The sequence below is a fragment of the Natrix helvetica genome, assembly GCF_964273705.1.
Source record: "Natrix helvetica genome assembly, chromosome: 13".
Taxonomy (NCBI): domain Eukaryota; kingdom Metazoa; phylum Chordata; class Lepidosauria; order Squamata; family Natricidae; genus Natrix; species Natrix helvetica.
Genome location: NC_138557.1, coordinates 6,063,366 through 6,133,999, shown reverse-complemented (window position 1 = coordinate 6,133,999; position 70,634 = coordinate 6,063,366). Strand labels below are relative to the sequence as shown.

Sequence of the window (70,634 nt, the reverse complement as noted above, 5' to 3'; positions counted from 1 at the left end):
TGCTTTTCTGCTGGGGAATTTGCTGTTATCTGCTAGTTACATGAATCGGCAATCACAAAGCACAGTATAACATTGATGCTTCCCAAAGCAAGCTGCTGTGAAACCCAGGTAGTTTCGCTTCCCGTGTGTTAAGTGCCTCCCCGGATGCTCTACATTCATCGCAACTTTTGACCAAAAGCAAACTTCATGTACAACTTTTTGTAACTTTTAACACAAACAGATACAACTCAACACAAGGGTGTCTTTTAAAAGGTTTCTAACAAGAGGTATTTTGGGGGAAGAGTTGCAGCAGCAGGAAACAGAAGCCATAGACTAATAGTAATAATAATAATAATGATAGCTTGAGAAAATAATAATCCCTTCTTATAGTTTTATCGGCACGCCTCCCACCACTAGGAGGCACGGCCCAGGTTCACAGGAGAGGTTAGAAGGAGTCCAACCCTCTCTTTTAAGCTCCCAAACCGCCATTGATTTTACGGGAAGGAGGACCGCTAAATCCTTCCTTGTCTAAAAGAAAAAAAAATAAAAATAAACACAAATTGGACAGCCTCAGAGCCTTCCAAAAATGGCCTTTTCCTCCAGTTAAAAACAACACAATTTTCTCTCCCCCCTCTCTCCCCTTGTCCACATTCAACAGGGGAAAGTAATTAGTTCCAAATCTTTACCCCACTTTCATCATATGCATTTTGGTAATAAAAATAGTTTCAAAACCCCATTTGTATCAAATCTCTCTCTCTGTGTGTGAAGCAGCCACACAGTGTTAAATTATATATATTAAAAATATTGCTTTGTATTTTAAACAGAGGTTAGGAAACAGCAAATGATCCAGTTTTTTTCCATACTTTTTCACGATGAAATAAGATTTACATCCAATTACATTTTGCAAATTCCTGGAACACAACAATGCACATTTTCCCCCTCTTGTACAGCATGTAAACCTTTGCGGGCCACAAAAATTATTGCTGTTACCTACTTGGCAATTTTAAAAAAGATTTAAATTTGCTAAAACAATCATGGCGACAAGAGCAACTCAGAATTCATAGAACAACAAAATAAAAGTGTGTATTTCACACACTGGCTGGTTTTACACCAGTTACCTTCCTCTCAATAAGCCAGGTTCTCATAGAGGTGATGCCAGCGTTGTGCCTTGCGCAGCGCGCCAACGTGGCATCTACCGTCACATTTATTTCAAGGTTTTTCACACTCTGCTTTTCCCCCCTGCACTAAACATGGCTATTCAAAGCTGACAAGAGCGGATACATAAATTAATAACAGCCCTTCCTTCCGCTGAACAGCAACAAGACTCAAATAAATCATAAACAAAGAAAGCAGTTCTTAAACAGGAAGAAAAGAAAAGAAAAACAATGTTAGCAAAACATTAAAGTGCACCAAATTTGATGGGACAAGGAGTTTATTTCCCTATCCCCTGCAACTCTGTCCGAATAGAGATTGGCTTTAGGATAATTGATAGGTAAAACGGACCTTTTACTAGTTCTACAGCTGATGTCTAAGATTTTCAGAATAATTCTTGGTTCACGGCGTTACATAATGGCATGCCCTCACATAGGTAAAGGTAAAAAGGTTCCCCTCGCACATATGTGCTAGTCGTTCCCGACTCTAGGGAGCGGTGCTCATCTCCGTTTCAAAGCCCAAGAGCCAGCGCTGTCCGAAGACGTCTCCGTGGTCATGTGGCCGGCATGACTCAATGCCGAAGGCGCATGGAACGCTGTTGCCTTCCCACCAAAGATGGTCCCTATTTTTCTACTTGCATTTTTTACGTGCTTTCGAACTGCTAGGTTGGCAGAATCTGGGACAAGTCACGGGAGCTCACTCCGTTACATGGCGCTAGGGATTCAAACCGCCAAACTGCCAACTTTTCTGATTGACAAGCTCAGTGTCTTAGCCACTGAGCCACCGCGTCCCTTTGCCCTCACATACTACTACTATTATTATTATTATTATTATTATTATTATTATTATTATTATTAATCCTAATGCTAATATTTATATGTAGAAAATTAGCATGCCAGAGAGAGATCCCTTCAGAATCTTTCCTGAGAAGACAGAATGCCTATTTTTAATATGGACAGTTCTGAGTGCAAGAAACTGACATATAAAATAGCATTCGGACAGTTCGAATTTTAGAATTCGTTACGTTAAAAACCGGGGACGCAAAAAGGGGGGGGGGAATCCTCACACACCAATTGATTGCATTTCATTCCCCCCCCCTAAGAACTGGCGATCAGCTTTGCAAATCTGAAGGATTCAGCAATCTTATTTCTGTTATCACCGTCAATTCCCCATTTACAAAGCGAATCTCTTGAGAACAAGTGCAGAAAAATAAATTCTATCCTTTGAGATATTTTCCCTGGTTCACTCTCTCTCTCTCTCTGACTCTGTCTCTCTCTCTCTCTCTCTCACTCACACACACACACACCTCTCTCAACCAAGCAAATGGCTTTTTTTAGTCTCTAGGAAAGCGGAAAAAGCAGGTGCTAGCTAGCCAGCCGAATGTAAAAATGGCAAATCTACATGCTTTAAAATGCTCACCCACGAAAGGAATGCTTCACCCAAACGTCATTGAAATCATAGCAATGTGAAAAGGCAGAAAGAATTAGGGGGTCGTGGCAAAAGAGTGGGGGGAGGGAGTGGCCCGGAGGGGAAGAGATTCCAACATCTATGTGAAAACGATCAAAGAATAATAATAACAACAACAGCAATAATAACCCAACGTTCCAGATACACACGAGAAAAGGCAATTGATGTGCAAAACAACTTTGCAGTCCACGAGGCTTCGGTGTTCCACTAGGGTTGGGAGTGAAGAGGGGGAGGGATTTTAAGGTCGCCCCGTGGAGAGGATTTCTTGGCCTGTGAGAAGGACCTCGGGTTTGAATTCATGGTGAGGACAATACATTTTGGTGATCCATTTTGGGGGAAACTCTTGGGAAGCCTGGCGGGATCATTCCCATGTGTTCTCTTTCTCCTGTAGCTACCTCTCTGGCACCAGTTGTTTTGTTTTTTCCCCCCTCTGGAGACACAATTTGTGAGACTTTGCCCCTCTGTGACCTTGGTCAGCCGGGAAGGTAGGGCAGATGGCTTCCTTGGTCCTATCAAAGCCCACCACTGATGGTCAACTGCTCTGTATTGCTTCTTGGGAGAAGAGGAGCCGGGCGAAAGCTTTTGTGGTTTCAAGAACTTTGAAGGGTCTGCGCGAAGACACCACTGACGTTAGGTCCCTGTTGCCACCTGCTCTGGACCCCCCCACAAGCACACACCAAGCACCTTGGGTGTGAAGAGAAAATATCTTGTCTTGTCACTCAAGGTTCCGTAGTGTAGATCCACAACTTATTCTAAATTGGCGTTTCTCAGTGACGGACACTTTTAACATGGGTGGACCCCAATTCCCAGAATGCCTCAGCCAGCATCAAGTCCACCCATCTTAAAAGGGCTCTCCAAAGATTTGCAACTTTTAAGATGGATAGACTCCAATTCCCAGAATGCTTTAGCCAGCATCAAATCCACCCAACGTAAATGGTTGAGAACTCCTGCTCCAAATCGGAGGTCTCCAAAGTTTTGCAACTTTAAGATGGATAGACTCCAATTCCCAGAATGCCTCATCCAGCATTCTGGGAGCGGAAGTCCACCAGTCTTAAAAGTTGTTGAATTTGGAGACCACCCCCTGATCTAAATTTCTCTCCCCCACCCCCCGGTCACATGAATGCTGTTTAAAGAGTAGCAAAAAAGTCAAAAGTCCCCCTTGTGTGGACAAATCACGCACAAAGCACGATTACCTGAATTAAAGACCTTTAGCCCCTTCCAAAGCCTTCCCACTTTCTCAAACTTTCTTGTGATTTTGGCCACTTGAACCCTTTTCTCTCCCCACCCCCCTCCCCGCCCCGCTCACCCTTTTTCTATTTTTAAAAAAAGAAGACATGTGCCTAGGTCTACTGTTTCAATCCGGTCAGCTTCTTATTGCACCGCGGAGGCTCCTGGTAGTTAGCTTATCGATTTGACAGTGCTCATGTTTTTCTTTTTCTTTTTTTGTTCTGTTTATTCGTTTTATTAAAAAAAAAAGGAGAAAAGAACTCCAAGCTATCAGTTTCTAGGACTTTCCACGAGCCCCCGATGGATTTCCTCCCTCTGACAAAAAACACACACTTTTTGAGGGAGGTAGAGCGGGTGGGGCAATCAATTTTTGTTAATGGATTCTGTCTGTCTCTCTCTCTCTTCCTCTATGGCCTCTAAGCTTTTCACCAAAGGTGTCTTCCAGTGTAACTTGGTGGAGCAGTTGGAATCTGGAAATAAGGATAATACATCCGCGATTAAGCATTTTTGAGCGCTGAGAAATTCCTGCATTTAACACTCAGTGACGTGACATGGCTCTGCTTTGCCGTTCGCCTTGCGCAGGGAGTCCTCGACTTACGACCCACCATGGAGCCCAACATTTCCGTCGGGGTAAAGCGAGACCATGGGGGAGTGAGGTTTGCCCCATTTGACGACCTTTCTTTGCCGCAGTCGTTGAGCGAATCGCTGCGGTTGTTGAGTTAGTAAGGTGGTTGTTAAGTGAATCCGGATTCTCTATTGACTCGGCTTGTCAGAAGGTCGCAAAAGGAGAAATCACGTGACCACCCCCCACCCCCCGGGACGCTGCAACCGTCATAAATATGAGTCAGTTGCTGAGCCTCCAAATTTTGATTGCCGAGATACTGCGATGGTCACGAGAAAAACAGTCACGATAGCAATAGCACTTAGACTTATATGCCGCTTCAGTGCTTTTACAGCCCTCTCTAAGCGGTTTACAGAGTCAGCCTTTTGCCCCCAATAATCTGGGTCCTCATTTTACCCACCTCGGAAGGATGGACGGCTGAGTCGACCTTGAGCCGGTCAGGATCGAACTGTTGGCAGTGAGCAGAGTTAGACTGCAATGCTGCATTCTATCCACTGTGCCTGGTAAAATTCGATTTGCCAAACTACTGGCAGCCGGTGATCAGCAGAAGTAGCCTGCAGTACTGCACTCTAACCACTGCACCCCTGTGGCTCATAAATAACTTTTTCCAGTGCTGTTGTAACCTCAGACAGTCACTAAATGAACGGTTGTAAGTCGAGGACTACCTGTGCTCTTTCTTCCTCCTCCTCCATTAGTCATGGAGCAGATTCCTTGGATTTCTACTTTCACTAACTTGGTTCTAACTGCCTTGAATTGATCCGAGGCTTTCAACTCCTGAGACCCTAAGGAGACCCTTTCTGTGAGCGAGCAACACCTAACAGCCCACGTTATTCTATTTTCACCTTCCCACCTGCCCCCCAAAAAACCCAAAACACCCCATTGGGGTTTGGCTATAAAATTGCAAAAGGGCTTGTGAGCTTCCAGAAAGCCAGCTGCTGCCGATAAAATCAGACAGGAGATGAGGATTGTTTGGGATTTATTACCCTTCAAAACACTCCGAGTGGAGTCAACTGTCAGATCCCTCTACTCCTGGCTGAACTGAATATAGCAATAGCCCTTAGACTTATATACCGCTTCACAGTGCTTTTACAGCCCTCTCTAAGCGGTTTACAGAATCAGCCTATATTGCCCCCCAACAATCTGGGTCCTCATTTGACCCGCCTCGGAAGGATGGAAGGCTGAGTCGACCTTGAGCCTGATGGGATTCGAACTACCAAATTGCAAGCAGCCGGCAGTCAGCAGGAAGTAGCCTGCAGTACTGCACTCTAACCACTACGCCACTAAGGTTCTTCAAATATCCTTTCTGATACAGCTCCGGAGGAGACCAACTGTATGTTTTTCAACATCCACCTCTCCCCCATCCTCACTACCCCCTCCCCAACAAGAGGAGGGGAAAAAACCAGAAAATTGCCTGATGGAATCCATAGCTGACTTAAAGGAATGCGAACCTAAGTTCTAATGGCGCAGAAGCCAAATGAGTGGCATTTTGAAGCAGGCCACAGGGGGGCAGCAATAGCAGCAGAGCCATGGGCGTGGCGATTAAGCAGCTGGGAGGCGGGAGGGAGCATCATTGGTGGGCCAAGAGAAGTGGAGAGGAAGTGTAGCGCGAAAAGGATCAAGCGATTGGGCAGCTTCTTGGCCAACGTTGACCCTAGGCAACGCAAAGGGGATAATATGGATCCCTCCGTTGAAGGAATCTTTCGAAGCAACCAGCACCAGGGACTTGGGCTGCTGTGGGTAGGAAGTCTTTGAGAAGGGCCCAGATTTAAAAGAGGACACCACCAATGAATGGTAGTTCAGCAAAAAAAATTAAAAATTACGAGGCGGTGATTGGTTGGGAAAAGGAGCAATGGCCGATGCTAATGGACAAAGAAGTGGGCGAGCTTTCCTAGAGACGTCATCTCTGGTTTCTCAGACCAGATTTAATGACCATGTCAATATTTTTTTCACCGACTCGCCTGGGGACAGAATAAAATCATTCTTCCTTCTTTCCCCTCAAAAGAGAAGAGATGGCGTAGTTGGTGTCAGCGCCCAGAGAACAATTTGAGCGAAGCAAAACTTGACACAGAATTTGGAATTCGGCCCTGCATGCATCCCTTGGGTGTTGAAGCTTCCCGCATCCCATTTCCCCCCCCCCCCGCCTCCCCTCGTCATTCTCCCCTGCTCCCCAATAATCAGCAAGCATCCAACCGAAGGAAGTTGTGGGTTGAAAGCGGCGGTTGAGCCTTTTCCCCTAAGGGGTAGCTTCTTCTACGCATCCCCTTTTGATACTTACAGTCCCACCGTTCAAGACAACCGCCATCTCGGTGGGCTGGTAGACGTTGCTTCGGAAGGGAGCGCTTGCACGGCTTCCCAAGCTGCCATTGCGAAATCCCGCCGTCCGTAACGCTGCGCGAAACCAAGGAAGTGGGGGGGGGGGAAGAAGACAGAAAGAGGGAGAAGTGACTTTGGTGGGGGAAACAAAAATAGAAGCAGATGGAAGTTCTCCATTGATGGCTTTAAGGTGAGGTGGAGATCTACAGGTAAGATTTTTAATTCCAGGCAGGACCTGGGACAGCTCCAACTCACTGGAACTGTCCTAGGTCCTGCCTGCAGTTAAAACCTATCTGTAGTTTTCCACCTGTAGGAGAAGGAATGGCAGAGCCTGGGGGGGTGGAGTTAAACGAGGGATTAGCCTAGAATCCTTATGTGGCCACAAGTGAACTAAGTCCAATTCTCCTTTAATCCTGTTGATTCTTATCTAATTCCAAGCAGGTGCCTGGGTTGTTAAGAATATTCCTTGTACGTAGGCATGAGTAGCTATAAATCAGATTAATTGAATCTTCACAAGTGGACTTCATCTTTCATACCTGGCACCACCTCACCTCAAAGTGAAGCCATACACATATGCCACAAGCTGAAATATTTCTTAGACAGCAGAGAAATTTTAACCAAAATGGGGAGATATATATATCATATATATATATGTGTGTTGTATTTGTGCTTATATATATATGTCTGTGTATGTTGCTAGCCATACCCTTGCTGGGATTCGAACTTGGGCTGTTTTTACATATTAGGTAGTTGTATTAACCTCTAAGCCACAAGTTCTCCTCCCTTATCAGCTGAGCCAGGGGAATGATTAAGTGTTTTGTCAAAGCACCTGGTATGGCCAAATATGGGAGGGCGCACACTGCTTCCCTTGTAAAGAAAAGGAATCTTATCAAAATACAGGCCTGTAATTTTTTTCATAAAGGTGCATGGTTTTTTTAAAAAAAAATGCCAAAGAAACACCAAAGGATAGATTTGTTCTACCTTGTTTCTCCTGGGAAAAATGTCAGGCTACTGTAAGTCAATGTTGTATTGCTTTATTGGACTAAGATCAAGCCAACGTGCTAATGGGAGATCTCTCTTCCGAAGCAGTCAAATGGCTGTTAAATCTTCTCAGGGGCAGTGAACAGAGATTAGCCTGAAAGAAAATCCACTGGATCCCTTCCCATCCAGATGTTGCTGAACTCTAATTCCTATAATTCCACTAACGGGGCCAGATTCTGGGAACTGTAGTTCAGCAGCATAGGGAGGGGCCTTGTTCTCCTCAACATTTGCTATTAAGGATTCCAGCAGAATTTCAGGCACTCGGTGCCAAACAGGAATGACGCATGGCATCTAACTGAAGGTGAAAACTGGAGACGAAATTGCAATTCATCACAAAGAGGCCTGGGACCAAAACGGCAGCTTCGATCTCGCAGCTATGCAGATCAGGAGATATTTAGAATAGGGTAGAATAGCAGAGTTGGAAGGGACCTTGGAGGTCTTCTAGTCCAACCCCCTGCTTAGGCAGGAAACCCTACACCACTTCAGACAAATGGTTATCCAACATCTTCTTAAAGACTTCCAGTGTTGCAACTTCTGGAGGCAAGTTGTTCCACTGATTAATTGTTCTGTCAGGAAATTTCTCCTTAGTTCTAAGTTGCTTCTCTCCTAGATTAGTTTCCACCCATTGCTTCTTGTTCTGCCCTCAGGTGCCCTGGAGAATAGTTTGACTCCCTCTTCTTTGGGGCAACCCCTGAGATATTGGAACACTGCTATCATGTCTCCCCTACTCCTTCTTTCTCTTAAACTAAACATGCCCAGTTCCTGCAACCGTTCTTCATATGTTTTAGCCTCCAGTCCCCTCATCATCTTTGTTGCTCTTCTCTGCACTCTTTCTAGAGTCTCCACATCTTTATTACATCGTGGCGACCAAAACCGGATGCCGTATTCCAAGTGTGGCCTTATCAAGGCCTTGTAAAGTGGTATTAACCCTTCACGTGATCTTGATTCTCTCCCTCTGTTGTTGCAGCCTAGAACTGTGTTGGCTTTTTGGGCAACTGCTGCACAACAGTCATTGCCACTTTAAAGTATTCCATTCTGAGATGTTTATTCGGTCGATCTTTCCACATTATCACCGCGACTTGCGACAAGGATCTTCCGCCCCACCCCAAACAAATAAAGCCTCACCTGCATTATGTTCATCCATCGAAAAAGCTTTATTCTCCATGTAGCTCCGGGGAAGCTGGAGGTCATCCTCGAAAGCCGTTTCGCGCATGCGCGGCTGCGTGGTGTCGAAGTAGTTGGGCGTGTTCTCTTGCTGAGACGGCAGGATGGCACAGTGGACCTCTGGGATGGCATAGAAGATCAGGAAGACCCAGCCGTTGGCTACCAGAGCCACTGCAAGGGTGGGATCCTTCCACTGATCTCTTCTCCCCAGTTCCTTGTTCCCGTACAGGTACATAGTCAGCCAAGCCACCCAGATGAGGATGGAGAAGAAGCTGGTGACGACCAGGCAGGCCCCATTCTTCTTCCACTTCTTAAATTTCCCACACAACGTGAAGAAGGAGAAAGACAGGGTGACCACCATCAAGAACATCACGTAAATGGAAGCCATGGCAAAATCCATGGGCTCGTAGCGGCAGGCCGGCTTTCCCTCCCTCACAATCGTCAGTATCAGCCACTCGGCGGCAATGATGACCTGGACCGACGCAACGCAGACGGCGATCCCGGCCAGCTGCCATCCGGATGGGCTTTTGCCGTGGCGGACCAGCCTCCGGAGCCGCCAGGCTTGAGCGAGCAAACAGGAGAAGCAGACGGCGAAGAGGACTCCCCAGGAGAATCTGCGGATGGAGCAGATGGTCTCGTCTTCTCCGATGATGTAGGCAAAGGCCAAGCCAAACAGAGCCAAGGTCCCGAAGAAGAAGAGGAAATGGAGGCCCAGCGGGCTCCTCTTCTCCTTGCCTTTGATGAAGGGCAGCCTCACCAGCAAGATCAACTTGAGGAGCAGCGTGGTCAACACTCCCGCACCTGCCACAGCCTCAATCACAATTCCCCAGATGGCATCCAGGTCACACAGGGCAGCATATTGAGGGAGGAGATCCAGTCCACATCCTCGTGGAGTGCTGGAGTTCTCCGAGGAACCATAGGCCACCACAAAGAGCAGGAGAAGGCCAACCGTAAGGAAGGTGGACATTTTCTCTACCTGGAAACAAAAGGAAAAGAAAGTAAAGACGATAATTTGCCTGCTGCTTCCTATTTCTAGGACGGGTGTCGGCAGCCTGCAGCTCCAGAGCCGCGTGTGGCTCTTTGGGGCCTTCTGCTGCAGCTCCTTGTCCCATCCCTGGCTGGCCCTGCCACTCGCCCTCCCCTCCCAGTCACTCCTCGCCTGGCCTGAGAAGGGTCCCTGGTTGGGGATTAAAAAACAGCTTCTAAAGCACAGCTGATCGTCAGAAGCAACGAGAAAAGAAGATCCCTTCACTCGTTAGCGCCTCATTTGGCTGAAAAAAAGCTTTGAAAAAGTTACATTCGGAGTATAAGTCGCACCCAAATTTTCAACCTCTTTTAGGGAGGGGAAAAGTGTGTCTTATAATCTGAAAAATACGGTAATTTACTTACTTGTTTGTTTGTTTCTGAGAAGTGAAATATCTCTTAACAACATCATCCAATTGCCATGAGTCAACCCTTTAGGTTGCCAAGTCAACTGCAGGGACTTGTTGCTGGGGCGACCAAGACTTTGGGTTGACTTCCTGGACCATAAAAACAACAGCCACCAGAAAAGAGTTTCCATCATCTACGCTTCAGCTACTCAAGGTTTTGGAGGAATGCTGCAGTACGACTGCAAAAGATTTGTTTTTTTTAAAAAAGGAATGCTACTCTTGATTTCAGAACCAAAACCTTCGCTGCAGTTCTGACATTTCTTCCCCCACCCTTTCCTTCCCCCGGGAGAATATCGCACCGAGTGGGAATTCTGCCCAGTTTCTTCCCAGCTACTTTGAAAAAAAAATAAAATCCGCTTGGGGGGGTGGGAGATCGCAGAGGCACAACCAGAGCTGATGATCAGCCTGCCGAAGAGAGATGCGGACTCCTGGACTTGTAAATGGATGAGGACATTGTGCTTGGCGTGCAAAAAATAATAATAACAGCAAACGCCTCGACTTGTTTCCTCTCCTCCTGCATCGCAATGCTGCAAGGACTCCTGTCGGCCCTGCACTTTTGCCGCTGGATGATCCAATGCAGGGGCACAGCGGTAGGGATGAAAAAAAAAATCCCATCGGGGGTATTTTTAGAAGACCTTAAGCCCAACTGGAATCCAAGCAGGATACAGAGCTCGGCCATCAATCCCCCTTTCCCCAAATATAGCAGGCCCTGCTGGTCACATGTTCAAAAGCTCCCTTTGGCGCACTTGAATCACACAACGATCTCAGCACGCACACACACACACACACCCCTCTGCGAATCAAACTGGAACATTCCAAAGATTGTGCAAGAATCAGGAGGCCACCTGCATTCTGTTGGGTTGCCAAACAGCAGCAGTTGAGTTTTTTCTGCCTGGAAATCTGGAATAAAACCAGATTTGAAGGAGTAGAAAGAGACCCAGAGTTTGAAGCGCTCTAAATTGCTTGCTTAAGGTTGGTCTCCATCAGAGAAGGAAGCTACTGCACTTATGGATGGTGGACACTGGTTAAGGAAACCATGGCTTCTAGAGTTGGTCTTCATCCCAGAGAAAGAAAGGACCCTACTTATGGATGGTGGACACTGGTTGCGGAAAACCATGGCTTCTAGAGAGTTGGTCTCCATCAAAGACAGAAGGCATCCTACTTATGGTTGTTTGACAACGGTTGGAAACCCATGGATTTCAGGGTTGGTCTCTATCTGAGAGGGAAGGCAGCACTTATTCGCTTAGAATATGTAACCAACCTATCTCGCATGTCAACTCTGGGCAACGAACAACGATCCACAAAAACAACGTGGATAATAAAACCTCTCGTCAACGAACCCAAAGCAGAATTCAAATAATCATAACACAAAGGTCAACTCATCTATTGCTCTGCCACTGAGGAGGAGAGCCACGGCTTTGTCGCCTTCTGAAAGGTCAAGGCCCTTTGAATCCAAAGAAGCAGCCTATCCCAGGTGCAACAAGAGAGAAGGCGCATCTCCTGGATCCCACCAGATCGCACTTGACTAGAGGAAGCTTGGGGGTTTGCACTTGGTGGGGAAACTTTGTGCTGCAATGGTTACCGTCCAGGGACAGGGGATAAACAGGAGTTCAGCAGCTGAAGGACTAGATGTTCTCCAGTCTGGATCCCCATCACAGGCCCCACAAGGCCACCAGTGGGGTTCACTGGTCCCTGATTCTTTCGCATGGAGAAACCAGAGTTGAATCCAGGACTTTCAAGACAACAAAGCAAGAGCCATAATTCTGGGCTGCAGTGCCTTTCTGTCCTCAGGATCCCAGGAGGATATAAACAGGAACCCCCCATCAGCAGGCCTCGGGTAACCGAAGAGCTGTCCTACGATGGACACCTGGGGCTTATTCTCGTAGCCACCTGACTGTGCAAATTGCTTTGGCACCTTCACAATTGTACCAACACTCGGAATCCGTATCCTTCATCCTCCTAGTTATTATTATTATTTTAAAGAAACATGAAATTAGCATTCATAGGAAGAGGCAAAGAGCATCCAGCGTTACCGGATTTCTCTTGAGCCAGCCGCTGGCCAAGATAGCCAGCGGCTTTGGCCCAAACTTGTGAACTTCAGCCCACCCTAAAACAGTGATGGTGAATCTATGGCACGCACGCCAGAGATGCCACGCAGCGCCCTTTCGGATGGCACACGAGGCGTCGCCCCACTTCAGCTCCGTCGCGCATGTGCGCACACCCTCCCAGCAGCTAGCTGGTCTTGAGGTCTCTGCCTCGCATGCATAGGGTGTGTGTGTGTGCATGCATTGGGGAGCAAGGGGCATACACTGGGTGGGGCATTGGGGGGGGGTGTTTCGGGCACATGCCCGCTTTGGGCACTTGGTCGGGAAAAGTTGAGCCATCCCTGCCCTAGGAGGTTAAAGAAACATTTCCCCTTTTAATTTTTTTTTTTTTAGGAGCCTGATACCGAGAAGCAGCAGCAACCCCTGTGAACTCAGCCATCTCCAGCTGTGGCTGCCCTGCCTGCCAAAAACCTTGTTTTCTCTCTCCTCTCCCCTCTCCTCCCTCACCCCGCCCCACAAGCGCAACACAGCCAGCACATAACTCACTCCACCACCTGACCCCAAAGGCGTGGGTTTGACTTCATGTCTTCTCCCCCAACAGTTCCAACCCAGAAGTTCCTCCTACCTACAACTTCATGCATTATAATCTGCGTTTCTTGATCAACAATGCCTATTTTTGGTGTGTATCGCTTTGGTGTGTTTACTCCTCGACTCCAAATGAGGTTTCGTTCCCAGATGGGTCAGGTCGGAGGAGCGTTAAGAACAAATCCATAATCATCTCCTCCAAGATGTGTCAACAACACCTCCCACCCCCCCTTGGATAGACTCCATTTAGTAGCCTCTTTGGGATCATTCCTTTATCTGCCTTTCAGTTCCTCCCTCCCTCTATCTTAGGCAGGATAAACAGACTTTCTCCAACTAACGAAAGCCACGCTTCCTTGGATAAACGGCCTAATGAATATATAGAACGTGCATTCTGTTTCTTACGAGCCCACGTTATTTCAAAATGTAACCTGTAACTTATATATGCACTTATATATATTTGCATTCCTCACACCTCACTGCTACGTATTTCCATCCATACATGTACTGTAGTATGATGGGCTCCCTTCTATATAATTTTATTACCGGGTCTGTAAGGTAAAAGGTAAAGGTTCTCCTTGCACATATGTGCTAGCTGTTCCTGACTCTAGGGGGCAGTGCTCATCTCCGTTTCAAAGCCAAAGAACCAGCTGTCCGAAGACATCTCCGTGGTCATGTGGTCGGCATGACTCAACGCCAAAGGCGCACGGAACGCTGTTGCCTTCCCACCAAAGGTTCCTGTTTTTCTACTTGCATTTTTACGTGCTTTTGAACTGCTAGGTTGGCAGAAGCTGGGACAAGGAACGGGAGCTCACTCCGTTACGCGGCGCTAGGGATTCGAACCGCCGAAGTGCTGACCTTTCTGGTCAACAAGCTCAGCGTCTTAGCCCCTGAGCCACCGCGTCCCCCGTAACTTATATATGCATATAGATTTGCATTCCTCAAACCTTACCACTACGTATTTCCATCGTACGTGTATTCTGGGCTTCTTCTATATAATTTTATTACCGTAATCCATGGGGTCTGTGCCATATCCTAAATAAATAAAAATCCCAAGCCAGATCTCTAACCTCCCTTCCCCCCCCCCCGCCCCCCACTGCTTTCCATCAAGACACAACCTTCTCTTTTCTCCACTGGACAACAGCAACTATCTTGATATCTACCCCCATTTTCTAGGACTGCCCTAAATCTGATTAAATCCCTCCTTCTCCCCCACCTCCAGTCTGTGGATTTAACCATCACTCTGTTACCAAGCAAATTCTCTCGGAAAAGCTGAGGATGGGATGCATGTATTTCCTCCTCCTCCCCCAACCTCCCCCCTCCCGCCCCAGTTTGACTTCTGTCTGAGCTATCTAGAGGGGGAAATGTTGTTTTCTATCATAGGCTGAGCTTCCATGCCCTCCCTGATTTTTTCCAAAAGGGTCCAAGAAAGTGTCTGACTTGAAAAGGAGCCTGTGGAATCCTCTTCCACCGCCAACATTTCTACACAACCCTGTTCGTTTACATCAGGGGGTGTCCAGCGTTGGCAACTTTTGTGGACTTCAACTCCCAGAATTCCCCAGTTATCTCTTGTACCTTTAGACCAGAGGTAGTGTGGTAGCAGATTCAGAGAGTGAGGAGGTTGGGGAGGGAGATGGGCCAGTCCTGGAGTCTGGGGAAGGCTCTGATGAGAGCTCTGTGTCGGAGGCAGAGAGGGGGCCAGGGCCGTATGCCAGTTATCAGCTGCCTTCAGAGTCAGACATCAGTGAGGCAGAGGAACAGCTGGAGCCTGTTCCCAGTGTGAGCATGCGCAGAGTTGCCAGATGAAGGGAAGAGCTAAAGAACAGGGGTCGACTTGGGAGTAAGGCCACAGATGGAGGATGAATGGCCCCTCCTAGAGGAAATAAAAGAGGAGCGAAAGGGGAGTGGAGTTTGCAGGAGGCAATTAGTTCACTTCATTGGTTTGTGACTCTCCGAGACTCCTTGCCAGGTTTTGCAGATATCAGCCTGGCAGCTCTCCAAGCCAGAGAAGGTCTGTGACTGTAAATCCTCCCTTGAAAGACTTTGCTGGATGTGAATGAGCAGAATTCACAGTCAATTAATAAAAGGGTTTTTTGTCAGGACCAGGAGTTTCCTTCCTGCTCTTGGGAAGCCCCGGTGAGAACAGGTATCCACCCTCGGCAAATATTAAGACTTGTGGACTTTAATCCCAGAATTCCCCAACTAGCTCTTGTACCTTTCAACCAAAGGTGTCCAACTTTGGCCACTTTAAGATTTGTGGACCTCAACTCAGCCAGCTGGGGAATTCTGGGAGTTGAAGTCCACAAGTCTTAAAAGTTGCCAAGGTTGGTCACCCTTGATTTACCCCTTTCAGCAACGATATCTTGGTGCGGAAGGAATAAATGACACACAGACACCTCAGATGTCCAACTCCGCAAAAGAACTCTGTGGCATTCAAAAGCTTGTCCGTTGGATGCGTAATCTTGGATCAAGATTGATCCAAGGCAAGTTTCCGGTGATTGAAGCACAAGGTAAAAACCAAAAGGGCAGCTGTGAAAAGACTGCAAAACCTTTCAGGATGCTGTTTGCAAACATTGGATCTTCCTCCTTAACCCTTTCATATCTCCTATTTTACGGTCCTAACTAGCCTCTTCTTCTGCCAGCCTAGCAGTTCAAAAGCACGTAAAAAAAAGGCAAGTATAAAAATAGGGACAGAGTTGGAAGGGTCATCCAGCCCAACCCCCCTGCTCAAGCAGGAAACCCTTACATAAGCATAGAAGGGCAGAGCTGGAAGGGACCTCGGAGGTCATCCAGCCCAACCCCCCTTCTCAAGCAGGGGACCTTTACAGAATTATAGCAGGACAGACAGCTGGAAGGGACCTCGGAGGTCATCCAGCCCAACCCCCCTTCTCAAGCAGGGGACCTTTACAGAATTATAGCAGGACAGACAGCTGGAAGGGACCTCGGAGGTCATCCAGCCCAACCCCCCTTCTCAAGCAGGGGACCTTTACAGAATTATAGCAGGACAGACAGCTGGAAGGGACCTCGGAGGTCATCCAGCCCAACCCCCCTTCTCAAGCAGGGGACCTTTACAGAATTATAGCAGGACAGACAGCTGGAAGGGACCTCGGAGGTCATCCAGTCCAACCCCCTGTTCAAACAGGAGACCTTTACAGAGTCATAGAAGGAAAGAGTTGGAAGGTATCTCAGAGGTCATCCAATCCAACCTGTCCTGTTTGATTACGACCACCGCCCCCTCCCCCAAATATCCTACGGATCCTTGGATCCCCCTCGCCCTACCAGCCGTCGCTTCTGCTCTGCACATACACCCCCCACCCCGAACTGGAAACCTCGCCGCCTTCATTGTCGCAACGCAAAGCGCAAAAAAATGCCTTTGATTCGCAATCCCTTATCCAGCTCGGCCGTCAGAACTCAAGGCGGACTGGGGGGGGGGGGGGGGGAGTCCTTTCTCCGTCTGACCGGGGCGGATGGGAGGTGTAGTCCTAAACTCTTTGGAGGGGCGCAGGAGACGAAAAAGCGCTCAGCAGCTCCGATCCTCTCCCCCCGCCCTTCCTCGGGAACACTTGCGGCCATCCATCGCTTCAAGTTATTTTTAAGGGCTCTCTTGGGTCTTTATAGCTCGATCCCTCCCGCTCCAGATGCCCTCCAGCTTGCCAGCTACTGCCAGGCGCTCTTTTTACCCCCCCCCCCCCACGAGAGCCAGTCTCAAGGAACCCGCGGAACGAGGCGAAAGCGGCCCCGCTCCCCGCACTGCAAAGCGCGCGCCCTGGAGCTCCGCGCTCCTCTTTCGGGGCAAGCAAGGCAGGGACCGATCGCCTTTAAGCCCAACCGACAGCCAGGTTGGAAGGGGGGGGGGGGGGCTGGCGCTGCTTTTTCCTCCGTCGCTTTTCCAGCGCCTGGGCTGCGTCTGCACGACTTTCTGCAGTCCCCCGAGCCTGGCCACGACACTCCGGTCAGCCCCCACTTTAAAAAGCCAGCTTCCCTCCTCCCCCCTGGCGACAAAACCTGGCTCCAAGACCCATCATCCCCCCACTTTAAAGCCAGCTTCCCTCCTCCTCCCTGGCGACAATGCCAGGCTCCCATACCTATCATCCCCCACTTTAAAAGCCAGCTTCCCTCCTTGGCGACAAAACCTGGCTCCAAGACCCATCATCCCCTACTTTAAAGCCAGACCCCCTTCCCCCTTGCCAGGGAGCGCTCCGGGCTCCAAGAACCCATCGCCCCCCACTTTAAAGCCCGCTGCCCTGGCCCCACCCTCGCCTCCACCATCCCCATCCTCCGCTGGAAACCCACCCGGCCCCTCGGGGAGGAGAGAAACAGATCCCCCCACCCGCCAACACCGAGAGGGCTTTCCCCACTGCAGCCGCCTTCCCGGCTGGAATTCGGGACTTCAGAGCCCCCTGAGCCGGCTTGGGCTCCTGAGTTGCGATCCCGGCGGAACCAGAGCCTCCCCATCCTCCGTCCGCGCTCACCGTCTCTCCTCGGCCGGCGGGCGGGTTCCGCAGCCCCCCGCGGGTCACAGCCGGCCCCTGGGTGATGCTAGCGGCGGCGGCGGCACTCGACGACCCGCCCACGGCGCCGCAGCCCCGGCCGGGCTCATAGAGCGGAACCAGCGGCGCCCCCCGGGCCGCGTTGCTGCAGCCTCCGAACCCGTCGCCAAAGTGTCCCGCTTGCCCCTCGGCTCTGCTCCCTCCCCTCCCGGCTGGGGAGGGCTGTCCCGGAGGCCCCGCCCACGCCCCGCCCACCTCCGCCTGTTTCCCCCCTACGCCCCGCCCCCCCGACGGCTCCGCGGTCCGCAGCGCCCCCGGCTGGCCGAAGATTAAAAAAAAGGCTGCCCTCGCAGGACTCTCCTCGTGTTGGAGGGACTCCCCCTCCCATCTCAAGGGCTGCAATCACAGGGGAACAACCCCCCCCCCCCCCAATTTCCAGGAACCCGATCAATGCCCTTTTCCACGTTCAGCCTCTGGGATATTAACTCAGATTCACACACACACACACACACACACACACACACACACACACACACAATCAAGTTCCCTAGGTTTTTGCAAGTCCCGGAATAACAGAGTTGGAAGGGACCCTGGGAGGTCTTCTAGTCCAGCGGTCACCAACTGGGGGTCCGTGAGAAAATGTGGGTACTCTGCAGAGAAATTATTTGCATTTTTTATATTGCACTAAATCAGGGGTCCTCAAACTACGGGCCCCTGGGATGGATACATGCAATGAACGCTTGTGTTGCTGCAGAGAGTTTCCTCCTTCGGGATCTTTTTGAGTGGGTCAGAGGGGGGCAGAAATTCTGATTTGGGGTCTGCTTCGACCTCCTGGTGGGAGGCTTTGGCCAAAGGCTGGAGGGAAGTGCCGTGGGTGGCAAAGAGTTGGAGGGCCTCGTTCCACTGGGACTGCATCATGGCTTGGAACTAGATGTCCATCTCAGCCCGCTGAGCCTCCAGGCGCTGGTACCTGGCCTTGCACTCCTGCAGGTCTTCCCACTGCTTGGATAGCCTATGCTCCTAGTCCTCAGTGAGGTGCTTCTGCTGAGCCTCCTTCTCGGTCAGATCCAATTTGAACTGAGCTGTTTTGCCAACTCTTTCTCCTGGTGGCTGCTTAGATCCAGCAACTGCTTCCTGTTGGGGCCCTAAGGGGCCCGGGGGGGCAGGCGAGGAGTGGCTGGGAAGGGATGGGCAGGTAGAGCCTGGCGAAGTGCCCCTTGACGTAAGTGACAATGAGTTGGCCATGCCCACCCAGTCACATAGCCACATAGCCACACCCACCCAGCCGGTCATTAGGCAGATCATATGAGTGGTACGTGAGATTTAAAATTATGAATTTAGTGTTCCCCGAGGTCCAAAAGATTGGTGACCCCTGATCTAGTCCAATTCCCTTCTCAGGCAGGTAACCCTGAAATACCATTTCAGACAAATGGCTATCCAACCTCTTCTTAAAGACTTCCAGTGTTGGGGCATTCACGACTTCTGGAAGGAAGTTGTTCCACTGATTAATTGTTCTAACTGTCAGGAAATTTCTCCTCAGTTCTAAGTTGCTTCTCTCCTTGATTAGTTTCCACCCATTGCTTCTTGTTCTACCCCTCAGGTGCCTTGGAGAATAGCTTGACTCCCTCTTCTTTGTGGCAACCCCTAAGATATTGGAAGACTGCTATCATGTCTCCCCTAGTCCTTCTTTTCATTAAACATTAGACATACCCAGTTCCTGCAACCGTTCTTCATATGTTTTAGTCTCCAGTCCCCTAATCCTCTTTGTTGCTCTTCTCTGCACTCTTTCCAGAGTCTTCACGTCTTTTCTACATTGTGGCGACCAAAACTGAATGCAGTATTCCAAGTGTGGCCTTACCAAGGCCACACTTGATTAATTGTCAGGAAATTAATCACCTTAGTTCTAGGTTGCTTCTCTCCTTGATTAGTTTCCATCTGTTCCTTTTCTTGTTCTGCCTTCAGGTGCAGGGAAGCCTAACGTGTGAACGCAAACCATCCAGGCGAATGCAGGCGTGCATGCAAGCTGTCGTTATTCTCAGGCGCCGGAACACTTTCACTTCCCTGTGGTTTTGCAGCCAGCCTTTCTTTTTGTGAGAGTGTGATTTTTTGGGGGGGGGGGGGGGAAGGGGGTAGCGTGGGGAATGTCGCCTGGATCTGAGTGCCAAATCCCCATGGATAGCTGCTCAACCAACCGTGCCTCTCTGCCCCCAATTCTAAGCGCTTCAGTGCCATCTTTTATTTTATTTTTCTAAGGGAGGGGGTGGATGTGTCCGGGGGGGGGGGGGAAGGATCCCTTTAGTCTGCATGCAAATCCAGACAGCTGGATTTGGCCGTGGAAGTTCGCGGGGGTGTGTGCAATCCAGTAAATAGGTTAATCCAATAACCAGATTATGGGTCTTGCGCAAACGCAGCCCAAGACGTATATTAAACTGACACACACACACCCCGGGGCAGGTTGTTCTTTCTCAACAGATTGAGGGGCTTCAGGACGATGGCTAGAAGTGGGTCAGGATTAAATGGCTCAAGCTTGACCCATCCCTGGTGAGCTGTTAAACTGGTGGTCTTCATCCTTGGGAAGGAGATATAAACAACACACTTTTTCCTTACTTCTCTCTTGTGCAAGAAAATCTCTCTCTCTCTCTCTCTTTCTTTCTCTCTCACTTTCTCTCTCTCTCTTTCTCTCTTTCTCTCTTTCTTTCTCTCTCTCTCTCTTTCTCTCTCTTTCTTTCTCTCTCTCTCACTTTCTCTCTCTCTCTCTCTCTCTTTCTCTCTCTCTCTCTCTCTCTCTCGTGAAAAAAAATTAGCAGAACCTGGAATATTCTCCCTGGTGGACACTGCAGGGATGGTGTGCTTCCTGTCATAAAAGGTGGACAAGTTGCCTCACTGAATCGTAAACTTCCCAGCTAGATTGATGGCTTAATGCTTACTAGTGCAAGGGAGGAAAGTCTATAGGTTTGGGGACGTTATTAAGGGGTGCTAAACACTCACTTGCATCCATAGAAGAGAATGCTTGTGGCACAGGGTATTCTGTCCGAGGCTTCCCAAGAGCAGGAAGCAAACTCCTGGTCCCGACAAAAACCCTTTTTATTAATTGGCTGTGAATTCTGCTCCTTCACATCCAGCAAAGTCTTTCAAGGGAGGATTTACAGTCACAGATCTTATCTGGCTTGGAGAGCTGCCAGGCTGAGATCTGCAGAACTTGGCAATTCACTTACCAAATATCTTCCTTAGCAACAGACATTTTGGACTCAACTGTGGTTGTAAGTTGAGGACTACCTGTACTCCATATTAAGACTTCCCCAACCTGTGAAAGTGCCAGCTGGGCTGGACTGCCAGATTTCTCAGCAATGGCCACACTTGAGTGGGGAATTCTGGGAGCGGAAATCCACATCAGCAGAAGTCATCCCAGTTGGAAACATTGGCTTACAAACATTCACCATGCATATGTATGCATGAGCAATAGGGGAGGCTAAGCATTGATACACTGCTGAACTACAATTCCCAGCATCCATCAGTTTGGTCCTGGGAGATGTAGTTTTAACAGATTTCCCTATCTCTGCCCAAGGCTGAGTTGTATTCGGAAGGAAGGAAGGAGGGAGGGAAGGAAGGGGAAAGGAAAGAAGGGAGGGAAGGAGAGAGGGAAGGAAGAAAGAGGGGGGGAGAGAGAGAAGGAAGGAAGGAGAAAGATTGAGAAAGGAAAGAAAGAAGGGAGGAAGGGAAAGGATGGAGGGAAGGAGGGAAGAAAGCAGGAGAGAGAAAGACAGAAGGAAGGAAGGAGAAAGAAAGAGAAATGAAAGAAGGAAGGAAGGGGGAGAGAAAGGGAAGGAAGGAGAAACAGAGACAGACCCTTGAATAATTTCAATCTCATTTTTCAATCCACAGGGTGCCTCAGAGTGAATCACAATCTCATTCTAGAAACGCTTGCAAAGGTAAGGAGATAAAATTGTAAAACCATCCCAGCCTCCAGCTTTTTAAAAAAAAAAGCCAGCTTAAAGAGTGTTTCTCGCTTTATTTTATTTTTCCCCTTTTCAGAGTTGTTGAGAGGGAATCTCGGCTGCGGATGAATGCGGCGAAAACTTGCCAATTGTGTTTCCTCGGCTGTAGAATTGGACAGTAGCATCATTGCTTCTATTGGGGAGGGGAGGGGAAACCCCCAAACGATCACAAGTCTGGGGTCTCGAACCATCTATCCAAACTCCGAGATGCGTGTCGTGACATCTTCACGCAGAAAATAGTGGTGTGTGTGTGTGATGTTTGACACAAGAAGGTAAAAGTTGCATCAATTGTGTCATGACACACTCAAAGGCTCATGGGATTGTTGGGCCAGAAGAGCTCAATAATTTGACCCAGAGCTGCATTAATTCTTCGTTATGGAAAATTCCGGAGTTATACAAGGCAGACTTAAGTCTAATACTGTTGCCTTTACCCTTCTTCTTGATAAAGCAAGTGTATATCCCCAGCTCTGTTCGTGGCTCAGCTGAAGTCAGAATACAAGGGAGACAGTTCTGCGCTTTAACAATGACTGCTGTTGTTGTTAGTTGCGAAGTCGTGTCCGACCCATCGCAACCCCATGGACAACGTTCCTCCAGGCCTTCCTGCCCTCTACCATGGAGTCCATTGAAGCTCACGCCGACTGCTTCAGTGACTCCATCCAGCCACCTCCGTCTCTGCCGTCCCCTTCTTCTTTCGCCCTCCATCTTTCCCAGCATGAGGCTCTTCTCCAGGGTGTCAGGCGTTCTAAATACCATGCAGAATTAAATCATTGTCCAAGGCAAAGTTATTCTTAAAAGTCCAATTTATTCATGCAGGCAAGTTAGCACGTCTATGGAATTCCAACTCTAATGTTCTTCCTGGAATTCCACGCAGTTGAAAGTTCATGATCTATCCCCACACCCACAAATCCATCACATGTTCCAATCATCATCTTCCACGCTGGCATCTACACCCCTCTGCTTCCGGTCAGGTGTCGAGGTGCGGAGACAAAAGATGACCTTGAGCTTCTATAAAAGAATGTCAACAATACATTCCACAATCCTACTCCTTTCTATTCCCCCCTCCCAACTACTACACTAAGGAAACAGCATAGGAAATTAATAAAAGGTATGGCAGGCCAAAGATCCTAAAAAGAAACATAACTACAGGCCTGACACAGGGAGTCTTTCCTTCTCATTAGGTGGCCAAAGGATGTGAGTTTCCTCTTCAGGATCTGGCCTTCAGATCTGTAATCCAGACAATTCATTCATTCCTCAGAATGCGACAGCAAAATAGCTTGAAGAAAACTAGTTTATGGTTTATTCGATTGGGAAAACATTCTGTTCTATTTCGTTTGAGATTTAGAAATTGAACTGACCTTCTTGTTTTTCATTGTTATGCAAGATTGTCTCAAATGTGTATTACCAATATTTGTATTTCTGTCCATTCCTTGTTGGCTCCCTGTTCTCAGTGTCTGTGGATTGACAAGGAACAGCCTGGACTGTTTTTACATGTTTGGCAGTTGTCTTAGCCTCTAATACTGCTTGCATTTGCTCCCTCGCCTATTTGGGCATGCCAGGTGCTTTGACATAATACTTAATCATTTCCTTGGCTCAGCTGATAAGGGAGGAGAGCTTGTGGCTTAGAGGCTAATACAACTGCCTAACATGTAAAAACAGCCCAGGTTTGAATCCCAGTAAGGGTATGGCCAGCTGATGAGAGCTAAATAGCTTGAAATAGTTCTGTACTAGTCTCCCTTTACTTATTTATCAGCACAAATACAACACAAAAATGGTTTTCTGCCTGGAAGGCTCCTAGGGTGAAAAGAGGAGGAGGAAGAGGAGGAGAAAGACAGAAGGGGAAGGTGAGGAGAAGAGGAAGGAGAAGAAGAAAAATTATTCTAATATTGGCCGGGGCCTCTCAATCCTCCAGAAGCTCCAGATATTGACAAGCTTGTTAGGCATCTCCAGACTCATCCCTTGATGAATATGCTAGCATCCTATTTTATTGATTGATTGATATTTTGAAAACTAGACCAGCAGAGGCTGCTAACAAAAACTTCCTGCCTTGGATGAAACGTTCTTAATTTACTATAGACTCCGAGACTTTATAAATCCAAGAAGAAGAAGACTGCCAGGAATCATTTATCCCCGGTGAAAACAAATGAATAGGAGAAAGGGGGGGGGGGGGAAGTAAAAATGAAGCTTGCTAGCTTTTCAAAACATTAAAAGGCTTCTTGGCTTAATTGATCTTAATTCTCCCTTGGAGGCAGCGTCTAATTGAAATCAAATGTACTGTTGTGATTGCTTTAATTTTGCTGTTGCCTCCATAGGCTTCATCGTTTAGGCTGCAGAAATCGTTCCTCTGCAAAGCATCTGCCAAAAAGAGGTGGAGACTCCAGAAAGAATGCAGAGAAGAGCAGCCAAGATGATTAGGAGACTGGAGGCTAAAACATAACAAAGAACAGTTGCAGGGATTGGGCATGGCTTAAACACTCAAAGACACACAAAGGCCCTAACCGGAAGCTTATTTTAGCACATGCACTCAAAAGCCCGATTGGGCTTATTATCCAGGGAGGCCTTATTTTCAGGGAAACAGGGTAGGTTGGACATTCTTCGTGCCGTGCAAGCAGGAAGCTCCACACAGATCCTTGTTTTGCATTCGCCTGAAACAATGTTGAAGCCAAAGAGGGGAGGACGGCTTATACTTGCTTCTCCCAGCACTCACTTTGCAAGCAGCCACTGCAATTGGGTTGCTTTTGGCTTGCCTCCTGCTCAGGAATGCAACGAGCTGCATTCATGCAAACAGGTGAAATGCATCACAGCAGCTGCAAATTCAGAAATCTGCCCTGGCCCGCATTGTAGTGTAGAAGTCACTAGATGGCGCTGTTGGCCAAAACATTTGGACATTAGCAACTGGGATGTGAGTGGTTTTTTTTTTTTTTTAAGGAAGTAGAAAAAAAAAAGAGAGAGAGAGAGAGAGAGAGAGAGAATTGAAAATTAGGAAAGCAAAGCCAGACTTGGCCCTTATATGAAAGGGAAACTTGCTCTGATCCCCTAAAATCCACTTTGCCACTCCTGGATTTAAGCCAGCTGCCATCAGCTTCTTTGCTAATAGGATTAAAGTGGCAATGTATGAACTTGCACCCCCCCCCCCCTTTGCTTGGAAGCCCTTGTGTTTGCGTCTTAACTTCCAGGGACCTTTTCTGATAGCCCCATGGAGACAGCTTTGGTTCTGGGAGTTTTCCTCGCTCCTCCAAATGCGGAAGAACGAAACCTCCTGAGTTAGAACACAGCCATTGCACGTAGCAGCCGAGCGACTGATCTCGGGCCAAGATTTCAGTTTTATTTATTTACTTAAGTTTTCTGCCTCCGTAAAAAAAAAAAAAAAGATGCACCCATGCTTGGTGCTATGCGTCAAATGAGAGATCCCTCTGGGTTCAGTTCCAAGTGGGGAAACATGGAGGCTGTTTGGAAAGATGGTTTGAATGGTGGATAGGACCGCATGATTTGAGGTCCTGGGTGAAAAGGGCAGAGATGCTGAGAGTCCCTGGGTTTTATGCCCTCTCTGGAAGAGTATCGCCATTGGTTGCTGTCAGAGGTCATAGCTATCTTTGTAGGCTGCCTAGTGTGCTGTTTGGTTGAAACTTGATGAGTGGTGCAATGAAGGGCAATGAAATGGCTCTCCCTGAAGGGGGTAGATCTTTGTTATGTAGAATAGACTGGCTCAGGCCTTAATGGCCCACTGACAAAGATGGGGGTGGTATTAAGAGTGAGTCTGCTTCCTGCCTAAAAACATGCTTCTCTGTTTCTCACCCAGGGAAATATAACATTCTGCCTTTTTAATATTTCCTAAAATATTTCACTTTTCAAGGAGAAGAGTGGGTGCTAACTTCCTGCAAAGCTTGGCAACTTTACAATTTGCGGGCTTCAACTCCTAGAATTCCCCAGCCAACATGGGGATGTAACCTTCTATTTATTATAGTCTCAAATAATCATTGCATGCAGGGGTAGGAAGGCAATTTGGAGATCATCTAAGATTGCCCAGCCATGGCAATTTTAAGACCTCTGGACTTCAACTCCTAGAATTCTCCAGCCAACCATGCTGGCTCAGGAATTCTGGGAGTTGAAGTCCACAAGTCATAAAGGGGCCATAGTTCCCCCCCCCCTCTGCCTTAGAGCTACCACTAACAAGGTCCTGTCTCCTGTTTCCCATTTCCTAATCCCTAAAAGTAATATTGTGCCAACAATCTCAGGAAACGGAACAAATGCTTTTTGGCAGTGGTGCATAGACTGCAGCTGAGCGGGCTACAGATTGATCGAACTAAACAAGAAAGGCATTTGATTTACTAATTGCTGGGTTAAATCACCTCTTGAGGAGGTTGCAGATGCCAAGGTTTTCACAGATGAGAAAAGTGAGTTAATGGGGACTTCAAGGCCAAGAAGACGGGTGGATTTTTTTTCTCCTGCCACTTATCCAATATTCTTGACGCAGTTTCCAAGAGAGGTCCAAAAATGGTTTTAAGAAGTCACTAGCAAACCTGTAAAAATGTTTGTGAAATGTCAGCGTTCAGCGGCTCCTCCTCTAGAGTGGAAAGTACATGGGTGAAAGAAATGTGAGTTTGTCAGAATGAAGGGGTGATGGTTGTTGTTGTTAGTTGCGAAGTCGTGTCCCACCCATCGCGAACCCCATGGACAACGTTCCTCCAGGCCTTCCTGCCCCTCTACCATCCTCTGGAGTCCATTTAAGCTCCATTTAAGCTGGAATTGAAGTCCACAAGTCTTAAAGTTACCAAGTTTGGATACGCCTGATCTAAAGGTACGAGAGCTGGCTAGGGAATTCTGAGAGTTGAAGTCCATAAGTTTTAAAATTGCCAAAGTTGAACACCACAATCTAAATGATCTCCATGCTGCTTTATAATCCCTGCATTCTGTGGTTAGAGCCTATGATTCTCTTTGAGACCGTAATAAATATTTTACATATGTGATGGAGAAGACTACATCTTCCTAGCAGGTTCAATCAAATGGACATCCTTTGCTTATGTCATTTGTAAATGTAATTGTGGGTTACGGTGCTAGGAATCGAATTCAGTAAAGAGGAGTTGAACACGATGGCATTTTTCTGGTTCATGAAAGTGAAATAAAGAAGGATAAGGCCAATGGATTAATTTATTTCTCAGGCGGGTATTTTTGAAGTCAGTTGTAATCCAGACCATTCATTCATCTCTCAGGGTGCGACAGCAAAATAGCTTGAAGGAAACCAGTTTATGGTTTATTTTATTGGGAAAACATAATGTTCTATCTCATTGGGGATTTAAAAGTTGAACTGACATTCTTGTTTTTCATTGTTATGCAAGATTGTCTCAAATTTGAATTACCAATATTTGTGTTTCTGTCCATTCCTTGTTGGCGCCCTGTTCTCAGTGCCTGTGGATTGACAAGGAACAATTTCTCTTGTGCTTCCCCCCCTTTTTTTTTTTCATTTTTGACATCTGAGCCAGAAGACAATCCTGATAAAGTGAAGAATCACTTGATTCATGGACAGAGAAATGTGATAATAAAACTTAGCATATGGACAATTCCCACTCAAATCCTTCCACGTGATGACTTCTCTTCCTTAAATTGTCCCTCCTCCTTAGAATTGCTATTATTGTTGTTGTTAGTTGCAAAGTCATGTCCGACCCATCGCGATCCCAAGGATAATGTTCCTCCAAGCCTTCCTGTCCTCTACCTTCCTCTGGAGTCCATTTCAGCTCACGCCGACTGCTTCAGTGACTCCATCCAGCCACCTCCTTCTCTGCCATCCCCTTCTTCTTCTTTTGCCCTCCGTCTTTCCCAGCATGAGGCTCTTCTCCAGGGAGTCCTTCTTCCTTCTCATTAGGTGGCCAAAGTCTTTGAGTTTCCTCTTCAGGATCCGGCCTTCTAAAGAGCAGCCAGGGTTGATCTCCTCTAGGACTGACCGGTTGGATGGCCTTGCAGTCCAAGGGACTCAATGCAGGAGTCTTCTCCAGCACCAGAGTTCAAAGGCCTCCATTCTTTGGCGCTCAGCCTTCCTTATGGTCTAACCTTCACAGCCATCCATTGCAACTGAGAAAACCACAGCCTTGACTATACACACTTTGGTTGGCAGGGTGATGTCTCTGCTTTTTAGGATGCTGTCTAGATTTGCCATAGCTTTCCTCCCCAGGAGCAAGCCTCTTTTAATGTCTTGGCTGCAGTCCCCATACACTATTATGCCAGTACCCAAAAGTTAATTCTCATGCAATAAAATGCTTATCTGTTCATCTGTCACCTGTCAATCTGTCTTCTGTCATCTATCTATCCTCTGTCAATATATCTACCAATATCTATATCTCTATTATCTGTCATCCATCTATCTATCATCCCCCTATCCATATTCCTTCTATCCATCTATTCCATTCAATAATATCTGATTTTTTTTGAGGCTGCCTGAAGCTTTTCTGGCAAGCTTGTTTTTTTTAAAAAAAATCAAAGCCGGACGTTCCTTCCTTCCTAAGGCCAGGAGGAAGTGAGTGGCCCAGGGTCACCCAGCTTGCTTTCAATGCCTAAAGGCAGGACTACAAACTCACAGTCTTTTTCACTTGGGGGACGGGGGAGCTTAACCACAACAAGAAACTGGCCCACAGTCAATCAATAAGCAAGCGAGCAATCTTTGTAACTTTACCTAGGTTGACATTGTTCAATGTTCACTTGTGTTTAATAGAGTTCCATTATTCTATTCTATTCTATTCTTTATTCCATTATTCTATTCTTTATTCCATTATTCTATTCTTCATTCAATTATTCTATTCCATTCCATTATATTCTATTCTTTATTCCATTATTCTGTTCTTCATTCAATTATTTTATTCTATTCTATTCCATTCCATTCCATTCTATTCTTTATTCCATTATTCTATTCTTCATTCCATTATTCTATTCTTCATTCCATTATTCTATTCCATTCCATTCCATTCCATTGCATTGCATCTAATTGACTAGATTCTTGTGCATAGGTTCAAGAAAGAAATCTTCTGAATTGCAGCAACGTATGGGCCTGATTCTTTCCCCTAACAGTCAACATGAGTTGGTCTTTTCAATGGCTTGGTGCGTTCTGCAAACCATCACGTGCTTAGTCGATACTTCAGTATATTGGGAAAAAGCCGGCTAATGGGTTAACCCCAGCAAGCACGTTAAACATATTGAATTCGCATTGTAAAGATGGAGATCGCATCGCAGAGTCAAGTGGCTTGGGGAAGGGAACTCTGCAAGCGAGCCCTCTCAAACGTCTGAAAATCCAGAATATTATAGGTTGGAAGAGAGGGGGAGGGGGTGAAGGAGAAGGAAAAGCAGGGAAATAACCTTTAGATAGAAAGTTGAAGCTTTATTAAAACAGCTGGAGCTGTTTTGACAGCAGCCACCAGGACCGGCAACAACCCTCCCCCCACCCAGCCTGGGAGACAGATGAAACCAATAAATGTATTTAATTGACTCTTGCTGCTAGATGAGTATTTGCAATTTCTTTAAAGGGATCAAGGGCTCCTGCTGGTGTCGGGAGCCCGAGAAAGTCTGCCAAGGACACAGGCAAGCAATTAACCCGAGGTGCCATGGCTGGGTTGATGTCGGAGGAGGACAACCGAAGCAATAAGGGGCATTTTAGCTTGGGGGGGGGGCAATATAATTTTAACAGGGTGGCACGGTGGCTCAGTGGCTAAGATGCTGAGCTTGTCGATCAGAAAGGTCGGCGGTTCGACGGTTTGAATTCCTGGCGCTGCATAACGGAGTGAGCTCCCGCTACTTGTCCCAGCTTCTGCCAACCTAGCAGTTCGAAAGCACGTAAAAATGCAAGTAGAAAAACAGGAACCACCTTTGGTGGGAAGGGAACAGCGTTCCGTGCGCCTTCGGTGTTGAGTCATGCCGGCCACATGACTACGGAGACGTCTTCAGACAGCGCTGGCTCTTCGGCTTTGAAACAGAGATGAGTTCCCTAGAGCCGGGAACGACTAGCACATATGTGCGAGAGCAACCTTTACAGTACAATACAATAGTAGAGTTGGAAGGGACCTTGGAGGTCTTCTAGTCCAACCCCCTGCCTAGGCAGGAAACCTATACTGTTTCAGACAAATAGCTATCCAACATCTTCTTAAAGACTTCCAGTGTTGGGGCATTCCCAACTTCTGGAGGCAAGCTGTTCCACTGATTAATTGTTCTAACTGTCAGGAAATTTCTCCTCAGTTCTAAGTTGCTTCTCTCCTTGATTAGTTTCCACCCATTGCTTTTTGTTCTACCCTCCTTAATATAATTTGGGTTTTTTTTTAAAGCGCATTTGGGAGAAGCACCTCACAGAAAATTATCTATAATTCATTGGCAGGAGAGAGAGAGAAATATTGCTTGATCTATAATAACCGAATTTCAGGTCACTGGAAGTCGTTGGAAATTTGAGACACAGCAGCGAAAAAATATTTACTCTCGGAATAAATATTGTGGGATGTGCTGGTGACATATGCAACTTTGGGAAGAGTAAGAGATTTATTATTTATTTGTAAAAAATTTAAAAACTCACCGCCTACCTCATGGAGGCACGGTCTTTCCCTCACCTCATGTTCAACTCTTTTCAAGGGCCAACATCATCCAGCAAAGCTGGATCTTCCATTGCTGGATTTGTGAGCCATAGTCCCATGAACGAACATTTGAACTAGGCAAGAATGTTATGGGCGGGCTTCTCTCATCCAAAGGGGCCATTGGCTTCAGGAAGGAGTACAAAAAGCTCTTCGTTTCCAGCTGAGTCTTATTAAAAGATCTTGGAATCTTAGTGGACAACCATTTATATAGGAGCCAGCCATGTGCAGTAGCTGCCAAAAAAGCCAACACATTTCTAGGCTGCATAAACAGAGGGAGAGAATCAAGATCACGTGAGGGGTTAATACCATTTTATAAGGCCTTGATAAGGCCACACTTGGAATATTTGCATCCAATTTTGGTTGCCACGATGTAAAAAAGATGCAGAGACTCTAGAAAGAGTGCAGAGAAGAGAAACAAAGATGATTAGGAGACTGGAGGCTAAAACATGAAGAACAGTTGCAGGAACTGGGTATGTCTAGTTTAATAGAAAGAAGGACTAGGGGAGACATGATAGCAGCGTTCCAATATCTCAGGGGTTGCCACAAAGAAGGAGTCAAACTATTCTCCAAGGCACCTGAGGGTAGAACAAGAAGCAATGGGTGGAAACGAATCAAGGAGAGAAGCAACTGAGGAGAAATTTCCTGACAATGAGAACAATGAATCAGTGGAAGAACTTGCCTCCAGAAGTTGTGAATGCCCCAACACTGGAAGTTTTTAAGAAGATGTTGGATAACCATTTTTCTGAAATGGTGTAGGGTTTCCTGCCTAAGCAGGGGGTTGGACTAGAAGACCTCCAAGGTCTCTTCCAACTCATCCTATCCTATCTTATCCTATCCTAACCACAGTGAGCTCCAAATTCAGCACCACGGAGAGCTCTAGATTCAGCACCATGGAGAGCTCCAGAAACATGGACAATGCCTTGTCTCCTTCACATCCCTCTGGCAAGTAACATTCAGAAACTCCTCTATTGGAAAGTTCAACAAGTTAGGACATCAGTTGAACCCCTGACCGATCTTATAACAGAGTAAACCAAAGATACACATGTACTTGTGGCTAATGTATACTTGGCCATCGTGGTCTGTGTAGACCAGAGTTTCTACCTTGGTGTGCTTGAGTGACCCTAGCCGACATCGGTTTATTCAATCATCCAAGGTTATTGTCTTAGTGTGTTGGACCAACCCAGTCTTTGCTTTGACTCCTTTCACGGAAATGCTTATTAAAGATTTAATCTTTTAGATTAAACTATTTTAGATTTAAAAAGGGAGATTAAGATACAGTGAATGGTTACCACTGACCAAGGGCAACATCTAATTAATGGAGGGTTAGTGTTCTCATTTGGTGTCATTCCACCTCCTTGCCTAACCAAGATGCATCCAAATCAATGCATCTTTCCTCGGGCTGCTTTCCATTGATCCAATCTATAATTTCCTTCCCTTGACTTTGAATTTAATGAGAGAAGCCTGGAGGACATTCAGATGTTCTCCCTCTTTTACACCATTCAGCCAATTTCCAGGTGATAAAGAGCAGCTACCTCTTGAGAAGCTGCTTCCACACCTCTTCCATTGTTTCATTATTCCCCTGTTTGACCTGATGGTTGGTTGGTTGGTTGGTTGGTTGGTTGGTTGGTTGGTTGGTTGGTTGGTTGGTTTCTTTCTTTCTTTCTTTCTTTCTTTCTTTCTTTCTTTCTTTCTTTCTTTCTTTCTTTCTCTCTCTCTCTCTCTCTCTCTCTCTCTCTCTCTCCCTCCCTCCCTCCCTCCCTCCCTCCCTCTCTTTCTTTCTTTCTTTCTTTCTTTCTTTCTCCCTCTCTCTCTCTCTCTCTCTCTCTCTCCCTCCCTCCCTCCCTCCCTTTCTTTCTTTCTTTCTTTCTCTCTCTCTTTCCTTCCCTCCTTCCTTTCCTTCCTTTCCTTTCTTCCTTCCTTCCTTCCTTCCTTTCTTTCTTTCTCTCTCTCCCTTTCTTTCCTTCCTTCCTTCCTCCCTCCCTCTTTCCTTCCTTCCTTTCCTTCCTTTTCTTTCTTTCTTTCTTTCTTTCTTTCTTTCTTTCTTTCTTTCTTTCTTTCTTTCTTTCTCTCTTTTCTTCTTTCCTTCCTTCCTTCTCTTTCCTTCTCCTTCCTTCCTTCCTTCTCAAAATTAATGATACACGAACTCTGTAAGGCTTAGAGCCGTTGCCAAAAATGTTGCAATAGCGATCTTCATGTGTGGGAAAGCGATCCAGAGACGAACAAAACAAGAATAAAATTAACTCAAACATCTTCTGTGAAGAGTTTTCAAACACCTTAAAAATGGCTGGCTTGCTATTTGCTTAGAATCCATTTCTGTTTTATACGGCTAGAAAAAAAAGCCAATTTAGCTCCGTTTTTTAAGCCAGGAGTGGGCATATTTTGGGAAGTGTAGTCTTGACATAGTCTGGAGGGCACCAGATTGTGGAAAGAACCATAGTTTGTTTTCTCAAATGTTAACGCTTCTATTCTGTTAATCCTGATCTACAAGCCAAGCGGAGGGGCCTTACATAAGACATCTGTCTTTTCTGTAATGAATTAACGAGGAAGTGCTTGAAAAGAAATGCAATCAATTATTCAAAGCCCAGAGTCCTTTTGAAATGCTAATAAGGTCATCCTTATTGAGGGACTCTTGGATCAAATTACGGTAAATTCAGATGGCCGCTGTCAGAGGGCCATCGCTGCTTGGATGGGACAGGCAGACTAAAAGCAAGCCCTCCAAATTCTAACAATAGAATGGCAATAAGGTCAGCCCTCTCTAGGGCTTTTTCCAAACCCATTCATTAGCCAAGTCAACCCCCACCCCCACTCTCTCTTTGTTAAATCTGGGGCTACCTCCAACCACACTGCCAAATTTTGATGGCACGGTTTCCCCCCCCCCCAACACATGGATCCCTGAAGCACAGAAAGACAGCATTGTGAGGTCTATTGTCATTTCAAAGGCCAGGAAAATCCCGTATCAAATACACAGAGGCTTGAGTTTAATGGTCAACGAGTGCTTTGCTTCTCCTTTGCTCCTCCTCCCCACAAACCCCACTCCTTTCTAGCACTGATGATGTTACCTAGTGGGGTAATGAAAGGTCTGCAAGAAAACAACCAAGCCCAGAGATTACCAAGGACCCCACAGTCCTCCTCCTCTTCCTCCTACTCCTCCCTCCTCCCCTCCCTCCTCTGAAAACCCCATTCACTTCTAGCACTGATGATGTTACCTAGTTGGGTCATGAAACGTCTGCAAGAAAACAACCAACCCAGAGAGCACCAAGGACCTGACAGACCTCCTCCTCCTCCTCCTCCTCCACCACCTTCCTTCTCCTCTTCCTCCTCCTCCTCCTCAAAACCCTTTGATGGGTTGACAACAGCACTGATGATGTTACCTAGTTGGGTCATGAAAGGTCTGCAAGAAAACCCCACCAAGCCCAGAGATTACCAAGGGCCCCTCAGCCCCCAGCATCCTTCACTATGGCCCTTGTTTCTTGAGGCTGCTGGGAACTGTAGTTCTGACTCACCAGGAAACCCGCCCGCTTTTTGCCTCCCCACCACCAAAGCCCACCCACGACCGGCCTGTGCAGTTTCTCCCAGCAAAGATGCACCACGTTCAACACGAATCCCATCTGCGCACGGATACCTTGCCGGGCAGCCTCAGCCGGGTTACCCTAACGCAGGAGAAATTAAAAGCTCTCCTTGTGCATGGTGGTAATTAAATCCCTAATCAGTGACAGCGCATTGAGGGAGAATGGATGGCTTTTTAATGCCCCAGTTTAAGGCGGAACAGACCTCGGCGTGGCAAGAGCGATAGGCCCACAGTCACGTAGGTTGAGCGGAGGCCGCGCACCAGCTGCCTTCGCAATGAATTGCAATTACCGCGCTCTGTTTTCAGGCGGGCTCAATTGCACGGCTTCCTTTGATTGCTGCCAGCAGACGGCCTCAGAAAACAAACCCAGACCGCTCCCAAAATTCATCCTTCTTTGAGCCCATTGGGTCATTCCTAGGGTTCTTCTCCAGGCCAAACCCTCTGAAGATGTGTTGGGGGGGGGGACTCCCAGAATCCCTTTGCCTTTAGCCACGTTGATTGGGCATCTTACCGGCTGCCACCCCATAGCTAGCAGACGCCATTTGAAAACTGGCCATTAGGTATTTCATATGATGCTTGAACCATAGGTAAAGGTAAAGGTTCCCCTCGCACATATGTCGTTCCCAGCTCTAAGGGGCGGTGCTCATCTCCGTTTCAAAGCCAAAGAGCCAGCGCTTTCCGAAGATGCCTCCGTGGTCATGTGGCCGGCATGACTCAACACCGAAGGCGCACAGAACACTGTTACCTTCCAACCAAATGTGGTTCCTATTTTTCTACTTGCATTTTTTAATGTGCTTTCGAACTGCTAGGTTGGCAGAAGCTGGGACAAGTCGTGGGAGCTCACTCCGTTACACGGTCAGGGGGAATGCCGCAACGGTCTTATTAAGTGCGGAAAAACAATCACAAATCACTTTTTTTCAGTGCTGTTATCACTTCCAACGGTCACTAAACGGACGATCGTAAGTCGAGCACTACCTTCGTTTGTAGGTTTTTATGACGCCTCCGGTGTGTCACTGCATAAGACAGAATGCTGGTGTCAGGCTTTCAAGTAACAACCCCAACAAAAGAAGACTCCGAGGCTTGAGGTTCCTCGAAGTTCCACTTTACAATAGCAGAGTTGGAAGGGACCTTGGAGGTCTTCTAGTCCAACCCCCTGCCTAGGCAGGAAACCCTATACCGTTCCAGACAAATGGCTATCCAACATCTTCTTAAAGACTTCCAGTGTTGGGACATTCACAACTTCTGGAGGCAATTTCTGTTCCACTAATTAATTAATTAACTGTCAGGAAATTTCTCCTCAGTTCTAAGTTGCTTCTCTCCTTGATTAGTTTCCACCCATTGCTTCTTGTCCTGCCCTCAGGTGCTTTGGAGAATAGTTTGACTACCACTTCTTTGGGGCAGCCCCTGAGATATTGGAAGACTGCTCTCATGTCTCCCCTGGTCCTTCTTTCTATTAAACTAGACATACCCAGTTCCTGCAACCGTTCTTCATATGTTTTAGCCTTTTATCAGATGTCCTATTGGCACATCTGGGAAAACCCAAATCTGAAAGTTGCTAGGTTTTCTCCTCCCAAAAGAAAGCCCAAACCCCTGCCCAGCACCCACATGCCCATCCCATGGCCTAATCAGGCCCCGTCTCAACTGGAGAGGCCTCCCAGTCACACCATCACAGCTGCAGGGCAAGACGTCCTTGACTCTCTGAGAAAGGATTGTTATTTTGTCTAAATATCTCCTATACTCCATATAATCCTCCCTCCCGTTTTCCAACCGTAGTAAACGTGGCAGGCCTGGGGTCCCAATGCAAAAGGTGGCTTCCAGATCCGACAGGCAGCTACAGCTGAGAGTGATCCAGTGGATCCCTTTTCTCTTTCCCCTGCATCTCTGTCCTTTGTTTTTCATTTCTTTGAAGCCAGGAGGAGGAGGAGGAGAAGCGACAGAAGACGACGCATAGGAGAAGGGGCTCTTTTCCCATTTCAATGCAGGGTGCGTGCAATGCCAAACAGATCAAAGAAGGAGAGCCGCAGACCACATGGCCAATCTCTGGGGTGTCTGCTTAAACTCAAGCGCTTATTATAATTACGCTGATTAATTTTTGGGATTGAGGCCTTCGGGGCTGCCCCAAGAGGTTCGAGAGTAGGTGGGGATGTTTGCAAAGCCAACCGATGCATAAGCAGGGGGAGGCTGAAAGGGGGGGGCATCCCCGCCTTATACACAAACATACACACCCCCTACACACACCCCAGGGATGAATTAGAGAGCCTCGCTCAGAGCTATTACGTTCTTATGACGGGAAGCCACCTTAGCTCTCTTTCAGGCAGCTGTGGAAATATTGCGCTGGTCTTTTGTAGTCTTTTTAAAAAGGGGAGGAGGATGGAGGGCAACAGCTATTTGAATGTAGGAGAAAAGGCAATTCCAAAAAAGAAACCCCCCTCCCTTTCTCTTTATTTTAACACTTCTTGATAACCCGGCGTTGCCCGGGTATATGTATTTATAGAGGGGAAATGTCCGGACCAAATGTAATTTCTAATGTCGGATTTTCCATACCAGAGGGAGCCCCCTTGTGGAGTACTGTGAAACCGTTACCAGGGCAACTCCACTGTGCTGCACAGTAGAAGCCATTTTGCGACAGTACAGTAGAAGCCATTTGAAAGCACAACAGGCTGTATTTTAACAGAACACCACCACCCCCGAGGGGTGCTAGGGGCTTCTTACCCCCACAGTATTTTTCCCCAGAGAATAAGTCATCTGTGTACCAAGTTTGGTTGAAATTGCTCGAGGCGTTCCAGAGTTATGCTGAAACACACACACAGATAGATAGATAGATAGATGATAGATAGATAGATAGATAGATAGATAGATAGATAGATAGATAGATAGATGATAGATAGATAGATAGATAGATACATAGATGCATAGATACATAGATAGATGACACACAGAAAGTTTACATCTTCTTTTTAATTGAACTGCGCACTTACTTCTGTAGTTGTGAATGTAGAAGAATAAAATGCCTGTGAATAAATAGCTTATCCCATCCACCCCGAGTTAATAACAAAACAATACAGTTGGAAGGGACCTTGGAGGTCTTCTAGTCCAACCCCCTGCTCATGCAGGAGACCATATACCATTTGAGAAAGTGGTCGACCAGTATCTTCTCTAAAAAGTCTAGTGATGGAGCATTCACAACTTCTGGAGGTAAGCTGTTCCACTGATTAATTGTTCTAACTGTCAGGAAATTTCTCCTCAGTTCTAAGTTGCTTCTCTCCTTGATTAGTTTCCACCCACTGCTTCTTGTCCTACCCTCAGGTGCTTTGGAGAATAGCTTGACTCCCTCTTCTTTGTGGCAGCCCCTGAGATACTGGAGCATTGCTATCATGTCACCCCCTTCTTGTCATTAAACTAGACACACCCAATTCCTGCAACTGTTCTTCATACGTTTTAGCCTCTGGACGCTTAAACGTCGTAGTTGCTCTTCTCTGCATTGAAAGAACGCAGAGAAGAGCAACTACGACGTAACTCAGATGTTACAAAAAAGATGTGGAGACTCTGGAAAGCAGTATCTCCACATCTTTTTTGTAACATCTGAGTTATCAGATGCACTTTTAAAAATTACATACATAAATGACATGTATACAAGCCCATGTTCCCATTGTCCAATGTTATCTTTCTTCTAAAGTGCTTTTTTCAATATTATTATTATTTTTTACCAAGTTGGGCGTTTAAAAGAATGGCTTCCATAAGAAATGGCTGCCAATGCTGGAAAACGCCACTGCCTCTTTCCACTGCTCTCGCTGAGACCATCCCTAATGGAAGTGGTTGTTTAGCCCCCCCCCCTCCCGCCCCCCAAAGTGACAATTTTACAGGGGAAAAAAAACTATTAGCCTCCAAGGTTGCTCGTTTTATTCAACTGTGCACCGTGAAAAGATTTTCTTTTCAAAGCAGCCTTGTTTTTATTAAAAAACAACAACGACGAAAGAGGAAGGATGTCATTCCTTGCAACTTTCCCTTTATGAAGCTAAAGCAGTGGAGGATAAAGAAAAGAAACGTTTCCCCCCCCCCATGCTTAGATTTCTTCTTTTTAATGAGATTTTTCAGGGCAAAGGAACTAAGGGTGCTTTATTTGAAGGAAAGGGAGGGGTGGGAGGGAAAAGCAGGCGGTAATGTTAAGAAAGCATCTCATGCTGGTGCGTGTGTATGGGTGTTTTTCGACTGTAGATATGGGGGGGGTGTGAGGAACAATCGGAGATTAACCATGCTGTGTGACACACGCCTATACCTAAACAGCCGTGCGCGCGCGCACACACAACCCTGGCATGATCACAGGTGCCCGTAGAAGCGAAATTGGAGGAGATGCTGTTTTTGAAAAACCTCTAATTAACTGGGATCAACAGCAGACTTTCTGTATCTCTCCAACACTAGTAACTTTTTGCCTTGGGAGACATGGGTGTGTGTGTGGGGGCATTGGTGAAATTCATTTTTTTTTGCTACCGGTTCTGTGGGCGTGGCTTAGTGGGCATGGTGTGGCTTGGTGAGCATGGCAGGGGAAGGATACTGCAAAATCCCCATTCCCTCCCCATTCGGGGGCTAGCCAGAGGTGGCATTTGCCGGTTCTCCGAACTACTCAAAATTCCCACTACCGGTTCTCCAGAACCTGTCAGAACCGGCTGGATTTCACCCCCTGGGTTGGGAGGTCTCTTTATTATTGGAGAATTTTACAGAGCTGAGAGTTTCTGCCTTGGGATTGGTTGGTTGGTTTCCCAACTCTCTGCTTCTACAAGTTCTACACCTATAGAAGTCAGCCTCAACTGAACCAATAATGTCCTTTCTTTTTCAAACGGACATCATTCTTTCTAGAAAGAAAGGATTTATGCAGTGGTGGGATTCAGCCAGTTCGCACCTATTCGGGAGAACCAATTGTTAACTTTCTAAGGAGTTGGGAGAACCAGTTGTTGGAAGAAATCTCCTTTTTAGTTTTTTTCCCATTTTACAGGGCTAATCCTGTAAGGAAGGCAGGAAGGAAGGAAACATTCTGGTGTTGTTTCCAGCCTAATCTTTATCGCCCTGCTTACAGAAACTGCCTCTCCGGTTAACCCTTATGACATTGTCAATGCTAAGGCGAAGCGCTCATCGACCTGAGCGACGTTGAGTTGGCCACGCCCACACAGTCACATGGCCGCCAAGCCCCACCTACCCAGCTGGTCACTAGAGCAGAGAACCAGTTGTTAAATTATTTGAATCCCACCACTGGGGGGGTATGTTCCCCCTTATATTACTTAATTTGTTAGATACTGAATGTCTTAATTGTCATAAAATTGTCAACCCTTGGTCCGTAGATTGGCAATGGTTCACGGCATGTCGGAAACTGGGCCGGGCAAACAAGCGAAGCCCCACCCGTGAATGCAGGCAACACACAAAATCACGCTCCCTCCATTCTGGGGGGGGGGGGAAATCATTCTCTGCAGAACCGGTGCCCAAAAGCTTGGGAGCAGCTGCCCTCCCCCCAAAAAACCATAAAACTGAGCACGATTCGCTGAACCCCCTCGCTTAGCACCGGGAATTCTGCTCCTAATTGTGGTCGTACGTCAAGGACTCTCCATGCTATTTCTAAAAGTTCTAGGTTGCAGACCTGGGCTGGTAATAGATAACTTGATTGGAAGCATGCACTAAAGTGATACATTCGAGCAATTAACTGTTTCCCTCGGGATTCCACCCTATGAGGTGGCGCATGTCATCCCAAATATTATTCTTTTTCCATGTTTCCTAAGGCAGACGTTCACAGTCCAAAATAATTCTTCAGGGACGAGAGGTGAGGGACGTGGCACAGATTTCCTCTGCGTTGTTTTTTTTACAAATATCCAGTAACTTTGGTGTTTGCACTCTCTTCAGCTCATCCCACGCCATCTGATTTTTGTCAATACTTCTTGCGACAATTAGAAGTCCTTCATCCAAGTAACAGAATCTCACGAGGTCCATGGAAAACTAAAAAAAAAGCCGTTTCCGTAAAGAGATTTTTTTTTTTGGGTGCGCCTGTGTTTATGAAGGCGAAGAGTTAAATATTTGAATTCACGCACGCACGCAAACACACACACACACACAACCCCGTTGTATTCCATTGTGTGTACATTCTCCATTTTCCAATCTATGCAGACGACTCCTAACTCGCCCCATGAAAACTTCGACTAACTCCCAAGAACTTCATGGAGTCCATAAAAATCACCAATGACTTGAGTGCCTTAAAAAGGAAGAAAATGCCCAACTGGGCTGGAGATTGATAGTGGTTTTTTAAAAAAAAAACGCTAAGCAAAAGAAAAATGTGTACCAATGACAAATATGATTGTTCTTATTCTTTGTTCAGGAAAATTCCTTTAGTTTTTAAATCTAGCTTGGACATTGCTCAGAATGTAAATAGGTAAGACTCAAGAGTTTTCACGTTGTATCACATGCTAGGGTTAAGAAAGGGATTCCTTCCAAGAATTAATCCTTCTTCCGATGAAGTTGCAGCGGTCAGCTTATAACACCATACAAATATTCTAAGGATGGCTCTGGTATTTTACTCAGTGTTCCAACTGTCCACTCCAGAGGTTTGCCATGTCAAGATGGGAGAGAAAAGAATCAAGCAAATGAGAAAGTGATTTCCCCCATCCTTCTAAGTATGAATAGTTCTTCCAATGAAACCTCCAAAAATTAGCCTAAGCACCATACTAATATTCTAAAGATGGCTAACTTCCTTTACAGCGTGTGCCCAAGCATCCAAGTAATAAGATTTCATGCCATGAGGAAAATAATCCAACAGAAACTGGAAAAGGAGCAAGCAACGGCTTAGAATCCCATCAAAATCTCCACATCGGAGTCTACGAAATATATAAATAAATGTTCGGATTGCTACATCTTCGGAAGTGTTTCGGTTAGGGAGAGAGAGAAAGAGAGAGAGAGGCTTAACTGAAAGCTGCACTCTAACCGTTTCACCCAAGTCCCCACACAAGACAACGGACCATCTCTCCGGTCCTGTAGATCTTTCGATCCAAGGCTATGGATCAAGCCTTGCAAGAGATGAAGCCGTGAAGCTTTCCGCCTCTCCTTTGCTTCTCCTGCAGGTGTCCAAAGACATCCTTATAAACGATAGCAGACCGTTTGTCTCCCAATGCTTGAAGAGGAGCAAAATCCAATGGCTGCTATTTGCAAGCGATTTATCCCCAGCTCTTCCGCGTCATCGTCGGAACCAGCTTAAAAAGAAGGAGCTTCCATGGACCATCCATCATGGGTCCGTCACGGAGAGATCTTTATAGGTTTCCCGTTTTTATCATATTGGTAGACAAACATTTTGATGCAGTGGGAGTTGGCCGGGGATATCCATGGGCTGCTAGTTATGGAAAAGTTATGGTTTGTGTAGAACTGGACGGGCTGCTTCTGACACCGGAAGAACGCCTTCAGCATTACGGCCGCCATGGTGCGAAACCGCTTGCTGATGAAACAGTACAGGAAGAAGTTGATGGCGGTGTTGAGTAATGCCAACATGTTGGCCACGTCGGAGACGATGTGGACAGACCAGCTGTTGTGGATGGGGGAGACGTAAAGGTGGTACAGGATCATGATAATCCTTGGGGCCCAGAGGACGGCGAAAATGGAGGTGATGGTGAACAAGATGGCGGTGGTCTTCCCGGTGGAATAGCCCCGCAGCCGGAAGTTGCACTTCTGCCGGAGCTTGTAGACGATGATGGAGTTCAAGACGAAGAAGATGGAGCAGGGCACCAGATAGATGGTGAAGCAGTGGATCCAGATGAGGATGTGGTGAACCAGCGTACTTGTGTAATCTTCCTTCCAGATGTTGGGCCACCAGTAGTACGGGATGCTGGTTAGAAAGCAAATAATATAAACACTCACAATGACTTTGCGAGTGCGAGCGGGATAGGAAACCATGTGGTATTTCAAGGGATGGCAGACCGCGATGTATCGGTCGATGGTGAGCGGCACGGTAATCCAGATGGAAGTATGGATGGAGGAGAACTCTAACACCTCGATAATTTTGTCCAGGATTTCAGGCATCTTCTCCTTCAAGATGAAATCTTCCAACAGGAAGTCCACAAAGACGATGAAGAAGAGGACGAGCAAATCGGCCACCGCGAGAGCTAAAAGGTAGTTATAGGAGGACTTTTGACGCCGTGCCACCAGCTGTGACAGAATGATGACCGTCAAAATGTTAGCTGTAATGGGGGAGAGAGAGAGGAAGGGGGAAAAGAAAGGATTACGTTAACTTTAGAAGATTAGCAATTGCTATTAGGTCCCAAGAATCAAATGTGACACATGGATTTACTTAAAGAACATTCTAAAAGAGAACTAAAATACATTTAATGCACCTATCGGAGTTTCTAAGAATAGTAATGAAGAAGTAATCGACAACAACTGAGTCGCCCTTTTTTTCTTAATTGTTCTTGCGTTCTGCCAGTTCTGTGCAGGCGCACACTGGGAACAGGTTCCCACTGTTCTTCTGCCTCACTGATGTCAGACTCCGACTACCAGATGGCCCTGGCCCCCTCTCTGCCCCCGACACAGAGCCCTCGTCCGAGCCTTCCCCAGACTCTAGGATTGGCCCATGTTCCTCCCCAACCTTCCTCCCTCTGCTGCCAGCTCCGCAGGCTGCCAGCGGACCACAAGACACACATCTTCAAGTTGCTAAGGTTGAGAAACCGTAGTCTAGACAACCGCAGATGAGGAGGCGCCTCTAAAGTGGAGGACAATCTTCTTTAGAATATGGGTCAACGTTGATTCTCTTTAACTGGACCCTGATTTGATTCCACTCTGGCTGCAAGACATTCTGGCTGGACGTCATACGGACATTTCCCAACAGTTGCTCCTCCACCGCCGAACCTATTTAATTAATTCACAAAGTACAGAGGTTTGGTTTAACCGAGAAAGGGTGAGTTGCCAAGTATTGAAATTTCATATGCATTCAGTAATTAATCTTTTTTTTTTTTCGTGGAGCTAATGCATCCCGTTTAACGTTCGACTTCTGAGCGTGCCGAATTCTTTTCCAAGGCCAATCAAGAATAATGACACAAATTCCTCTAGCTAAAAACTGAGGAGCAAAGGGAAAGGTTCCCCTCGCACATCTGTGCTAGTCGTTCCCAACTCTAGGGGGCGGTGCTCATCTCCGTTTCAAAGCCGAAGAGCTAGCGTTATCCGAAGACGTCTCCGTGGTCATGTGGCCGGCATGACTCAACGCCGAAGGCGCACGGAACGCTGTTCCCTTCCCACCAAAGGTGGTTCCTATTTTTCTACTTGCATTTTTAACGTGCTTTCCAACTGCTAGGTTGGCAGAAGCTGGATAAGTCACGGGAGCTCATTCCGTTACACTGTGCTAGGGATTCGAACCGCTGAACCACCGACCTTTCTGATCAACAAGTTCAGCGTCTTAGCCCCTGAGCCACCGCGTCCCTACTGAGGAGAAAGGTGGGACCAAAAGACAGGATGAAAACGATGCTCTCGGATGCGTGCCGCACATCCTGATTATAAGCGCATATTATTGGCCACTTAGCTGCCAAATATTAATGAACAATCTCTCCGTGCATCTCGCTGGAACTTGATTTTCTAGGAGAAAACAAAAAGAAAGAAAAAGAAACCCCAACAGTGACAGCATGTGGGGGGTGGATGGGGAAGATGCTGCTGGCATTTTTGCTGTGCCACTTTTTTTTTTAAAAAAGAGAGAATTGCATCTTCAAGCTCTCAAGTTAATTCCTGCTTTGCTAAGTGCTGAAGAAACTGCTGAAAAGGATTGCTACTCAGCCACTTGTATTTTGAGATGGGAGGTGGGGAGGGCAGGGGGGATTGGAAAACGTTAGCAGCCAGTTCTCTAGGCCGGTTGCTGGGTGGGCGTGGCGATGGTGGGCATCGCCTAGTCACCCTGCTGCACCATGGCGGGGGAAGGGGCCTTTTCACCCTCCAGGAGTGTGAAAACAGCCCTCCAAAGGCTGGGAGGCCCGTTTATTTGCCCTCACAGAACCTCTGCACGGGTCCTGCAGTTACCGGGCATGATGAACTGGCCATATGGAGACTATGGTGGGGTGGGCGTGGCCAGCCAGTCCTTGCAACAACACGTAAGAAATGCGAGTAGAAAAATAGGAACCACCTTTGGTGGGAAGGGAACAGCATTCCGTGCACCTTCGCCGTTGAATCATGCCGGCCACATGACCACGGAGGCATCTTAGGACAGCGCTGGCTCTTCGGCGTTGAAATGGAGATGAGCACCACCCCCTAGAGTTGGGAACGACTCGCACGTATCTGCGAGGGAAAGCTTTGCTTTTGCCTTCTAATGGCTGCCTGGTATTGCAGGCCAAATGTAATAGTCTCACTCAAGGGCAAACCCCCAAAGCAGGCAGGCCAACTGTTGTCCCGTCTAGGTCTGATGGGAACTGAAGCTCAGCAAGATGTGGAGAACTGCACGTTTTCTGTTCCTGGTGTAGATAAACCCTGGCCGAGCTGCGCAAAGAGCTTGTCCCGCTGCCAAGGAGCTTCCGAGCTATTAACGTAGCAAGATCCACAGGCAGGCATGGCGCTCCGTCTTGCTCTTTTGAAGAAGCGATTGATTTTCCGGCCAAAAGAAGGAAAGACCCAAAGCTCACCCCGTGTTTCTAGGAGACTTGACCCCTTCTGGAAGGGCTGCAGATTTGAACAGTGGAGAGGGCAGTTCTGCTCTTTCTCTGGTTGCCACGTAGGCCTGAGGATACAGGTGGAAAATAGGGAGATGGGAACAGGCAGGGTGGGGCTCAGGTGGGGGTACCGCTACCCCTTCTCCCAAAATATCCTAAATGAACATCATCCCCTGTGTTCTGGCCGAGGCTTCCCAAGAGCATGAAGCAAACTCCTGGTCCAGACAAAAACCCCTTTGATTGATTGAATGTGAATTCTGCTCCTTCACATCCAGCAAAGCCACCTTAACCCTAACCCTAACCAGTTGTAAGTTGAGGACTACCTGTATTATCCCTTGTTAACTTCCGGAATAGAGAACTTCCGTCTCTCTGGAATTAGTTCCCCTTCACTTCAGAGTAAAGAGAAACGTGGATTGAATTCCTCTCCTGATTAATGTGAAATATACATGAAGGAAAGCAAATTAACCAGCTCTAGGATTTTAAGGGCTCCCCCAAACCTTTTACTAGGTGATCAAAAGCCCCTCGGAGTTAAGGTTGACTTCGCCCAACTCTAATTGGGCAAAGACAATCCAGAAATGTAGCAACAGGCTTACATTAAACTTTAGGAGAGCTCAGTGCAGGTGCTCTGAATTTGTTCTGACCGAGGCTTCCCGAGAGCACGAAGTCAACTCCTGGCCCCGGCAAAAAACCCCTTTTATTCATTTCCTGTGAATTCTGCTCCTTCGCATCCAGCAAAGTCTTTCAAGGGAGGATTTACAGCCACAGACCTTATCTGGCTTGGAGAGCTGCCAGGCTGATATCTGCAAAACTTGGCAAGGAGTCTCGGAGAGTCACGAACCAATGAAGCGAACTGATTGTCTCCTGCAAACTCCACTCCCCTTTCGCTCCTCTTTTATTCCCTATGGGAAGGGCCATTCATCGTCCACCTGTGGCCTTACTCCCAAGTCGACCCCTGTTCTTTAGCTGTTCCCTTCGTCTGACAACTGCACATGCGCACACTGGGAACAGGCTCCAGCTGTTCTTCTGCCTCACTGATGTCTGACTCTGAAGGCAGCTGATAACTGGCATACGACCCTGGCCCCCTCTCTGCCTCCGACACAGAGCCCTCATCCGAGCCTTCCCCAGACTCCAGGACTGGCCCAGGTTCCTCACAACCTCCTCACTGTCCGAATCTGCTGCCAGCTCCACTGGCCACTGGCAGGCCACAACACCCTGTGTGGAAGGGTTAAAAAGCAGTCAATACATTCCAGGTTAGTCCTCCATGTATAACTCCAACGGAGCCCCATGTTTCTACCGCTAAGCGAGATAGTTGGTTAAGTGCATTTTGCCCCGTTCACGACCTTTCTTGCCAGAGTTGTTAAATGAATTCACTGCAGTTGTTCAGTTAGCAACCTGGTGGTTAAGTGAATCAGCTCCCTCCCCCTTGACTTGACTTCTCAAAAGGTCGCAAAAGGGGATCACGTGACCCCCCAGGTCTGCGCAACCGTCATGACAATGAGTCAGTTGCCAAGGGTCTGGATTTTGATCATGTGACACCCTCCCGGGGATGTTGCAAGGGTCATAAGCGTGAAAAATGATCACGAACCCCTTTTTTTAACCATTGTGACTTCAGACGGTCACTAAATGAACTGCTGTAACTCGAGGATCACCTATATTGCTCGGATGTGTTTGCATATGGAAATCTTGCCCTTGGCTCAAACCCCACCCCCCTACAGATAACCCTCCACTTAAGCCTGTTCATTTAGTGACTATTCAAAGTTACGTCAAACTCCACAGCCGTACGCAACATACGTTTCCTGGCATGATTGCAGAAATAGATTTCCATTGCCAACTTCTAGGATTTCTGATTCTACCAACCGCCACTTGGCAGCCACTTAAGATTCCCCAAAGACCCTCTTCCCCCCTCCCTCCCTCCACCCAGGCCTCACCAGCTTAGCTTTTCTGCCACTTACAAAGGCACTTAAAAAAAAATTGAATGGATCAATAGAAATCTCGCCTCTCGTAATATTGACCTTAGCAGATCAGTGTCTCGGTGTGTGTGTGTGCATACACAACACACTTAGGCAGCCACTTACACAAAATGCGTGCATGTAAAAACCTCCCTAAAAGGACGCGGTGGCTCAGTGGCTAAGACGCTGAGCTTGTCCATCAGAAAGGTCGGCAGTTCGAATCCCTAGCACCGCGTAACGGAGTGAGCTCCCGGGACTTGTCCCAGCTTCTGCCAACCTCGCAGTTCAAAAGCACGTGAAAAATGCAAGTAGAAAAATAGGAGCCACCTTTGGTGGGAAGGGAACAGCGTTCCGTGAGCCTTCAGTGTTGAGTCATGCCGGCCACATGGCCACGGAGACGTCTTCGGACAGCGCTGGCTCTTCGGCTTTGAAACGGAGATGAGCACCGCCCCCTAGAGTCGGGAACGACTAGCACAGATGTGCGAGGGGAACCTTTACCTTTACCTTAAAGGGAGACAGTTGACGGAGTTATTTCTTTTCCCCAGGTCACTTGTGCTAATATCCTTGAGCTTTCTTCTTCGATATTGGTTTTCTCTTCTGTTTGCTCTTAATGCCCCTCAATCCTTCCCTTGCACGGTTTAGCCATAACGGACTGTCCATGACTCCGGTCCCAATAGATATCTGGGGCCGATGGCTTTGAGCCCCCCCACCCTTCCTTTCTCATCAACCTCTCTCTGCAAACAGCCAAGCTAATCTTCCAATCTTCTCCACTTCGTTTCAGCAGCTGCTGATGTGTTAGAGCGGCGACCTTGACTTCACACCAACTACCAGCTGATGCTTCTTCCTCTTTGTGGAATCTCATTGCTGCCAGCTTCATTCCAAGATATGCGCGCAGGCACCATAACTCCCCTGTCTTTGGCAATCAAAGAGCACCTGGGAGCCTCCTCCCATTCGTTCTGGAAATTATAGTTTCAGGCAAGGGCCTCTTTAAAAAAAGTCCCTTTTGCCAAACATCATATTGACTGTTGCTAAGTGTTTTTAATGTATAATATTCTTTACGGACACCTGCCCTGGAGTTTCGTTTTTGTTCCTTCTCCTCTGAGCTGTTGGGATGACTCTTTCCCCTTTCATCCCAAAAACGGACAATGACCAGAATGGTAAAATATATTTTGGGTTGTCTTCCCCCCCTCCCCCCCCCTCCGTCTGACATCAGTCTATCATCTTGCAATGTTTTTTACAAGCTGTTTCATTGTCCTTGGGCTGTAAATTCAGAAATGTAGATTGCAGAGGAATTTCTGACGGGGCAAGTGAAACGACACCTCTTTGAATCAAAATAAGATCATCTGAGATTTCAATCTGCTCTACCTCAATCTTAGAATTCAGAGTTTAAAGTTCCGTTGCTACAGCATTTACTATTATTTCATCCTTATCTCGGAATTGAAAGCTGTTTTCCTTTGGGCAAAGTTCAGATATTATCTGTGCAATATGTCAACGATCAGAAACCCAACTTTCTGATGGGGGCTTTCCCAGATCAAGTGGGCTTAAATTTTTAAAAAAGGTTTTGTTTAAACATAAAGGTAAAGGCTCCCCTCGCACATGTGCTAGTCATTCCTGACTCTAGGGGGCAGTGCTGATCTCTGTTTCAAAGCCGAAAAGCCAGCACTCTCCGAAGATGTCTTCGTCATGACTCAACGCCGAAGGCGCACGGAACGCTGTTCCCTTCCCACCAAAGGTGGTTCCTATTTTTCTACTTGCATTTTTTACCTGCTTTCGAACTGCTAGGTTGGCAGAAGCTGGGACAAGTCGCGGGGGCTCACTCCGTTACGTGGCGCTAGGGATTCGAACTGTTGAACTGCCGACCTTTCTGATTGACAAGCTCCGCATCTTTGCCACTGAACCACTCTCATTAGAGGGGAAAAAACCCTTGGTTCATACAATTGAGTCTTGCCCAAAGTTACCGTGGCACTGGAAAAAGTAACTTATGACCACGCCTTGCACTTGCGCCTGTGGTAGTATTCCCACAGTCATATGATTAAAAGTTTGGCTCTTGGCAAGCGGCATGCAGCTAGGATGGGATCATGTGATTGCCTCCCCAATTCTGGCTGGGGAAATCTGCCAGTTGCAGAGTTGCTCCCGGTTCGGCCCAGTTTGGCCGAACCGGTAGTGGTATTTTTTGGGTTGCAAAACCGACAGCGACCCAGGCTTGCCACGACCCCGAACTGCTTACCTCGCCACCGCTGATGTCACTGCCACGTTAATTTTTTTAGTGACTGCGTGTGTGCAGTTCATTGTAAATTGTTCTGTGCATGCGTGAAGAACAATTTACACTGAACAGTGCATGCAACACGCATTGCACACCTGTTGCAAACCGGTAGTAAAACCGGCAGCAACTCACCCTTGGCCCACAGGTCTTCAATTTGCCAAGGTTGGACCCCTGGTGTGTGGGGGATGTCTCAAAGAAACCTCCCCATGCCAGATGTTTAAGGGGGTTCCTGTCCACCCTGCAACATCTGTGTCGTTTCTTCCAAATCCCAATCCCGGGGAAGAAATGTTGAGCGCTGGGTCCAGCTGTCTTCTTCTCTCCTTTGACGGAGAATCTCATTTGCATTCTTGGCATAGAATTCCCGGCGAGGCAGAGGAGGGGAAGGAGGAGAGAGAGAGGACAAACGGAATCTTTCACTTTACAGAAGAGGAGAAACAACGGACTGATTAAGTGTGTTTAGCGACATAGCACTGGTAATAATTTTTTCCGGCTGTTACAGAGCGGGCCAGGAAAGGAAGAAAGAAAAAATGCTTTGCATATTCTCCTTTGCCCGAATGCCAGGATAAATGAAAAAAAAAGAGAATATTAATAGCGTCTCCCTCCCAAGTTAATTGCATTTGGAGGACGCTAAAATAAAAGGGGGTGAAATAAGCTTATCGCTTTGTCATTTAGAAATAGTCCTTGAGCTACAATGACAACGGAGCCCACATTTTCCATTGCTAGGCAAGGCAGTTGTTAAGTGAGTTTTATGCTCCATATCATGACTTTTTTTGGGGGGGACTAGTTGTTAAGCGAATCCCTGCATAAGTGAATGAGGCAGTCATTAAGCAAATGACAATACAATACAATACAGTAGCAGAGTTGGAAGGGACCTTGGAGGTCTTCTAGTCCAACCCCCTGCCTAGGAAGGAAACCCTTTCAGATAAATGGCTATCCAACATCTTCTTAAAGACTTCCAGTGTTGGGGCATTCACAACCTCTGGAGGCAAGTTGTTCCATTGATTAATTGTTCTAACGGTCAGGAAATTTCTCCTCAGTTCTAGGTTGCTTCTCTCCTTGATTAGTTTCCACCCATTCCACCCAAGTCTTTCAATACTAGATATTTTTGCTATTGTATGTGATTTGGAGGGTTTGATGTAGATTCACCAACCCTGGGAGAAATGCAAATAAGTTTCTAATGACCTTGACTGCCCACCAACTTCCAGAGGGACTACAGTTATATAACGGTTGTTTCCCTTCAGTTGAGCAAAGTTCAGTTTTTCCAAATTGACATATTCTTGTTGGATATCACAATTTTATCACGGGGACTGCAAGGCGATCCAACTGGTCAGTCCTAGAGGAGATCCACCCTGACTGCTCTTTAGAAGGCCGGATCCTGAAGAGGAAACTCAAAGACTTTGGCCACCTGATGAGTAGGAAGAAGGACTCCCTGGAGAAGAGCCTCATGCTGGGAACGATAGAGGGTGAAAGAAGAAGGACTGCAAGGCGATCCAACCGGTCAGTCCTAGAGGAGATCCACCCTGACTGCTCTTTAGAAGGCCAGATCCTGAAGAGGAAACTCAAAGACTTTGGCCACCTAATGAGAAGGTAGAAGGACTCACTGGAGAAGAGCCTCATGCTGGGAACAATGCAAAAGAAGAAGGGGACGACAGAGAAGGAGGTGGCTGGATGGAGTCACCGAAGCAGTCGGCGTGAGCTTAAGTTGACTCCAGAGGATGGTAGAGGGCAGGAAGGCCTGGAGGATCTTTGTCCATGTCACAACATGGTTCGGACACAACTTCGCAACTAACAACAACAACAATTACGGCTCAGAAAGGTCTACACACCTAAAGTCTGTATTATTTAATAAACCGGATTAAGCAAAGCATGACTTAGTGGCCCTGGGACGGATCGCTTCCAAGTTGACCTTTCCCTGTAGTCTTTATTGTGAAGTACACTTGCTCTACCAATAAACCTGTGTTCCTCTATGATGCTGTCTCGTTCCCTTGAAGGCCCCCAAAGCAAGGGCCGTCTTTGTATTTGGCAAAAACGGCACAAAGTATTCACACGCACGGAACAAAGCAACGCTTCTTTTGTCACCACACGAGAGCCAGGCAACCCAGCAGTCGGCGTGAGCTTAAATGGACTCCAGGGGACGGTAGGGGACAGGAAGGAACGTCGTCCATGGGGGCCGCGATGGGTCAGACACAATTTCGCAACTCACAACAACAACAAGGCAACTGAGGACGGAGGCTGGCTGGCTGATAAGTTCAGTCCAACTTTCAGCAAGCGATGGACCTACGCAAACGCTTATCCCTTCAACATCTGCCAAACGGGTTAACCAAACCCTTCTTTTTCCCAGCTCCCTCAAGGTCAAACCAATATAGTTTCTTTTCTTCGCTTCTATCGCTATTTCTGTACTACGCCCTCCCTCCCCCAAAAGAAGAAAGCATATTGCGTAGCCTTTCACATACCATCACATTAAAAAGAATTGCTGACCACTTCAATCTATAGCAAAATGTCCCAGGAAACAGAAGGAGGGCGAGTCCATTTAGACACAAAATGGGCAGCGCGACATTGCATTCGTCCTCTTAGCCTCCTTTAATTGGGGACCTTGTTTGAAAGGACAAAGAAATGATTTATGAATGCTGCCCTGATGAAGTTGGAGGCGGGAATGGGCTAAAAATACAGACCAAAAGAGCAAAATTGATGTCCATGGGCATGTAATATACATCCTCCCCTTTCATTTTTCCTAACTGCTTCCTTTCGGTTCTGAAAACTGCGTTCTGAACAGGACATTTGGAAGAGAGGTGACCTCTTCTCCGTCAACAGGGGGTCAGTCTAGATAAGCACTGGGGTCTCGCCAGATTGGATGTTCCTATTAAGGAAGTAAAAAAAGAGATTTGAACAAGGAGCCTTGGACAGCTATTCAAGAGTAACAGTAACAGACGTGGAAGGGGACTTGGAGGTCATCTAGTCCAACCCCCTTGCTCACGCAGGAGACCTATACTAGGGATTCAAACCGTCAAGCTGCCAACCTTTCTGATCAACAAGCTCAGCGTCTGAGCCACTGAGCCACCTAGCCAGAGTAAGGGAGCAGGTTTGAGCCAGGGGAAAGGGCTAAGTTGAACTTCCCCACCACCCAAAAATATATGAGAGCCAATCTGGTCTAATGGTTAAGGCACCAGGCTAGAAATCAGGAGATTGTGAGTTCTAGTCCAACCTTAGGCATGAAAGCCAGCTGGGTGACTTTGGGCCAATCACCAGGAGACTGTTGAGTTCTAGTCTTGTCTTAGGCATGGAAATCAAGTAGGTGACTTTGGGCCAATCACCAGGAGACAGTGAGTTCTAGTCCTGCCTCAGGCATGAAAGCCAGCTGGGTGACTTTGGGCCAATCACCAGGAGACAGTGAGTTCTAGTCTTGTCGTAGGCATGAAAATCAAGTAGGTGACTTTGGGCCAATCACCAGGAGACAGTGAGTTCTAGTCCTGTCTTAGGCATGAAACTCAAGTAGGTGACTTTGGGTCAATCGCCAGGAGACTGGGAGTTCTAGTCCCTCCTTAGGCATGAAAGCCAGCTGGGTGATTTTAGTCCATTCACCAGGAGACTGTGAGTTCTAGTCCCTCCTTAGGCATGAAAGCCAGCTGGGTCCCTCTCTTTCAGCCCCACCCACCTCGCAAGGTTGTTGCTTTGGGGGGAAATAGAAGGAAGAAGAAGTATTAGATACGTTCACCATCTTGCATTGCTTATGAAATAAAATAAAACAAAGGTGGGATCTCAATAAATAAACTAAATGATCTCCACCAAGACGAATTTGTCATCTGCAAAGGTTTGTCCTGCGGAGGGCCCTATAATAGAGACCCAGACCGTTTTCCCCCTCCCCCCAAAGCTTCCTGAAGGATTTTGCCTTTTGAAGAACTGGCTGGATGGCACGCCCCCTCGTCCCCTGTACCCATCCTTCCCCCACCCCAAAATAAATAATAACCTTTCCACATTGCCGGCATGTTTTTCCCCTCCACTCCCCTAGTGCTCCCTTTCTAGGTTTTCTCCCTTCGTCTCATTCATCATAAGGACAGCCCACGTTTTGCAGCTCGCCGGCTGCGATTGGAGGGGCAAGGGAAGCCGAGCAGAAAATAATAATAAAATAAAATAAAATAAATAAACCAGCCCATCCATTTCTCCCTCGATGGGATTGCCAAGAGAGGCGTCTCATTTTGGGGTTTGATTTTTTTTGGTTTCCCTTAGTACATTTGAACGTGAGCTCCTGAGCGTCCTCTAAGCAGCTCCTGCTGTGTCAGCACCACGGACAGCTCAGCCGGGACATTATTTATTTATTTTAATAGATTGGAGGGGGGGGGGTGTCTCTGCTCCTCTCTGTCTGCATGGGCTGGCTGTCTCCTTCCCTCCCTCCTTCCCAGTCGTCTTCCCAGCCCCGGGGACTTCAAGGAATCACCCCCTTTGCCTCCTTCTCCAGCTTCAGATGCCTCCCCACCCCCGGCCGTCTGGATCACAACTCCCATCCTCCCCAGCCAGGCACGCTGGGATAAAGGAAGATTGGCACTTTGTGAAGGGTAAGGTTTTTCACCGAGCCAAATTAACCCTGTCGTTTTGGAACTGTGGCATTTCTACAACAACTACCATTTGTCGGCTTTTCGGGCACATATACCAAAGTATCACAATAATAATAGAGCTGGAAGGGGTCTCTGCAGGTCATCTAGTCCAACCGCCCTGTCCCGTCCCTCCCCGCCCCAAGCAGGAAACCCTACGTCTGCTTCTACCTAGGATCGAACTGTTTTGCCTTCTCCTCGCCTGCCGGGTAAGAGTTTTGGAGATGTTGGAACAGGTTTTTTTTTTTTAGTGGGGGGGAGATTGGAAGAAAGGAAGAATGAAAGAGGGAGGTCCAGGTTTGGCTAATTTGCAAAGGACCAGTGTCCTAAAAGCAATGGCTTAACTGCGAGGCAATAGCAAACCCTCCAAGAGTCAAGGCAGTCTACCAGGCAAATTACTGCTTTGGTAATGGAGTCTCCAAGCCTGGGTTTATTTGTTTTTTGTCCTCCTTATCTTCCTCTTCCCCAATCTTGACTGACGGAATGTGACTTCCAAACTCTTCAAAGGGGTGAATTTGGGTTCAACCCCAGAACCCAATTAAATGCGAGGCTGACCCTGCGGGGATGGCCATCCAAGCCCCTAGTCCCTAAGGGGCACTTCAAGACGGCTTAACGAGACTCCTCTTACTTGACATTATGAGTTAATCATCCTTCCTCCTCCCCCCATCCAATAACAGCAACACGTTCCTCAAATCCAAAACTGCCCAAGTTTTGCACAAGTTGGAATAGAGCCCTCTTCATGCTAACCCTTTGCCCCCAAGTCCAACCTTCAGGATGAAGACCACCCTATACTCCCTCCTGTACCTCTTCCACCGTCCTTACAAACAACTAATAAAGCAATGTTGAGTGGAGGAACTCCAAGGATGATCATTGATCCTAAAAAGAACTTCCTAAGGCTAACCTACTTTGAGTCAAAAAAGTCTACAGTTCTCGGTCAAATGCCTGGGCTGGCAGCTGGTCCCCTGTCCCTTTTTGAGGGACAATGGACTCATCTCCTCCTTTGTGAAGACTAGAGTAGGCAGAACCTCTAAATGGGTGGGGAAAAGATTGTAAGTTTTAAGAGGAAGGAAGGAAGGAAGGAAAAGGGAAGGAAAGAAAGGAAAGGAGAAAGAGGAAGGAGAAGAAAGGAGGAGAGAAAGGAAGGAAGGAAGGAAGGGAAGGAAAAGGGAAAGGAGGAAGGAAGGAAAGAAAAGAGAAAACAAAAGATGGGAGAAAGAGAAGGAAGGAAGGAAGGAAGGAAAAGGGAAGGAAAGAAGGAAAGGAGAAAGAGGGAGGAGGAGAAAGGAGGAGAGAAAGGAAAGAAGGAGAGGAAAGAAGGAAAAGAGAAAGAGGAAGGAGAAGAGAGGAGGAGAGAAAGGAAGGAAGAAAGGGAAGGGAAAGAAAAGGAGGAAAGAAGGAAAGAAAAGAAAAAATGAAAGATGGGAGAAAGAGAGGGAAGAAAGGAAAGAAGAAAAGAAGGAAAGGAGAAAGAGGAAGGAAGAAAGGAAAGGAGAAAAAGGAAGAAAGGAAAAGACGAAGGAAGGAAAGAAAGAAAAAAGGAAATGAAAGAGAGGGAAGGAAGGAGAGAGAGAGAAATATCTTACCCGGGAGCCCCAAGCACAGCAGGAGACTGTAATAAACGATGGGCGCGTATCCTAAGCCGCAGCCGCGCAAGGAAGCATTATACATGTGGATGTAATCCTGCTCCATTGACCTGCTCCTTCTGGGTTGCCGAGCCGAGCCGGGTTAGGAGGCGGGGAGGCAGAGTCGGGCTCCGGGATCGGCTGTTCCACATCCCATCCTCTGCTCTGCCACTGGAGACGGCTGGGCACTTGTCACTGGAAGAGGGAGGCACTGGAGCCCAGGCAGCACATGGACCTTCCAGCCAGTCGGTCGGGCAGAGGGTGGCAGGAGGGAGAAAGAGGAGGCGGAGGTGGAGGAAGAAGAAGTAGGAGAAGAAGAAGAAGGGAAAGAGAGAGGGAGGGAGGAGGCAATTACAGCCACCGGCTAAGCAAAGGGTTAACGCCTCTTCCCAACTGGAGGCGCTGCACCCATCTTCATATACACACACACCAATGTATACCACACACTCACTCACACACACATTCTTTCCTGGTCTTCCTTCTGGGTCCTAGCACCCCTCTCGTTTTCAATCGTCTACATTTCTTTGGATGGATATTAGGGGAGAGCCGGCTGCAGGATTAAGCTCGCAGGAAGTCCCAGCACGTAGCTTGACCTCCCTTCCCCCTCCTCAAAAAGCTCAACCAGGAGCCTGGTTAACACTGGGGTGGAAAGAAATCCCATCACGTTACGGCTAGATTGGGATTTTTTTTATTCTGTGGGTGTGTTTTTCCTTCCCGTTATATTTTACGGCCGGCTTCAGACAAAAGACGGAGCCGTGGGTGCTACGTTTGAGGGTGGGGCAGCAGCGTGTTGTGAGAATAGAGCCAATTGGGGTCTGTGAACCCTTGTGTAGTGAAAACTGTTAGGGGATGTAAACAGTAACAGAGTTGGAAGGGGACCCTGGAGGTCATCTAGTCTAACCCCCTGCTCACGCAGGAGACCTGTACTAGGGATTCGAACCGCCAAACTGCCCACCTTTCTGATCGACAAGCTCAGTCTCTCAGCCACTGAGCCACCTACTCAGACTGTATAGGATGTATCTGTGTAGGATTTGGTTCCATACTTTTCAAATTAGGAGAAATTCCGTGGAAACTTCCCACATGCTGGACTTTCCCTCCATCTTTTGAGGATGAAATTCAAGGCGAATTTTGCAGTCGACGCTTGACAGTTGACGCCAGACTGAACTGACTGGGGTCCGGCCCCTGTAAAAAAATTGCTTTTGGACAGATCTCATTTCTCGTTTTCATTTGGTTCTCGAAGACTTACTGATTTTCGCAGAGATACGCGTTTATTTGGTTGAGTTTTTTTAACCAAATCCCAACAGGTTAGGAACGAACAGTGTTCCGATGTAGGTTTCCTCAAAGAGGCAGAGTCCTGGTCGCGAAAAAACCCTTTTTATTAAACGAATGTGAATTCCTCTCCTTCACATTCAGCCAAGGCCTGGCAAACAGTCTTTCAAAGGAGTATTTATGACCACAGACCTTATCTATCTTGGAAAGCTGCCAGGTCAATAATTTCTAATGAGGTGCTGTGCAAGGAAAGTCTGGGCACAGAGTCTCTGAGATTCATGGACAGATCTTCACATTCCTGAAACAAATCTAACACCTGAACGAACAAATTGTTTCCTGCAAAAGCCCACTCCCCTTTCGCTCCTCTTTTGTTTCCTATGGGAGGGGCCAATCACCTCCAAGGTGTGGCTTTACTCCCAAGTCGACCCTGATTTCTGAGTTGTTCTTCTGGCAGCTCTGCACATGCGCACACTGGGAAGAGGCTCCAGCTGTTCCTCTGCCTCACTGCTGAGAACTGCCAGACGGCTCTGACCCCCTCTCTGCCTCCGACACAGAGCCCTCATCAGAGCCTTCCCCAGACTCCAGGACTGGCCCAGGTTCCTGACCCCTTCCCCACTGCACCCACCTTTGTTTTATTCCGATTGAATTGAAACTGAACACAACCGAGCTGACCGCTCTCGAGAGCATCCGTGCCCATGTAGGGAAGGGTTTCTTCGTCTTCTTTGCAAAATCTAGGGGTGTTTTCTATCTTTGCATTCAGAACAGAATAGCAAGAGTCGGAAGGGACCTTGGAGGCCTTCTAATCCAACCCCCTGCTTTAGGCAGGAAACCCCACATCACTTCAGACAAATGGCTATCCAATCTCTTCTTTAAAAAGTGGCAAGCCGTTCCATAGGTTAATTGTTCTCACTGTCAGGAAATTTCTCCTTAGTTCTAAGCTGCTTCTCTCCTTGATTAGTTTCCACCCATTGCTTCTTGTCCTGCCCTCAGGTGCTTTGAAAAATAGCTTGACTCCCTCTTCTTTGTGGCAACCCCTGAGATATTGGAAGACTGCTATCATGTCTCCCCTAGTCCTTCTTTCTATTAAACTAGACATACCCAGTTCCTGCAACCGTTCCTCATATGTTTTAGCCTCCAGTCCCCTAATCCTCTTTGTTGCTCTTCTCTGCACTCTCTCCAGAGTCTCCACATCTTTTCTACATCATTTGCAGAAACCTTAGTTATCCTTTAGCTTCTGGGGAAAGATGCAGGTGTGAATGGGGATCTATGTATAATCCACAACCCTTCCAAAACTCTTGATTGCCAACGTATCAAAAACAAACGGTCCCTCTCCTGTCTCCGTAAGCCAGGGGTGTCCAAACTTGGGAACTTTAAGACTTGTGGACTTCAACTCCTAGAATTCCCCGGCTGGGGAATTCTAGGAGTTGAAGTCCACAAGTCTTAAAGTTCCCAAGTTTGGACACCCCTGCCGTAAGCCGAACAGAAGCTTTTGACCAACTTTTCAGACCGGTACATTTTAATCTCTTGGTTTCGGATTTTTTTTTTTTAAAGCAGGCAAGGTCTTGGCTGTCGGCCACCGGAGTCAAAGATATATTAGCTGGAATTCAACCCGAGTTGTGCCTTTGAGCATGTTCTGAGCCGAGACATTTCCTTTTTGTACTAGAGCGGTGTGAAAAAGGCGGGACACCGAGTTACTTCCAGCTTTTTTCCTTGGAGTCTCAACTCTGCAGCAGAACGCCGATTATTGTCCCTGGGAGCTCAAAAGAGAATGTTTCCTTCCCATTCGATTTGCTTGCAAACTGCCTAGAGAGCATCTCCTTGCTGAGGAAAGACATGCACGACAATCAATACATTTAGTCCTCTGGTCTAACCGAGGCTTCCCGAGAGCCTGAAGCAAATTCCTTGTTCCGACAAAAACCCCTTTTATGAATTGACTGTGAATTCTGATCCTTCACCCCCAGCAAAGTCTTTCGAGGGAGGATTTACAGTCACGGACCTTCTCTGGCTTGGAGAGCTGCCAGGCCGATCTCTGCAGAACTTGGCAAGGAGTCTCGGAGAGTCACAAACCAATGAAGCGAACTATTGTCTCCTGCAAACTCCACTCCCCTTTCGCTCCCCTTTTATTTCCTCTGGGAGGGGCCATTCATTGCCCACCTCTGGCCTTACTCCCAAGTCGACCCCTGTTCTTTAGCTGTTCCCTTCACCTGGCAACTCTGTGCATGCGCACTCTGGAAACCGGCTCCAGCTGTTCTTCTGCCTCACTGCTGTCTGATTCTGAAAGCAGCTGATAACTGGCATACAGCTCTGGCCCCCCCTCTGCCTCCGACACAGAGCCCTTATCCAAGCCTTCCCCAGACTCCAGGACTGGCCCATCTTCCTCCCCAACCTCCTCACTGTCCGAATCTGCTGCCAGCTCCTCTGGGTGCTGGTGGGCCACAGCGTCCTCGACTTATAACCATTCGTTTAGGGACGTTTAAGTTCCAACAGCACAAAAAAGACGTTTTTCAGGCTGACGACTGTTGCAGCATCCCCATGTGATCAGATCCGGATGCTTTGGCAACCAGCTCGTATTTAGGACGGTTGCAATGTCCCTTGTGGGTGTGGGTGTGGGTGTGTCACGTCATGGCAAGATAGGTTGTAAAATTAGGCAGAACTAATTTAGTAACTGTCTCGCATCGCAACAGAAATTTTGGGGCTCAATTATAGTCGTAGGTCGAAGATCATGGTTTCTTGTAGTTGACTGGATTCAAAGAATGGGCGTAGCCCATTAGATCTTGCTTGCAAACCATAATCTAGGTTTGCAATAGATGCTAAGCTAAATTGTATCTTCCTTTCTTCCTTCCTTCCTTCCTTCCTTCCTTCCTTCCTTCCTTCCTTTCTTTCTTTCTTTCTTTGTTTGTTTCTCTCTCTCCCTTCCTTTCTTCCATTCTTCCTTCCTTCCTTTTCCTCCCTTCTTTCTTTTTCCTCCCTCCCTCCCTTTCTCTTTCTTTCTCTCTCTCCCTTCCTTTCTTCCTTCCATTCTTTCTTCCTTCCTTTTCCTCCCTTTCTTCCTCCCTCCCTCCATCCCTTCCTTTTTCTTTCTTTCTCTCTCTTTTCCTTCCATTCTTCCTTTTCTTTCCTTCCTTCCTTCCCTCTCCCTCCTCTTTCGCACTTGATACACATTTTTATATATTTGCACAACGCAGGGAAGAGACTTAATTGCCCTGAACATCCGGGAGCATTCGGGAAAAAGTCTTCGGTCCAGCCTGCCATGCCCTCCGTGAATCATACATTTGGGCAGCAAATTGCACAGAATGTGGCCTCCCCCCCTCCCCACCCTTTTCTTTTAATCACACGGGGATGTAATCATTTAAACCTATTTCCCTTCAGAAGCTCCAAATTGCTTTGTGAGGTCTACGAAAGGAACCAACAGAGGGTGACAAGCGCTTTCTTTGAATGTAAAAAAAAAAAAGAGGTTCCTGCAATTATCCCCGTCCAGATAGTAGCTCAGGAGGAACAAAGAACATGAGTCACCAAGCCACCTTAATCGGTAAAGAGAAATTCGTGAAAAAAGCAACAAGAAAGAAAGAAATCCTGAAATGCAGGGTTACAAGCGATCCAGGAGAATCACACACCTTTGCCTGCAAAAGTGGGGACAACGTCCCTTGGATATTTCTCACCTCTCAGCCTTTCAATTTGGACCCTTTAAACTTCTTTGAGGGGGACGCAGTGGCTCAGTGACTAATACATGGAGCTTGTCGATCGGAAAGGTCGGCAGTTCGGCGGTTTGAATCCTAGCGCCGCGTTTACAGAGTGAGCTCCCGGGACTCGTCCCAGCTTCTGCCAGCCTAGCAGTTCGAAAGCACGTAAAAAATGCAAGTAGGAAAATAGGAACCACCTTTGGTGGGAAGGGAACAGCGTTCCGTGCGCCTTCGGCGTTGAGTCATGCCGGCCACACGACCACGGAGACGTCTTCGGACAGCGCTGGCTCTTCGGCTTTGAAACGGAGATGAGCACTGCCCCCTAGAGTCGGGAACGACTAGCACGTATGTGCGAGGGGAACCTTTACCTTATAGAACAGCCCAAGACCTGGTAAAAATTGAAGATTGCAGATGTGAAATTGGCTGAAATCTCTCAAAAACGTACTAATGCAGGAGCTGTCAAGAAGCTTTTTCTAAACGTTTTCTCAGAATCTGCAGCCTAAATCCCATTTTCTGTATCCTGCACTTAAAACACGGGGCTGGGCGGTTCCCTCTTATTTGGGCAGCCATTATTGGATTGTTTTGCCTGGGATTCCTGCCCCGATCAAAGCCAGGGATCCAGACAGCCCCCCTCAAAAGTAGAACAGAAGAGTCTCCTGTAGCACGTTTATCTTCTCCTTCTATGGCCTAGCAACCTAGCATATCTTTGCACAAGAAAAGTCAGAGCACCAGAACCAGATGGGACTTCTAGTTCCTTCAAGCCCACGGAGGTTTCTAGCTAGCCTGATGGAAGTGGTTTGTGCTTGCCTTCTTCCTAGGGATGAGGAGGAGCGATGGGTCCAAGGTCAACAGGTGGCGACCATCCATAAGGCAAGACTAGCTTTAGCACTCTTGGTTTAAGCACTTTAATCACCTTGGGCCCCAAGGTCAGGATATAAGCATCTCTTGAGAGTGAATCAGGTTTTTGTAGATGACCGATGGAGAGCGTACAAAAGAAAATGATAACATTTTACACACACGGTTGAAAGGGATTCTGTAAGTGGTTGCCTGGTCCTGAACCCTCCTTAGATAAGGCTCTTCAAAATCCCAAATCCTTTCGCGGGGAGCAATTTTAACAAGGGCTTCAAGAGATCAACAGCGCCGGATCCGTTTAGCCTTTCAGAAGTCTGTGAGGGGACATAATTGTATTTTTCAAGCACACTACAAGACACAAGCTGTTCTTTTTTGTTGAGTACAGAGCACTGAATAATGGCCTTCAAGTACAAGGAGACACATTCCTGATGAATATGAAAGAAACATTCCTCACGGTAAGAGCTACTAGCTTTTCTTTTCTTTTTTTGAGAAGCCGAGATTGTTGGGGAAGCTAGAAGGAAAGAGAAGAGAAGGACCTGTAGCAAGGTTGATGGACTTGTTTAGAGTGGTAGTAGACAGACTGCCAGGAGATCAGAAGGGTCAGGTTCTCCAGATCATCTTGGAGAAGATTTCTCTCTGTGGTGACCAAGAGTCAAAGCCAATTTGACAATACTCAACAGTGGGAGCAGTTTGGTGATGGGACAAATGATGTAGGAAGATTGTTGGATACTCCTGATGAGTATGGTCAATCAGATCCTTGTTGCTGGGGCTTTAATTTCAGTCTTTCAATGAATGGAAGATTGGCCTGGAAGTCCTCCCTCACCTCTATTAGTCTATAGATGCCCATCCACAAGACACATTGTTAAACCATTGTTCAACGTAACCTATGTGAAGAATTTCCTTTTCTCACACCCAGATCCTCTATCCCGGCCGTTCAGCTTCATTGGATGACCCAAGATGCTGAAGGAAGAGAGGACAGTCCTTCAGAACCGCTCCCTCAACGCCACGGGGACATGTGACACACCTTTTCCATGCTTCTTCTCACCTTAGTTTGCCTTAGTTCTCATTTCTTCCCATGGAGGAGTTTCTCCAACCAATTGCAGAAATGTCATCTGATTGTAACTCTGGAAACCTCCTTCCCAACCGCGGGAAGGGAAGATATCCTTCTGGGTCTCCAATCGTCACTTCTGCTTTTGTTCTTGTTTATCCATTCTTCTTCTTCCTCCTCTTCCTCCTCTTCCTCCTCTTCCTCCTCCTCCTCCTCCTTCTCCTCCTCCTCCTTCTTCTTCTTCTTCTCCTTCCTCCTCCTCCTCCTCCTCCCTCTTCCCTCCTCCTCCTCCCTCCTCCTCCTCTTCCTCCTTCTCTCTTCCTCCTCCCTCTTCCCTCCTCCTCTTCTTCTTCCTCCTCTCTCCTCCCTCCACCTCTTCACCTTCCCCTCCTCCTCCTTCCTCCTCCTCTTCTCTTTCTCCTCTTCCTCTTCCTTTTCTCCTCCTCCTCCTTTCTTATTCTTTTTCTCCCCATCTCTACCTCTGCCACTTTTCCACATGGCATCAATCAGTCTCTGTGGCAGAAGAGAACAGGAAGACTATGTATATTTTCCTGGGTGAGCATTTGTGGATGGGCTGATCTGTACCAGTCGACTTTCAAATGACGTTAATTCAATTCATGGTGCCCTGAAGGACTGGGCTAGGGTTCTTACTGCCAACTGTGTTCAGTTCCAGAAAGTTATCAACGGCTTATTAGTATGAATGGAAGAAGGGAGGAAGAATAAGGAACCAGGAGGGGAGGGGAGAAAACCCACATCGGACTACTGCCTTGCCCTACTAATGAGGCCAATAAAGTGGCTTTTGAGCACTTTGCACATCCTCCATCCAGACGTGAGTCAGAACAATGAGTTGCTGGAAGGCAAAGCTGAGAGAAAAGAAAGAGTGGGACATATGTTCCATCTGGAAAGGAAAAGCTTCAGGGGAAGCCACCAAATTTGAGAGTGGATGGAAGAGAAGAAAAGGAGGAAGGTTTTTGGGAGCCCACTTTCACTTTCAGACCCTGGAACAGATAGCCACAGGCCAGGAAGATTTGCAGAAAGTTTGATACGATCTCCCTTTCAAAATATGAGAGAGGGAGGGAGGGAGAGAGAGAAAGAGAGAGGTGAATGGATAGAGAGAGAAATAAGTGGATGGATGGATGTTTGATAAGTAGGAAGATAGGTGAGGGTGTGTATTTATGGATGGATATGTATATAGTTGCAATGCATGGCTATTTTCCTGGACTCCAAAATCACTGCAGATGGGGACTGCAGCCAAGAAATTAAAAGACCCTTGCTCCTGGGGAGGAAAGCTATGGCAAATCTAGACAACATACTAAAAAGCAGCGGTATCACCCTGCCAACAAAAGTGCGTATAGTCAAGGCTGTGGCTTTCCCAGTTGCAACGGATGGCTGTGAAGTTTGGACCATAAGGAAGGCTGAGCGCCAAAGAATGGAGGCCTTTGAACTCTGGTGCTGGAGAAGACTCCTGCGAGTCCCTTGGACTGCACGGCGATCCAACCGGTCAGTCCTAGAGGAGATCAACCCTGACTGCTCTTTAGAAGGCCAGATCCTGAAGAGGAAACTCAAAGACTTTGGCCACCTAAGGAGAAGGAAGGACTCCCTGGAGAAGAGCCTCATGCTGGGAAAGATTAAGGGCAAAAGAAGAAGGGGACGACAGAGAAGGAGGTGGCTGGATGGAGCCACCGAAGCAGTCGGCGTGAGCTTCAAGGGACTCCAGAGGATGGTAGAGGACAGGAAGGCCTGGAGGAATATTGTCCATGATGTCGTGATGGGTTGGACACGACTTTGCGACCAACAACAACAAGATGGATAGAGAGAAATGGATGGAGATATAGATATGTAAATAGGTAGGCAGATAGATAAGTAGGTGGATGGATGGATGGATGGATACATGGACACAGACAGATGAATGGACAGAGAGCGATGCAGATTGATACACAGGTGGATGGACGGGTGGATAAGTTATTAATCGATTAATGTTACAACATATAAAAAATACAATTCTAATACAGGATCCAATTCTGGGGTCAAACAGTAAACACAGTGATCAAATACAGATCTGATCAACAGAAAGAATCCACATTCCTATAAATGCATCCTCTTTACGGGAGGCCCCTATCTCTGCTTGTGGTGAGGGGCTCTTAACCCAACTGCATCCCCCTATATCTCTGTTGGTGCGTTGCAGCAGGGCTGGACTAGATGACTTCCCCAGGCCCTTCTTATAATTCTGCAACCATTCTGCTGCAATAATCAAATCCACTGAGGATCCGAGGGTGCCCTGCTTTTGATGGCATGCTGGCAAGGCCTCGACAGCTTGTGCCGCTGTGTTAAAGACAAGGGATTAAGGGGAAAGTTATTTGTGCCAACCGCCAAGCTGGCTGCGAAAGTGCCCGGGTTTTACACATCAGTAGCCAGCAGGGGTGACCTTTTGTCTAACATCTCTGGACCAGTGCCTGTTGGACAGCATCCTATCTTTGGCAATCGGCACAAGCCAACATAGGGGTGCTTGGATGCCGATCAAGGGCCCAGGTAGCTCAACCCAACTTTTCCTTCACTTCATTACTGACTTAGCTTCTTATCTGACTTTACACAGAACATTGATGAACCGTAAACAACTTGTTTGCAAACTAAACAGAGTTTTATTTTATTTGCTTGCTACATTTGTACGCTGCCCATCTCACTGTTAAGTGACTTTGGGTACGAAGAAGTAGGACCACGCATTAAGTTCCAATGAAGCTGATTTATTGCTCGGGCCTATATTAAGTGTTGGGACCTGGTGACTCAGTGGCTAAGACACTGAGCTTGTCGATCGGAAGGTCGGCAGTTCAGAAGTTCGAATCCCTAGCGCCGCTTAATGGAGTGAGCTCCCGTGACTTGTCCCCGGCTCCTGCCAACCTAGCAGTTCGAAAGCATGTAAAAAATTGCCAGTAGAAAAATAGGAACCACCTTTGGTGGGAAGGGAACAGTGCTGTGTGCGCCTCTGGCGTTGAGTCATGCCGGCCACATGGCCACAGAGACGTCTTCGGATAACGCTGGCTCTTCGGCTTTGAAATGGAGAAGGGCACCGCCCCCTAGAGTCGGGAACGACTAGCGCATATGTGCGAGGGGAACCTTTACCTATATTAAGTAGTCTTCAACTTAATTCATTTAGCAGCTGTTCAAAGTTGCACCAACACTGAAAAAAAGCGACTTATAAGCAGTCTTTATACAACCGTCATAGATCCCCATTGTCACACGAACCAAATTCAGGTGGTTGGTGACTGGCATGTACTTACAATGGTTGTAGTGTGGTAATCTCGACCTTACTAGCTGGTTCCCAACAAGCAAAATCTATAACGGAAGCCAGAATCGCTTAATGACGATATGATTCACTAAACAATCGCAGTGATTTGCTGAACAACTGTGGCCAAAAAAAAGGGTCATAAGATTGTGTCAGAGAATTCATGACTGGCAGAGACATGGTAAGGAGGTCAGCCAATGGGAGCTGAGACAATAAGGAGCCTGGGCGTGGCTTAGCTGTGCTAAGCTCTGAGAACTGAAACTGAAACTCGTCTGCTGCTGGAACTGAAAGCAATCTCTTCTCTCCTCTCACGTTGGAAGAACCATTCTTGGTATTGTATATATTACTTCATGTGTTATTATGGATATAAAAAGAAGATAACGACTCCTGCTGAATCAGTTACTTAAGTGTGCTTTCTGGATTTGATTGCTGCAACAAACACTGACCGATTGGGCATGTCTCGCTGAACAACTGCCTTGCAAGGCAACAGAAACTCTGCTCCCAATTGTGGCTGCAAGTTAAGGACCTACCTGTACACAAGGTTCGAGTCAACTAACGGTCAGCACTAAATTGGTGCCAGGTAAGAGTTAACAGAATTCAAGAGGGGTTGGATTTAGTTAGTTTGTGAGAACGTAACGACTCCAGGCTGATTACTTGTTTGACTCCGCCCTCTGTCTGTCTCTCCTTCTCTTACATTGCAAGAGCTTTGATTGCATTTAAGGGGGTTCTTTTGAAAACAAGTAGCGACTTTCATATATTTGAGGTTTTCATATGTTCGGGCAACCATAGTTGGAAGGTGCACCAGCTGCTTAAAAATAAAAATAAAACCGAGAACTGCATTTGACTCTTACGTTGCTAATTGCCATCCTTTTTTAATATATATAAAAAAGCTTTCTATCCAATGCCCATTTGGACACCAGTGTCACTCTGAGGAGGTTATTCCTTCACTTGTCTTTAATTAGCAGCAACAGCTGTTCTGCCTGATGAGCAGCTCAAAAATCATTCTTCTAAATGACTTCTTGACACGCTCCTCAGTTTGAAAGAGCAATGAAAGTTCCCCATCTCCACAATTCTGCAGCGAGAAAAACAAAAGTTCCCGCTACCGATTCTCCAGAACCTGTCAGAACCTGCTGGATTTCAACCCTGCAATCGGGATTTGGAGCGCATGCGCTAAAATAAACCCTCTCCCCAAAATATGGCAACCCAGCAGCAGCCACGAGGTGACCACGCTCCTGCACCTCCAAAATAATAAGACCTCCCCGAAAATAAGGCCAAGTGCTTATTTCAGGGGGGGGGGTGTCAAAAGAAAATGAGACCCTGTCTTATTTTCAGGGAAACGCAGTGCGATCATGACGATAGGATGGGAAACGTTGATTTTTCAGCCTCTGAAGATCTCGGCTTCTGTGGTGTTTGCTGTCTTGCATGCCCCCGTATTTTCTGCGTTAGCTGGGACACCTCTGGCTGTTTCTCTCGCAGGGGGTTAACATACAGTTGCTAAGCAATGGCATGGCAGACCTAGTTCCCCTGCGCTTTGTGTCGGTGATTCCTTTAACATGCTCTTTTAAAATGTACACAGTCATTCCTCTTCTTAACACCTTCCGGGAAGGGCTCGTTTAAATTGCCAAGCGCTTTTTCCCCCCCTCTTCCATTCTGTCAAAAAAAGACTTCTGCAGCTAAAACCCTAAATCTCTCTCTCACTCTCACTCACACACACACTCTCTCTCTCTCTCTCCCCCTCCCTCCCTCCCGTTCTCTCTCTTTCTCTCTCTCTCTTTCTCTCTCCCCCCCTCTCTCTCACACACATGCACCACTTCTGACAATATAAGAGACCAAAGAAATGTTGCTGGCTTATTTTATTGCTTTTGCACTTTGGTTTTTTTTTTCTTTCTTTTCTTCTTGGCGGAGGAGAAATCGGTTGGAAGGAATACCTGGGGTGTAAAAGTCAAGGAAAGCTCCACTTTGAAATGAAAGGGAAATAAAGAAAAAAAAACCATGGGGTAATTTTCTGGGCGCTCAGAGTTTTCCAATTGTAAAAAATAATAATCATATGGGGGGGGGGGGGCAGGACAGTATCATTCCAGTGCAGGAATAGGCAGTTGTGGCCCCTTTATGACCTGTGGGACTTCAACTCCCAGAATTCCTCATCCAGCTGGCTCAGGAATTCTGGGAATTGAAGTCCGCAGGTCATAAAGGGGTCATGGTTGCCCACCCCTGTTCCAAAGTGACACAGATTTCCTTATTCAGTGTTTAAGACTGTAAGTGTTTTGGGGGAAGGAAGGAAGGAAGGAAGGAAGGAAGGAAGGAAGGAAGGAAGGAAGGAAGGAAGGAAGGAAGGAAGGAGGCATGCATAAGCGCACCAGCTGCCTACCGTCCCTCTCCTACTGTCCCATTTATATGTATTCTTTTTATGTGTTTATGGCTATGTTTTGCTTAATTATATCCATTTATTTGTGCCATTTTTCATGAGTTTTCGTACTTGTTTCCTTGTACATGTTGACAAATAGATAGATAGATAGATAGATGGATAGATAGATAGATAGATAAATAGATAGATAGATAGATAAATAGATAGATGATAGATAGAAAAAGGAAGGAAGGGCGGACAAAATTCTCCTCCTCTTTCTCTTAATGTATTATCGTCCATCAATGGGCCTTGAAAATTCCCCACCATAGTACTGCCAATACTTGTTTAGTAGCTGCGTCACTTAGCGACCATTTAAAGGTGAAGAAATAGTAAGCGCTGTCCGAAGACGTCTCCGTGGTCGTGTGGCCGGCATGACTCAACGCCAAAGGCACACGGAATGCTGTTCCCTTCCCACCAAAGGTGGTCCCTATTTTTCCACTTGCATTTTTTACGTGCTTTCGAACTGCGAGGTTGGCAGAAGCTGGGACAAGTCACGGGAGCTCACTCCGTTATGTGGCGCTAGGGATTCGAACCGCCAAACTGCCGACAAGCTCAGCGTCTTAGCCACTAAGCCCCCACGTCCCTTCAACTTACAACCATTCATTTAGTGACTGTTCGAAGTTACAACAGCACTGAAAAAAGTGACTTGGAAGGCAGGATCTAATTGGGCCAGTATTGCACAGGTAGTCCTCGACTTACAACCCTTCGTTTAGTGACTGTTCGAAGCTACAATGGCACGGAAGAAAGTGACTTATGACCACTTTTCCACACTTATGACCATGGCAGCATCCCCAATGATCAAAATCCAGAAGCTTGGCCAACTGACACCTATTTGCGATTGTTGCGTTGTCCTTTTTTTGTCACCGTCTGACAAACAAGGTCTACGGGAAAGCCCGATTCACTGAACAAGCGTGGTACTAAACGAACAACTTGCAAGTGATTCACTTAACAACTGTGGCAAGACAGGCTGTAAAATGAGGCAAAACTCACTTACCTGTCTTGCTTAGCAACAGAAATGTTTGGGCTCATTGGCGGTCGTACATCGAGGACTCACCTGTAACCCCAGAGGAAAAATAATAATAACCTGATGAACACAATCCGATACATCTACCAATCCTTTTTTTCTTTTTGTAAATTATGATTTACCAGGCGAAGAAGCTAAGATGCTAATCAGGGCCGTTCGACTCGAATCATGATTCAAGGTGATCAAGACGCTGACATTAATCCTGGAGTCCCTTAGCGGAGTTCTCCAAGTTCACGCGAGGACACCGTTTTCCCTCTTTTTTCTCCTCCTCACCCAGCCTTCCTTTTAATGAAGTCATTTTTCTCCAAGGCATTTCCATGCTTTAGCACACCTCATAAATACAGCTTTCCGCAAGATCTGTGGCAGGAGAGGAATCGGCTTCATTTTTCCAAGGGGTAACCTCGAAGTCCGGTTGTGGGGAAATCTGGAGGATTTCAAGTGGGGGGACCCAAACTCCTGGCAACGAACAAGGAGATCTATTCAGAGTTGGAAGGGACCTCGGAGGTCTTCTAGTCCAAGCCCCCTATACCGTTTCAGACAAATAGCTATCCAACATCTTCTTAAAGACTTCCAGTGTTGGGGCATTCACAACTTCTGGAGGCAAGCTGTTCCACTGATTAATTGTTCTCACTGTCAGGAAATTTCTCTTTTGGTGAATAAACACATGTATATCTTATTAAATACACGCCGTTTGCCATGTTTCGTGAGTGTGAAAATGGTGCAACAGTTGTAAGTGTGAAGACTGGTTAGTCCAGGGGGCGTCAAACTCAAGGCCTGGCGTGCTCAGATCTGGCCTGCGGATCACACTGGAAACAGCAAAGGATCGGCCCCCGGTACCTCTGCCAATGAAAATGGAGCATCGGAGTGGTGTTTGATCTTGGGGGTCAGGGTGGGCATGGCCAGCTTGACGTCACTCGTGTTAGGGATGCCTGTGACGGCCCGAGCACTCTGCCAGCGAAAATGGGCTCCCGAGCTCCGTTTTCGCCGGAAGAGGGCTGCAGGAGGCCATCACAGCCGAAAACGGAGCTCGGGAGCCCGTTTTCGCTGGCAGAGCGCTTGGGTTACCACAGGCGCCCCTGACACGAGTGATGTCAAGCTGGCCACGCCCACCCTGGCCACGCCCACTCTGACTCCCGAGGTCAAACACAACCCTGATGCAGCCCTCAATGAAATGGGAGTTCGACACCCTTGGGTTAGTCCCTTTTTTTTCAGTGCGGCTGAAACTTCGAATGGTAAAAGAATAGTTGTAAGTCAAGGACTACCTGTAGAGTTTTCCCCAGTTTCGTGAGGGGGTGCAAGGTTTTTGTTTCCCTGTGATGAGTCAGAGGGCACCGACTACATCAAGTCAATTGATTTGTGTGTGGTGTGTGTGTTGTAATATTGGATTTCTTTGATATACCCACATATGACATTCTTTTTCCTTCAATTTTCTTCTCTAAATCTGGATCTCTGCTGACATTTACCTGCTATTTATTTGTTTAGCGGCAAGGGGTTCTGCTGCCTCCCTCGGGAGCTTCCATCTACAGCTTTGTTAGCATATGTTTCATTTTGACATTTCTGGAAATATTCAGCATTTGGGCGAGGTGGGCCATGTTGGAAGAAAATTCAAAGGGTGTTGGCGGTGGAGGGAGAGTTAAACGTGGCATTTGAATATGGTTAAAAACCCTCCTCGTCATAATCAAGCCGAGCAAGATCCCTTGGAGATTACTAATATATATTTTTGCAGGAATTAATTTTAGCCGTTGAGTAAGCAAAATCACGTCGACTCAACCTTATCTATAAAATGTTTTTCATTCTGCAAAACACCGTCATTGATTGGTGGCCTCCGATGGGTTTTTTCTTTTATTATGCAGTTCGGTTGCCCACTTTGAAAATCTAGTTTTGAAGTGAAACCCCTGATCTATACTGTCATATATAGATTTTTGTTTCTATAAAAGTGTAGAATATGATACCCTGTTTCCCCCCAAAATAAGACCTTCCTGGATAATAAGCCCAATCGTGCTTTTGAATGCATGCGCTAAAATAAGCCCTCCCTCGAAAGTAAGCCTTCCCCCCCAAAAAATATTGCAACACAGCAGCAGCCATGAGTTGACCATGCTTGCTGCCTCCTGAACCTCAAAAATAATAAGACCTCCCCGAAAATAAGGCCAAGCACTTATTTGGGGGGGGTGTCAAAAGAAAATAAGGCTCTGTCTTATTTTGGGGGAAACACGGTACGAATGGTTTCTGAACCACAGTGTCTTACTTCTCACCCAGCCTACTCAGTCAAAGAAACCATCAAAGATAGCCATTGTGGTCTGTTAAGCAAATGTTGTTTAAAATAAGCCATAACTTAATATCAG

General features: G+C 47.1%; 3 protein-coding genes across 4 annotated transcripts in view; 1 reads left to right on the top strand and 2 right to left on the bottom strand.

The window, feature by feature from the left end:
• IQCK (IQ motif containing K) overlaps positions 1-13,328 on the top strand; it is a gene marked incomplete at its 5' end in the record, with an annotated part of 38,522 nt that extends 25,194 nt beyond the window's left edge. Inside the window, one exon of the mRNA XM_081965737.1 lies at positions 12,834-13,328. Within this exon, the coding sequence (XP_081821863.1) occupies positions 12,834-12,869 (36 nt within the window). The 3' untranslated portion in view covers positions 12,870-13,328. The remainder of the gene's footprint in view (positions 1-12,833) is intronic.
• On the bottom strand, positions 3,909-17,708 carry GPRC5B (G protein-coupled receptor class C group 5 member B). 2 transcript variants are annotated; one of them, XM_081965716.1, is made up of 4 exons: positions 17,495-17,708; positions 8,927-9,941; positions 6,723-6,835; positions 3,909-4,295 (listed from the first exon to the last, which is right to left on the bottom strand). In XM_081965716.1, exons 2-4 carry the CDS (start codon positions 9,930-9,932, stop codon positions 4,251-4,253), a joined length of 1,164 nt encoding a protein of 387 aa, XP_081821842.1. In that variant the 5' UTR covers positions 9,933-9,941; positions 17,495-17,708; the 3' UTR covers positions 3,909-4,250. The 2 variants fall into 2 exon arrangements, with proteins under 2 accessions (XP_081821842.1, XP_081821843.1); XM_081965717.1 differs by lacking the exon at positions 17,495-17,708 and adding an exon at positions 10,351-11,491.
• A 23,230-nt stretch (positions 17,709-40,938) lies between these two features.
• GPR139 (G protein-coupled receptor 139) lies at positions 40,939-54,802 on the bottom strand (the record flags this gene model as incomplete). The annotated part of the gene is made up of 2 exons (XM_081965719.1): positions 40,939-41,873; positions 54,697-54,802. 2 exons carry the CDS (start codon positions 54,800-54,802, stop codon positions 40,939-40,941), a joined length of 1,041 nt encoding a protein of 346 aa, XP_081821845.1.
• Positions 54,803-70,634: the final 15,832 nt, after the last annotated feature.

What these genes read in the sequence shown, in the direction of transcription:
- GPRC5B (XM_081965716.1), bottom strand. Translation starts at nt 9,932, where the DNA reads ATGTCCACCTTCCTTACGGTTGGCCTTCTCCTGCTCTTTGTGGTGGCC. An exon ending in GATGGATGAACATAATGCAG is followed by an intron (nt 6,836 to 8,926) that starts GTGAGGCTTTAT and finishes GGTTTCGCGCAG; the next exon opens with CGTTACGGACGGCGGGATTT. An exon ending in TTGTCTTGAACGGTGGGACT is followed by an intron (nt 4,296 to 6,722) that starts GTAAGTATCAAA and finishes CCTTATTTCCAG; the next exon opens with ATTCCAACTGCTCCACCAAG.